At 40.5% G+C, this 72089-nt stretch overlaps 1 protein-coding gene across 3 annotated transcripts; it reads left to right on the forward strand.

The window, feature by feature from the left end:
• The first annotated feature begins 10659 nt into the window (after nt 1–10659).
• On the forward strand, nt 10660–43402 carry LOC131243179 (probable protein phosphatase 2C 60). 3 transcript variants are annotated; one of them, XM_058242327.1, is made up of 5 exons: nt 10665–10998; nt 11616–12005; nt 12488–12870; nt 33041–33277; nt 42753–43402. In XM_058242327.1, exons 2-5 carry the CDS (start codon nt 11702–11704, stop codon nt 43023–43025), a joined length of 1197 nt encoding a protein of 398 aa, XP_058098310.1. In that variant the 5' UTR covers nt 10665–10998; nt 11616–11701; the 3' UTR covers nt 43026–43402. The 3 variants fall into 3 exon arrangements, with proteins under 3 accessions (XP_058098312.1, XP_058098310.1, XP_058098311.1); XM_058242328.1 differs by having other exon boundaries at nt 10670–10998; nt 12503–12870; XM_058242329.1 differs by lacking the exon at nt 33041–33277 and having other exon boundaries at nt 10660–10998.
• Nucleotides 43403–72089: the final 28687 nt, after the last annotated feature.

Raw genomic sequence — 72089 nt, forward strand, 5'->3', positions numbered from 1 at the left:
CATACCATCCTGGCAAGGTTAACCTTGTGGCAGATGCGTTGAGCCGCAAGAAGACGATAACATTTGCGGCTCCGCTAATGAGAGACGAGTGGAACATGGTAGAATTTGTATGAGACTTCGAGCAGAAGCTTATAGAAGGGGAGCCGTTCGAGAGCATCGCACACGTTCGTGTGCAACCACTCATTGATGACGGGGTTATTGCGGCTCAGAAAGACGATGAACTATTGGTAAAGATGAGAGAGCAATTGAGCGACAGTGAAGACTCGAAATGGAGAGTTAGTCGGATGGGGGTTTACGTTATCGTGGTCGCCTTTGCATTCCAAATCTTCATAACTTGAGAAGGGAAGTCCTCGAAGCTGCTCATAATTTGAAGATGGCGATGCATCCTGGTAGTACGAAGATATATCGAGACATGAAGCGCTCGTACTTGTGGAACGACATGAAGGCCCACATAGCAGACTATGTATCTCGCTGTCTCATGTGCCAGCGGGTCAAGGCCGAACACCGCCAACCTCATGGATTACTTCAGCCTATGCCCATAGCAGAATTGAAATGGGATTTCATTTCTATGGATTTCATCTCAAGGTTACCGAAGACGAGGAAGGGGCATGACTCTATTTGGGTGATCGTGGACCAGTTGACGAAATTGGCTCATTTCCTCCCGATTAGAGTCTCAAACTCCACAGATGAGTTGGCCAGGCTTTACATCAAGGAGATAGTATGTTTGCATGGAGTTCATATATGGAGATCGTGTCAGATCGTGACACGCGGTTCACATCTATCTTCTGGACTCGTATCTAGGAAGCAATGGGTGTGAAACTGAAGTTCAGTACCGCGTTCCACCTACAGATGAATGGGCAGACGGAACGGGTGAATCAGGTGTTAGAAGATATGCTGCGAGCTTGTGTACTTGATTTCAAGGACAGTTGGGATGACTGTCTTCCTTATGCTGAGTTCACTTATAACAACAGCTTTCATGCGAGAATTGGCATGGCCCCCTATGAAGCACTGTATGGGCGTCCGTGTAGAGTACCTCATTATTGGGCAGAGGTTGGCGAGAAGAGTTTGATTGGCCCTAAGTTAGTGCAGTCAACCTCAGAGAAGATCAACATTATCAGGCATCAACTCCTGGCAGCACAGAGCAGATAGAAGAGTTACGCCGATATGAGGTGGTGACCACTATAGTTTGAAGTTGAGGACCACGTATTCTTAAAGGTTTCTCCAATAAAGAAAGTCCTCCGGTTTGGAAAGAAAGGAAAATTCACGCCGAGATTTATAGGCCCATTCCAGATACTAGATCGAGTAGTGCGGTAGCATACCGCCTTGCTTTGCTCACACCACTTGCAGGAGTGCACAACGTATTTCATGTATCGATGCTGAAGAAATACGTTCCTAACCCTTCCCACATTATCAAATGGGAGCAGATACAGTTGAGTGAGGATGCTACTTATCTACTGCGACAGATGCGTATCCTAGACAGGAAGGAACAAGTGCTGCACAGCAAGGTTATCTTGCTTGTAAAGGTACTGTGGACGCACCACATTGAGGAAGAGGCTACTTGAGAAACAGAAACCGAGGTCCGTAAGAACTATCCTCAAATTCTCGAGGAGTACGAAAAGGTACTAATTTTGATGATGAAATTTTTCTTTAAGGGGGGTAGATTATAACGTCTCGGAAAAATCCATACAAATACCCGAGTACCACCTCAGGCATAAATTATTAAGGATCAAATTCTTTAGAAATTAGACAAAAATTAATTAAGTACTAAATTGAATTGATCGACGAATTAGCTCGAATCACTTTCTATACGAACTGCAAGACCCAAAACTAGCGAAATCGCTAAGTTTACATTTCCTAAAAACCCAGGATCAATCTCAAAACTCAGTTGCTCTCGAGAGCATCTTGAAACTCCGTATTAGACCTGGACCACGCGTCGAAAGTCTAATTACCACAAAACTATACGGTTATGATCGCCTTACTGGGCTTAACAACTATCTCGTAAATTAAGTTCAAATAATATCCAGAAATGCATAACTTGAGCCTGGAGTGAAGTGTGTGAGAAACACGAATATCTTCAGGGAATAGACTCAAATTTAAGTGAATTGGGTCATTCGCTTGCAGGCCAAGTTTAAGGTTTTAGACCATCAAATTCTGACCCAACTATACCCTTGGATTAAGAAAAATTCTCTACACATATCAGTGTACTTGTGACCCTGATTGAATGACGATGGCCGTTAAACTGAAACTGGTCCCCCGCGGTCGATGTAAAAACCTAATCGAATCGAAACTTTAACCTGACATAGATCCATTGTCAGAGAACTATCTCCGGACCATATGCAGGAAATGGACCTCCAGATGAGCTCCGTTGGCCCGAAACAGACAAATTTTGGCTATAACCTAAGTATACCATGGCCCTAGGGCCATTGACATCAGTTCTGGGCCTATATAAGGGCCTTAACCACCCCTCTCTCATTCCATACGAAATTTCTAACCCTAGGATGGAGAAGAGAGAAAAGAAAAGGAGAAGGTGAGGAGAAGAGAGAGAGTGAGAGATAGTTGCTGGGATTCGTTCTCATCGCTCCACGTGCCGAATTATCCTACCTGTATCACTACACCGTTGAATCCGAAACCATTGTTGGGTAAGAAATTCTAACCTTAATCTGTTTTAGGTATCTAAATAAGTAGATCAGTGAAATAACTAACCTATTTCATGATATAGGTACCCATTATTCCGTATTTGAGAACGTAGGATTCGAACTGAGTTCGATACAAGTATACCGATGAAAGGTGCAGACTATAAATATTTAGGTTATGGTTTTCAAGGCTTTCAATGTCAGTACTGATTTATGACTGACTTGATTGCTATCACATATGCTTAGATGCGATGTTTTCCGCGTATTACATATATATATGAACTATGTTGAAATTAATGCATTTCATGCATTTGTTGAAATGTTTATATGAATATGGAATTACGATTTATGCCTGCCATGATTGTTGTTTGGGAATACATGATTTTTGTACGTGTGACAACTCCCTTGTGAAAGGATTTACTATAATATACATTATAACTAATTTATTACATATATATTGATATGTGTAGTTTAAGTGTTTGATAAAATGCCTGAATGAGAAAATGCTTGTTGAAATGTATTTAATGAGGGTGTTGAGATAAGATTCTCAACTACCTTATCTATAGCTACAGTTTTCTTTATGTAATCTCTCTTACTACTATGTGATTTATGGATGAAATGCCTCTGTATAATAACATGTGCACTATGTGTTTGTTGAAAGGCTCAAATGAGATTTATGTTTAAATTGGTTGTCACATGCTGCTTTGACTATCACATATGAATGCCTATTATGTTTGAGTATGATTAAGACTAATATGTAGTCTAGGCAATCGGTAATGGTTTACGATTAGTAGTCGAACTAGTTTCGCTACGACGGATACGTTAGATAAATCCGAGCCGTACGGTAATTATCGACAATGGTTAGGCGCGGAGTGCTTACACGCTCCATGTCGATTAATTCAACGTACGCTCATACCAGTCGATCTTATCAAGTAACCCGATTGGCCTAATGTATGTTCACAATGTATGAACGCTACTTTTTGAATCTAAGGTACCGCTTACCATTAAAAAACTCGTTTAACCTTGGTACCACTATCCGCTAAGACTTATGAACTGGGCATGGTGGTATGGGACACCGTGGTCGAGCTGTTGGCCTACGCTGGTGTGACGAGCTTCCCTGTAGTGTCCAGTGAGTAAACCAAACTCGTGAGCCAATACGGTGGTATGGGGTACTGTATTCGAGCTGTCGGCTTATGCTAAGGTGACGAGCCTTTCCAGTAGTGACCTCAAGTATAAAATAGGCTTATGATCGGGTGACGAGCCCCTCGTAGTGACCTCGAGTGTGAATTAAGCCTATGCTAAGGTGACGAGCCTCCCGTAGTAACCTATAATGTAAACTCACAAACTTGCCTATTGTATGTGATTAACTAAGATTGATAACCCTAGATAGATCATTGTGTTGGGTAAATGATATAAAAGGGAGGTACCTTAACTTCCTGAATCTGCTGTATGAATAAGTCTAATCAAGAACTTGGCTAAAACGACCATGCAGCGCATTGCATGTGCCTTTGGCGTGGGTGTTGAGCACAGTGAGAGTTTAACATGTGCGATCGTGAGATGATATCGCAGAGGGAGTGCAGGCGACAGCATGCATCATTAATACATATCACCTTTGCATTAACCAGAGTACTTAGGAATGCTTGTTGTACTGCTTGTCTGAATTGATAACATGTTAACTTTTACCTTATAACTCCGCTGAGTTGATCCCTCACTCCCACTCTGGGACTGTTTTAAAACACTAACAAGACTCTGTTGTAGTTTCAGATGATGGCGAAGCTTACGAGTTGGAGCCGACCTTTTTTAACGACGAGGAGGAATTCTCCTACTTGCAACTCTCTGGCGGGTCTATGTAGACTTGAAGTTGCATCACCGGGGCTACTGGGATATGGATTAGATGACATTACACATTATCATTTTGTATATTTTGGAACTATACATGTAATTATTTAACCTGGCGACATGTTCATACTTTGGGGACTTACAACCACTTATATGCTTTATATATCTACCACAGTCTTCCGCTTGCAAAATCTAATTGTATCTGGAGTATGATATGTTGATTTTATGTAATCCCATTCATGTTTAATGCACAAATATGGACAACATTTAATCATCATTATCTATGTTGCATAAGTGATGCGTTGGAACTCGGGAGTTGAGCATCTGCTCGACCCCCGATTTTCAGGGCGTTACAGATGAGAATGGAGTTTAGTAGCATCATAAAACGCATGACACAGGCAGAGGTAATCATCCATAAGAGATTGAAACACGGTTTTCTTGACGCACTTGTCAGTAAGTGTATCTATCACTGCCATTAAATCTGTTTGATGAAAGGCATGAGCAGAAGAGAGAGGCAGTCATTGCTTGAAGAGTAGATTGAGAGTTGGGAGTATAGAGAAGAAGAGTATGGAAATGAAAGTGTAAGAAGGAAAAGAGAATTCGAAACGACGCTTATATCGGCCGAGGGAATGAAGCATTTATTAGGACATCATTATAGTTTTGTTAGAAATGATGTAAATACACGTGTCGATACGGGGTTCATCCATTGTTTCGATAAAGTGAAGCCGTCACTGACGTGTTGCGGTGAGTCGGCCGAAGTCGGTTAATGCCTCGATGACACGTGTAGGCAATAAATGCCACATTAATGAGGGGTTACATGTTGCTTTCACCTTTTTTAAAAGGTGAAGTGATGTCGGGGGCAATGTTCATCCCCATTATCGCCATTCCATGCGATAACCAATTAGGGGAAGTTACATGCGATTTTTACAGATATGCATGGTGCATTTAAAGATTTGTAAAAATATATGGAAAAGATTTCTCAATAACCGTAGCTGGAGCATATCAGATGTTGCCGTGTATTACTTAAGCAATCAATGAAGGAGCAACGGTTACAGGACAGGTGGCAAGAGCAGAAGCAAGGGAGTTAAAGTAGTGTTGAACAACTACGGTAACCGTCAGAGTGTGAGGAGGATGTAAATGGTTGGATTAAAGCTATACATAGAAGAATAATGCAAGAAGGAAAATCGTCTCATAACAATCCAAATAAACCAATCAATTCTCGTTCAATTACCTTTCAAGTTACTGGTCATTTTACATTCCACAGTGTAATCCTTTACTTTCCCTATTAAGCAAATTACATTTCTTAGTATAATCATTTATTTTCCACCTTGCTATTTACATTCCATAGTGTAATTTGTAGCGTTAACCAAGTAGCTAGTAATTTGAATTTACCCTTGTGTGCTGGATTCGGTTCATCAATTAAAAATATGTTTTGCAGCTATTCTTCGTAACCCACCGCAAGAATTCCTTCCTCATTTTCATTTATCTGTATTGAAAAGTCCTTTTGTACGAAAGGCAAAGGTGCAACCCATCACCAGAGGATGAACCCCACCCTCTGAATATTGCTTGATCCAATTTTATACATTAAGCAAGTGGTTGAATAGGCGACCGTTCTTACCAGATCTCGGTCATACACTACATGTCTGCCTATCTTAACGCTTGGGGTCATTATTGTTCGGTTTGAATTGAAGCCGCAATTTTAATTTTGGCACCCTTGCACACAGCCAGTACCAAAAACAGCAACCAATGGAAGGGGCTGAAGTAACAATTTTCATGCAACTAAATGACTTATTAAATTGGTTACATGTAGACAATCAAAATGTTGACGTCTACTACCGAAAAAACGGGTGTATAAGTAATTCCAATAATTAGTCCTGCTGATTACCAAACCAGACCTTTCAAGGGGTCGGCCAAGTTCAAAACTGTCTAAAAGCACAGGAAAAAATAAGCACCTTGTGCAGACCGCTGGGTTCGTCTGGGTGCGTGCCCATCTATATATAAAGATATAAAGAGCCCTCTAGATGTGGCTGCTCGTGGGGGCGTTATGTGCCAAAGACCCGACGGTTCATCAGGTGGGCCCCAATTTATAAGTGCGCCGGCCAATCGCATCGAAGACGGATTAGCTACTGACACGAGTAGCAAGATTCCTACTGAAGTGACGTCATCAGGTTCAGTGAGCTGTACCATCATGTATGTATTGTATCCACACCGTCCATCCATTTGGAGAGATCAGTTTAAAGTGTGAGACAAAGAATGGGGCAGAGCAGATCCAAAGCTAGAGTGGACCCCACCATATAAAACCGTGGGGAGAGCGACGCCCACAGTTGAAACCTTCCTAATGTCAGCTTGATAAACTCCTGTGGCCCCTAGAAGTTTTTAACGGTAGTCGTTCAATCACCACTATATTCTGTGGTGGGGTCTAATCGAGCTTTGGTTCTTTGGATCATGCCCTAAATTGAGATCTCCGAATGAATGGACGGTGTGGATACAACACATAAATCATGGTGGAGCCCACAGAACTGGTGATATCACTTCTTGCGAGTCTCCCTACTCAACCTGTCAGTAACTAATACCCGTCCAGTTGCCTCGTCAAATAGGCCGCCGTCCAGAAAATGGATGGTCTAAGAGCAAAATTTTGACAAATGGTCTATATTTAGTATTTATGTGTGGCCCAGCTGATGAGCCGACCGTCGTGATTTTTGTGCCAAGCCAATCTGCACTGTAGATCCTTTGCTGTTGAGCAAGTGTGCCACGGCAGCACATGTGGCCCCGAAAAGATATCCCGCGGGAGTAGACTTTTCACTTCCATATGGGATCAGTGATCGTAGTCAATGGCATGCTACCCAGGTTGATACACGTGAACGGATTCATTGGTTCGTTTGACTGATCAGCATCCCATAAAGGCTGTTGACCGTCTTATGGGAAAGCAGATTGCGTACTGTGTAAACTCTGTGGGGTCCACCTTCATTTACATATTTTATCTACTCCTTCCATCCATTTTAAAAGAGAATTTTAGGGCTTAAGCCCAAAAATGAAGTATATACAAATCTCAAGTGGACCTCACCATGGGAAACATTGTGAATTGAAATTCTGCCGTTGAAAATCTATTGAGGCCTACAGAAATTTTGGATCAAGCTGATATTTGTTTTTTCCTTATATCCATGTCTTTGTGATCTTATGAACAGGTTAGATGACAAATAAACATCACTGTGGCCCTATAAAGGTTTCAACGGTGGAAGTCATTATTCTCACTGTTTCTTTTAGTGTGGTCCACTTGACATATGGGCATGCTTCTATTTTAGAATCAACCACTAAAATGAGTTGTAAAAACAGGATGGAGGGCGTGGATAACCCACATACATTCATAGTAGACCAACTGAGTTTACTCCATGCAATAAAAGCGTACTGAGTACGCAATCCGATTTCGTCTGATGGGCAGATAGGCCTGATTTCTCGATCAGGGGGCACACAGAACAGGTCCCGCTCCGTGAAAATAGATCAGATATCTACCACGTGTACGTGTCTCCAAGAAGGGGATTGCGTCCTACCCCCGGCACGGATCTGTGGGGCCCAACTTAATGTAAGTGTTTTATCCATGCCGTTCATCGCTTTTTTCAGATCATTTTAAGGAATAATACCAAAAATGAGACAGGTCCATAGCTCCAATGGACCACACCAAAGGAAGCTGCAGTGAAAATGACACTCACCGTTAAAACCTTTCTCAGGACCACCGTGATATTTTTTTTTACGATCCAACCTATTCATAAGGTCAGGTCATGTAGACGTACATGAAATGAAAACACATATCATCGTGATCCTAAACTTCTGCAGCTCCCAAGAAGTTTTTAATGGTGGATGTTCAATCCCCACTATGTGGTCCACTCCAGCCTTAGTTTCACCTTGTTTTCGGGTTCATAATCTAAAATTATCCGTAGGTGGTGAAATTCCACCAGCGTGAGTGTGTGGGCTGTGTGCGTGGGGTTTTTTTTTTTTTTTTTTTAAAACCTTAAAATTATCCGTGAGTATGGATGGGCACCGTGGATAAAACCTTTGCATTACTATGGCCCCACAGAGCCCTGCCCGGACGGATTACCGTCCGGACGGGGGTAGGACGCAATCCGCGTCCGCGTCCGCGTCTCCATTTGCTACGTGAGACTGCGAGTAGGATAATTAACACGAATCCCACGACTGCCTATTGTCTACCTGGCAGCGTATGATGGATATGATACACATGCACCTGTTTTTGTACATGTGGCATGAATGTAAGGGCGTGTTTGGGCAGTGGGATTAGAAGGGATCAGGTGGGATGGGATTCATCTCGTCCTGTGCCAATTCCACTCCATGTCTGGGAAGAATGGAAAAGCTTGGAATTAGATTAGATGGAATTGCACGGGTCCTGTGCCAATTTTACTCAATGTTAGCAAGTTGTGTAGGTCCCACCATGATGTGTGGGCTATATCCACACCGTCCGCCCATTTTTTGAGATTATTTTAGAGCACGGACCAAAAAATCAAGTAAATCTAAAGCTCAAGTGGACCCCCCCATAGAAAGCAACGGGGATTGAATACTTACCATTGAAAACTTCTTTGGGGCCACAAAAGTTTTGGATCTACCTCATTTTTAAGTGCATGCCATAAAATGAGGTTACAGAACAAATGATCGGTTTAATATAACACATGTGTGTTATTCTTAGTAATTTCAAATGGTGGTGGGTATATCCATTTAATGTGCCACCATGTTACTAGCAAAGCATGACATTAATCTTATCCCATGGCAACAAGGGACACTCCCTGCCATGGGTAATAATTATGTTTTTTTGAATCCCATCCCACCCAATCCCTTCTAATCCCACGGCCCAAACACGCCCTAAGTGAAATCAAACCGTCCAAGTCATGCAACCACCATTGATAGCCTTTAAAGTAAAAATAAAAATAAAAATTCAATTTAACGTATTTGATTAGCTGATTTATAAAACATTAGTCTGTTGCCGTTGATTACTTTTCATGTTAACCATGAAGCGAGTTTCCTGAATACGAAGCTCTGTGGCCCCAACATGATCTCCATGTAAAATCCATTCCGTCCTTCATATATATTATGTTAATATGGCAGCACAAAAATTAGCTACATCCAAGACCCAAGTGGGCCATACCATATGAAACATTGGGTATGAAACAACCACCATTGAAATATTCTAGGTTTGTTTATATGCCATCCAATCCGTTCATAAGGTGGTTCCCACTAGTATGAAGGGAAAATACAAATTAAAGCCTGAACCAAAACTCCTTTTGGCCCGCTAAGGTTTCAATGGTAAGCATTCATTTCCCACTCTTTATTGCGGTGTGGTTCACTTGAGCCTTTGATCTGATTCATCTTTTGGGTCCTTATTATAAGATGATATGAAGAAATTGATGGACGGAGTGGATTTTATATGGATATCTTGTTTAGCACCACAGGGCTTTTTGTTGCAGGAACTCCGGTCATTTAACCATCCATTAGACGAATATACCAGTTAAATCATCAGGTCATTGTAGTTGGTGTGTTGGGAAACGGATTGGCCACTCCCCCTGACACCAGCTCCGTGGCAGATGGTCGGTGCTCTGTGGGCCCCACCATGATGTATATGTTTCATCCATTCCGTTCATCAATTTTTACAGATCATTTTATTATTTGATGCCAAAAATTGAGGGATAAAATTCTCAGGTGGACCACACCACATGAAAACAATAGTGATTGGATATCAACCATTAAAATCCTCCTAAGGCCCACAATACTGTTTACTTGAAATCCAATCTGTTGATTAGGTCATACAGGCCTAGATTAAGACAAGAAACAAATATCAGCTTGATCGAAAACTTTTATGGCCCTCAAAATGTTTTTAATGGTCGACCCTCATTCAACACTGTTTCCTGTAATGTGGTCCACTTGAGATCTGGATATATCTCATTTTTGGATTCATGCTGTAAATTTATCTGTAAAAACAGATGGATGGAATGGATGAAACACATAAATCATGGTGAGGCCCACGTAGCACCGACCACCGGCCATTGGCTGGTGTCAGGGGGAGTCGCCAATCCGTTCCCAGTGTGTTGTAAAACGGTTTAATTTTAGTGGAAGAAATACCAGGTGGTGCAATTTCTAGTGCCCGAGTATCATTTGCGGCCTGTTAGAGTATCAAAGTCTCTCCCTGTTGGGGTGCGTGGGTGGAGCCCAGAGCTGGTCCTCTGCTTGGCTGGCTAAAGCTCTCTTGGGTTGGTTTTTATGGGTTTTGTCTGCCGAGAGGACTAGAATTTCAGTTCCTTCATCTCCCCCAAATAGCAGAGGAAACCCATTTCCCCCTCCTCTCTCTCTCTCTCTCTCTCTCTCTCTCTCTCCATTTGTGTTGATGGATCTCTAGATCTTACTCTCTCCAAATCACATGGACTACCTCTTTCTCAGATCGCCAACTGCTTCTTCTTCTTCCGAAACCCGTACCTGATCGGACCGTCTTTCGAGAGAAGGGAATAGAGAAGAAGAAGAAGAAGAAAAGGTGAGATTTCTAAGCTGTTTTTTGCTGTCTTGCTGCAATGTAAATGTCGTCTTCTTCTTCTTCTTTCTTCAAAGTACAGAAAACGGTAGGTTTTTCGTCTCCTTTTCACCTTGTAGGGACTGTTTGGTATTTTGGGTTTGTGGGTTCTTTTTTTTTTTTTTTTTGGGGGTGGATTAGGCTTTGTTGAAAGCTAATACATCAAAGCAATTGTTGCAGGTTCATATTACTCAAGAATCGAGTGCAGTGTTTGCTATTTTTCTTGTGTGTGTGTGTGTGTTTTTTTTTTGGTGTAGGATATGAGATGGTTTTCTTTTGATATCTCTCTCTCTCTCTCTCTCTCTCTCTCTCTATATATATATATATATATATATATATATCGAATTAATTCAAAGCCTTTCTCCTTCAATGCTTTTGTTGTAGGTGTTGTTTGATTAACCATGATTGCTAATTCGTTGTATGAAAAGTTAAGTGTTTTCTTTTCTTTCCTTTTTCTTTTTGTAATTTTTTAAAAAGAAAAGAAAATGCATTTTTGTCCTTTCTTTTGTGGTTCTGGTGCAGCTGTTGCTTGATTTTCAGTTGATTTTTTTTGTTAAATAATTTTAATTTCATTGTAGGAGAAGAGACGTGGGTTTTGGTGTATTGGGTCTTGTTTGCTTCCTCCTGAATGTGGAGAAATTGGAGGCTGGTTTGGGTGAGATGAGGGATGTTATCAGTGTTGATGAACCTTCTGAAGGTCTGTTGGCGTCCGTCGTCAGATCAGTCGGATGCTGTGGGCCAACAAGACGGTCTCCTATGGTACAAGGACACCGGGCAGCACTTGAATGGTGAGTTCTCTATGGCAGTGGTTCAAGCAAATAACTTACTTGAGGATCAGAGCCAGCTAGAGTCTGGCCCTTTGAGCTCGCTTGAATCTGGGCCTTATGGCACCTTCGTTGGGATCTATGATGGGCATGGTGGGCCCGAGACATCACGCTACATCAATGATCACCTCTTCCATCACCTCAAGAGTAAGAATCTCAAAACTGTAAGCTTTCTTTATTCTTTTGAGCTAGTTGCGTTTAACTGTGGCTGTAATTTGGGTCTTGAAGTTTGACTTTGCAGTGTTGGTATGTCATGAGCTTGTGCTTGCATTTGTTTTGAATTATGTTGGGTTCATAAGGATGGTCTTTATTAGCCTAGAAGTGGTGGATTTTTCTTTTTCTAGTGAGTTGTGACTGCAGAATGGGGTATTTTCTTTATCCGAATTTGTAGTTGGTCACCATGCATATTACATTTGTTGCCGAAATTTCTGCTTTAACTCGATGATGTGTTCCTTAGGAAGGTTACTAAGAAGTGTCGGTTAAATCCACATCATGATTGTCTAATCTTCCCTTTCATTGCTAGAGAGAGCACCTTTTAATCACGTTTCCTCTTCTTTATATCTTATTGGTTGGAATTACATGTTTTCCATTTTAATGTTTGGTAGATTATATACCTTGTGAGGATAAAGTCTGTTGCTGTGCAGGGTTTACATCAGAGCAACAGTTAATGTCAACGGATGTTATAAGGAAAGCATATCAAGCTACAGAAGAGGGGTTTTTGTCTCTTGTGACAAAACAATGGCCAACAAATCCCCAGATTGCTGCAGTTGGATCTTGCTGTCTGGTCGGCGTGATATGCGGTGGAATTTTATACATTGCAAACCTTGGGGACTCCCGTGCGGTTCTAGGGAGACTTGTCAAGGCAACTGGAGAGGTTCTGGCTGTCCAGTTGTCATCCGAGCATAATGCTAGCATTGAGTCTGTGAGACAGGAACTATACTCTTTGCATCCCGATGACTCACGGATTGTTGTTTTAAAACATAATGTCTGGCGAGTGAAGGGCTTGATACAGGTAATCTGCCTCCTTTTCATGTTAGCTTTGATCAGCGGTGTAATTTGCAGTATCAATGCAAAGCACCCTCCTTTAACATTGGACTTGTTTTAATGCACACATCTGAACCATATCGCTGTTGCCTTCCTTGGCTGGTTGACATCTTAATGTTTGTGAAACCTAGCTGCTTGCATGTGTGCTATGAGCTTGCTTGAATGGTCTTTGACAATTCTCATGGATCACCTGGGAAAGACTTTTGGCATTGTTTTGTATTTCCACAGGGACATAGGAATTCAGTGCATGACATCAAGAAATCCACTTTTAGTATTCAAAAAGTCAAAAAAAACCCAAAATCCATTTCTGCTCGTAAATACGCTTGCTTCATGTTTCCTGTTTACTGCAATTTTTTTTTTTCAAGTTGGGTAATTACTACAACTGTCATAAATGAGATGTTTCATGCATCTGTTTCTAATGTCGTTTCCCCTTCGAATTCCCCTTTGGCTCTCACTTTTGTAATTGTAATTCAGACTTCAGCGTTTTTCCCTATGTTGGAGTGAGAGTTATGTATTGAGTGGTCCTACAGACTACTATTATTTTCTTTCCTATTAATATAAATAAGAAAAGATAGTTGAAAACCCTGATTTTCTCTAATTCTAAACATGGTATTAGAGACACAAAACCCTTCCCCCTCCTCAAACCCCACCCCATCCTCCTCCTCCTCCGGCCGTCCGCAACCAATCGCACAACCCACCAGGACCATCATCAGCCGTCCACAATCGGCCCCACATTGCCATCTCCTCCGGACTCGGCCGTCCACAATTAGCCACCCGTCAGCAACCATCCCGGACGTTTCCCGAACCTATCCCAGACCCACACTGTTGGGACCACCACACTCCACCCACCATTCACGCAAGCAACGACCCCTGTGGTACCCCCGCACGTCCGAACCACCCCCAACCGATCAACCACCCCTGCCGCACCACCTTGCCATGCCTCCCTTGCCACACTACGCCATCCCTGCCGTTGCTACACCTCTGCGCCACCAGTCATGCTTCCCCCCTTTTCCTTGCTGAGCCCCAGCCTTGACAGTGCCGTCCAACCCACCCTTGCCATGCCATCACACCCGTCGTGCCTCCCTTGCCAGATCCTGCCACATCACACCACCCCTGCCACATTGCGCCACCACTTCTTTCCCTCCAAACCCATCTTCAACCCTACCAGCTATGCCCTTGGCCTTCCTCACCTCTTTACACATCCATCTTCCTGCCCATTTGTTGCTGACGATCTACGATTTGTGATCAGAGAATGTGTGGATTGGGGGTTTGTAGATTGCTGGACCTTCCACCCGTGGGTCCTTGCTGCTACCGTCACCATTTCTAGTTGTTGATTTTATTTGCACTTTGATTGTTGGTTGTGGGCGAGCCTACTTTGTCGTCATTGTTGCTTTAGTGAGCGATGATCCATCATTGATGAGAGCATTGTGGTGGTCACCAATTTAAATTTGCACGCCGCTTTATTAGTGCTCGTCCTTGATGCCTACTTATTTTTTGCAGGTTGCGACCTATTTGTTTGTGCTCAGTTGACAGTTTGTTGTGCTCTATTTCTATTTTACCCCTTATATATCATAGATTTTCAACGATATAGTTCTGTTGATCAACGCCCTACTTCGTGCATTACTATAGTAAAATTAGATGGTCGCAACTACCTAACATGGTCACAATCAGTTAAAATCTACCTTGGTGGAGAAAGGAAGTTGGGATTTATCTCTGGCGGGAAGCCGACATCGCCAGTAGGTGACCCTCCTCGTGATGATTGGGATTGTGATAATTTCACTGTAATTGGTTACCTACTTAACTCTATGCAGCTTGATATTAGTGGTCCCTTGATGATTTGTTCAGCTGCATAACAAATATGGGATACAGTTGCGAAAATGTTTTCTCATTGCGATGACTTAGACTCATCATGCATACCACGACGAAGATACAGAGGACCCACTTTATGAGTAGATTGAGTCAAATGACCTGGATCGAGCAGATGGCCGACCAAAGCCGCATGTAGTAGAGGAGGCAGCATCATAGGGCATCGATGTTGACGCTCATGTATAGGAGGCTAGATCTCCCCTCGAAGCATGGTGTGTCGTTAAGGCCGCTACGTAAAGGTAACGGTGGCAACCGTTACGTGTTACAGGGTTGTAATGACCGTAACAACCATTATGGAAAGAAATGACCCATAATTGCCATTAACGGCACATTACGTCCCTTATAAAAGCCATAACAGCCCCGTAATGGTTTATTATGTGACAGATATAGGTTTTTCATACTTTTTAATCAACATTATGGGGCAGATACAGGTTTTCGAGGTTTTCTTCAATTTATAGATTATATATATATATATATATATATATATTTAAAAGACTGTAACGGCCATTATAAGGCCATAACAGCCGTTATGCCCCGTATCGTAAAGGTAACGGTGGTGGCTGTTACGGCCACCGTTACCATTATGGAAAACCTTGCCCCAAAGCTTTCAACCCATTGATGAGGAATGTGAAGGCAGCCTGCAGCAGTCACCATCTCATGGGATACGTGATGGCCACACTCTATCTGACACTGAGGGCAACATGAAAAGTGATGGAGGTGACGAGCTTAGTAATGATGATGACGATGTGATAATTACGGTGGCAACAAGGATGGTCATGGTGCTGATGTACATGACGAGAGTGAGACACAGCCTCCAAGTCAAAGTCAGACCTATTCTAGGAGTCAGAGTTAGAGACCTCCTAACCTACTCACTGGGGGGAGGAATTTTGATAACACCACCTAGGATGAAGACCATGGTTCTCATCTATATCCCCGTAATATCCAAAATAAGACTTACTAAACTCAACCATTTTCTTAAGGAGAAAAAGAAGTTGAGGGTGCAGAGTACTTCTTAGCACAGAACATGGAGTCCATGGGCGGAGGTGGTGGTTTGTAGGGTAACTTTAGTTCTGTGCCATGGACACAATATGGATGTGGATCATATGGTAACTATGGACCTCATGGATATGTGATGAGCGACTCCAGTAGTTACAATTATGGCACAATTTTTCGACTACATGTAAGAATTCGCTTCCACATATGGGTAGGGATATATCCACAGTATGGTTATAGGCAGATGCATTCAAAAGTTTCATACATACCCAGCCCATATCCAGCTATAGATCCATATTAGCTGCAGATGGTGACGATTACATGGTACCCATGAATGGTCATGCCGATCTAGTTCAGAAAGAATTGAGTACTAGTGTTATGTTAGAAAGTATCTTTACTAGTAACATTCTACTGCAACCTAAGCATAGGATTGTCGATTTGTGGATGAGCAGTACGAATGGTATTTCGTAACAGCCACCGCCGTTAGCATTACGATACAAGCCATAATGATTGTTACTACCTCTTAAAAAAATAAAAAAAATAAAAAAGCAACTAATAAAAACCTGTTTTGGTCCTGTAACGGACCATTATAAGGCCATTACAAGTTGTTTTTCCTGTAAGGTCATTACAGCCGTTACGACCCTATAATGCGTAACATGACCATTGTTACCTTTACGTAACCGTTTTTTCATACCTTGGAACTATGGCCAGCCCCATCATCATGGAGATGATTTTGAGCAATCGCACAACTCTGTGGGTCTGAGGCACAGCCGCACACATCATAGATACCTTTCTAGTTTTCTACTTCTTTTACTTTTAAATCTATTGCTTTTGTTTTCATTCATGTCTTCTTAAATTTATAAATGATATGAATTGATTTTGAATATAGATGCATCACTTCAGTCAGACAACGCATAAATTTGGACCCTATACAAAGGAAACCTATGTGCACTTGTTATTTGTGATCTTTTAATTTGTAAGGGCATGTTTGGATTAGCGATTACAGCAGTAATGTGTTGTAATGTGAGGTAAAAAAGTAATGATTATCATTACTACCATAGTCCAAAGGAAAACAAAGTAGTGACCATATGCAATACGAGTCTCGCATCTCCACTTTCCACGTGTAAAGTAATTTCACTAGTTAGATACGCTTGGATGTAATTCCATCAATATGTGTTATATCCACACCATCCATCCATTTTGCAAAATCATTTTAGGGTGTCCCCAAAAATGAGTATGATCCAACACCTCTATGAACCCCAAGAAGTTTTCAATGGCAGGTGTTCAATCCCCATGCTATCTATGGTGTGGTCCATGTCTTCTTTGGACCTACCTCATTTTTTGTCGCATTACATTAAATGATCACGCAAGAAGGATGGACGGTGTGGATATAACACATATATCATGTGGAGCCCACGAAAGTATGCCACGACAACATACCTCTGCCAATCCGTGTCATGTGGTGATTCCAAAGGATTACAGTGATTTGACAGTAGACAATGTCCAATCAAAGGTAAAGAGTAGTGTTGTGAGTTTTACACCACATTACTGTGGTAGTCCATTATCCCAACAGGCCCTAAGTGTGTATTGATGTCTTTTTTAACATCCCATGAAGTTCCACTGAAAAAATCGACCAATTTCCCAATGTTTCCCCATGTTTCCTAAAAACAGTGATACATTATGTGATGTATCTGATATTTCATGTGAAAACCAATATATTTCCGTATACCAAGGGTGTGATACATCTATCGATAAGACCTGTGTTAAAACATGTCCGCTCTACCATTGAGCTACAGGCTCAAGCCCCATGTAAAGAGAGCACTTGATGAAACTTTTTCTCAATATTCAAGCTCTAATAAGTCAAGTCCCATAAGGGACTTATTAATATGCTAGCAACAACTAAAACTATAATAAGAAAAGGGAAAAGGCAAACATTTAAGCAATAGTTTAGTTAGCCCTTAAGTGAGGGTAGTTTACATGTTTTACTTTTATTCAAAGGCATAGAACTAAATATTAAATAAACACATGATTCTCTTTCACGCAGTCCCCATGTTGGACTCACAAACATAAAAGGTACAATAAAATTGTGCAAGGTCCTAAAAACATCTATGGGGAGAATATTCTGAAATTGTTCTATGGCTAGGTGTTTATAATTGGGGACAAGGTCACCCTTCAAGTGAAGAGGAAGCCTTAGGTGGCCCATGCTCCCAATCGCTTTACGTGGAACTAGAGAAAGAGAGGAATAGTGAACTTTTTATAACAAGGAAATTCTAGCGTATGAAATTTTGGAAAAAGGTTAAGGTTGTCTTAGTTATAGGGGCGATTGTGGGAGGTCAATTTCAAGGGGGCATCTGTGTTAGACATTATTAATCCTTGGTTCTTGTGGGGTACACTGAAGAGCGAAGGACAAATACAAGCTTGCTGGAAGTACCCACTGATGGGTTGGTGGAAACTAAATTTTGGGGGGAATATGGGGATATGTGGCTTTGACAAAGTCCTAGTTGATAATGGCATTCAAACTTCATACACACTCTTCTAGACTAGCCAACTGGGTCAAGCTACGGGAACAAAGGATCTAGCAGTGAGAAGAGTTTAGGATTTTCCCTAATGACTTCTCCACTCCTTCGATTGTGGAAGGAGATGCTTCAAATTTCATCTCTTGGGCCTCCACTAATGATGTAGGATAGATGAATCTAAGTAAGACATATTAACACCTTATTTGAGGTTTCAGGTTTGAAGCAAAATCAAACATGCAACTTATGGAGTCCAACCAATAAGAGTGCCACATGCCCAAATAATCAAACACATTTGCTATTCATCATTCAACTATACAACATCTACAAATTGTGGATACATTAAGGTTCAAAATACTAATCTAATCCTGTCATCGATTAAATCTAATTCTTACCATCTAATTTAATAAAAATTTAAAAATTGCCAAAAGATCCCATAATCCCATCGCAACCATACGTTCCTTTTAGAAATTGATCATAACTTGATCACTGGGCTCTCCTTTCCTAGCCCACCATTTTGCTGAATTTTTTTGACCTGTTGGCTCACAATCACAATACCAAGTCCGAGAATCAACCAGATACACAATGTATCTCCTCCATCAAACTTCGTGGGCTCGAAAATTACCTTCGTGGAGCACCAGGACAGGGACTCATCCATCGATCTAACAGACATCTTCAGGTTGAAACATTCGCTGTTGCAAACTAGGTAGGGTCTGTGACAGATAGGAGAACCATCCACCTTGAGGTTTTGTACATTCCTTGGTGGAAACTTGGTGACATGGAGTAGCAAGAAACAAAATTCAGTAGCTAGATCAAGTGTTGAGGCCGAATATAGAGCCATGGGTCGTGTGGTGTGTGAGCTTTTACGGAGTAGATCCCTTCTCCAAGAATTTCGGCTAGTTGATGGTGCATTAATGGTTCTTCATTGTGATAAGCAGGCAGCAGCTCACATGGCCAATAAACCAGTCTTTCACGAAAGAACAAAGCATATAGGGGTGGATTGTCACTTCATCTAAGAAAAGGTTGCATCTAAAGAATCATCACCGAACACATCCAGTCAAAAGCATAACTAGCAGGCATCTTTAGCAAAGCCTTACCCACACACATTAAGCATGCTAATCAATGGCAACTGGCAAGCTGGGCATGGTGAATATATATATGCTCCAACTTGGCGAGTATTGAAAGCTCCAACTTGGCGAGTATTGAAAGAAATGTGTATGAGTTAAATAGGTATTGATAAGAGTTGAATAACTTCTTGTGTATGGATGAATGAGGGTGTAAATTGTAAATAGTTAGCATGTTGGGCCCAGCCCAGCCCATGTTATCTAGGGGTCATGGGACTTAGGGTATTGTATCAAACAATCACTCTCACCCTGTCTTCAATCCTCACATTCTCTCTCCTATCTCTTTCTCTTTTGCTCTCCTCTCATTTCTCCTCTCCTAACGTTGCTGGTCTGTCCAAACCACATCAGTGTTACATGCACACTTCACTCTACTTATTTACCACATCTCAACTCCCTCCTACAAATGCCGCAGACCTTGAACCACAATTTCCGTCTTTTCCCCCTATACGAAAAACTGCTCACTCCACATAGAAACCCTCAAAATCAGCTCCCCATGAGTCATCCTGTGCATTCTGTGAACCTCCTTTTTCAACTGATAGTAATTGCAATGAATGAGATTAATGAAAGTAACGATCCACATTGAAGGCTGAACCCTTGATCTCACTAGTACCTTGAAACAACCAGAGAATTATGCTAGAAAAAAACTAAAGAAATATGGCCCACAAACTGGCATCAGAAATCCACTATCACCATAGGGACATCATTGAGCCACGTCCTTCAACAACATAGTTTTCTGGCATCATAAATTTGCAATATCCATAGGTCATCATTGAGCCACATCCTTCAACAATATAGTTCCATGGATACTTCATTGGATCACATCCTTCTCTTCTTAACTCTACCCATATTTAACTTGCGTAAATAATTTATTCCAACCAACTTGCCAACAAAAAGGTTACAACCTTGGGTGGGCCAGGATATTTTCACACAAACATCATCAGTGTGCATTCCTGCGTAATTGAGTCCCCTGATATCAATTGATGGATTGATTAAATAAAAATATCCATTCTTTTCAATAGTCCATGACCATTCATCCCTTATTCCCTTTCTCTAGCCTCAGGGAACATCTATTCAAATGTTCCCCCATATTAATGTATTCCGCAATTATTTTGTCATTGATATCCCTCATAAAATGTGGGCAGCCATACTACCAGCTCTCCAAAATTAGTATAAACCTGGGCAGTCGTTATCTTCTTTTCAACCTGACATAGTCTAGGATAGGCCCGACATAAAGCAACATCGTCATACTATGGATCCCCCAGAAACTTGGTTGATCTTCTGCTCCAATTGCAATGCTAACGCCTTGGAGAGAAATTCTTCTACCTGGAACACCGATTTCCATATGTACAAGGCCATGTATTACGCTAAAGATTTGGTGAACCATCCCCTGGGACAGGTTCCATATTAGCATGATTATAACTATTTTCCATAAGGGGTCCCCTTTTGTTCCAAACGTTCATAAACATTTATCAAGCAAAGCAATGTTCAGAATCCAAGGGATCCTAAACCCACCCCTCCTTGATCCTTCTATTTGCAAACTTTGCCTCATTGAATGAGGTGAAATTTGTGCTAGAGAAAATCCATCTAAATCATCTCTGACCTTTGAATAACGCTCACAAGGCACTGAATAAAGACATGAAGTAGAACGACATATATGCTAAAGCCGACTTGATGCAACTAATACAGCCCCTAGCAGCATCACCTCTTCCATCTAAAGAGCTTTCTTTCAACTCTTTCCACCACTGCATCTCGCAAGATGTATCGGAGGCTTCCCAATATATATATGCAGATAGATAAGAAGGAATATTTCCTTCCTTGCCCCCAAAGCTTTGTGCTAGATCATCCACATTTTCCTTCCTTATGGCTCCACATGGTTCCAAACCTGATTGGAAAACATGAAACCTATCTCAGCCATTTGCATTCGAGGATGAAACGACTTCTTGATCCGAAGTAGGATCAATTTCCTCCTTTGAACTAAGCTTACTCGACCTAATCCACTTTAAATGAGTAACACAAACCACATCTGCATATGACCATAGAACAATGTTTTTCGTATCGGTAGTGACAAATGCATCGCACCCTTGGGATATGGGCACATTGGTTATCACATGGGAAATATCGGATGTATCGTGTACAAGGTATCCCGTATTGGTATTGGTTGGCGTAACGGTGCCCTCTGAAACTGATACGGATACGGGGGCGTAACGGCCCGTAACAGCGCAATTTTTTTTTTTTTTTTTGCCAAAAAAATATGGATTAAATCCGGAATATTCTAAGCATTCCAAATATGCATTCATTTATAAATTGGAACATGTTTATGGTGGTGTAACGGTCCACTCTTTGGTAAGAAGTTGTATCGGACTGTCTGATGAATTTATGAACTAGATAACCTGAATTTGACTACAAAATTCATATATTTAATTTTATAACTATCTACTATTAATGATAGATATATTAGAATGAATGTAATATGAAAATATCTTACATTAGGTGTTTACAATTATTTTTGAGGAATTTCTCGAACATACCTGTGGACGTGACTGTGATTCCTGTCTATGACCTGATATACTCCCCTACAACTTGATTAAGGATTACTTGATTGGTTGTCAGGGGAGCTATTTTAAATACAAGTTCGGCAGTGTCAAGTGTGTGCTTGACTTCTTGCAATAATACTGCTGTGAGCTGTTTGCTGCAAATACTTACCTTAATACAAATATATACTCACAATCACAAGTCACCACCAAAATGAAAATTTGCATTTTTGTGGTTGCTCGACCTCTACATCATCATCATCATCATCATCAGGCTGAGGCTGTCCAATGGTGTAGGTGCTGCATCTGCATATCCATAATATCCAGTGCTAGAAGGAAATACTAGATCAATGAAACCAGAGGATGACTGATCCTGATTAGGCAACGACTCTGACCCTGAGTAAGGATATCCACCAGTGCCCGTCGAATAGTCATACTGGTGCTTGTACTCAGGCTGTTGAGAATCTTGAGATTGAGAGTGCGTCTGCTGTGATGAGTAACTTGGATTTGGATATCTATAATCATATGGATATTGATCGGGAGGACTACTCCACCGTGAATGTGATGAAACAGGCTCAGTATAACCACCATAATCATAATCTAATTGACCATAAGAATATCCATCATAATAACCAGGACCATGAGCCTGCTGATGTTCCGGACCTCCCGGACCCGGTGCACCACTAGATGAACCCTCCTGCTAGCTGTATCGTGACTTGATACACTCATAAGTCCGACCTCGTGTACTATCTTGTTGATGTTCATCGGCATCGCGATTTGTAGAAGGCTGTATAGGGCGCTGAGCAACACTAGAAGTGCCAGCACCAGGGGCAGGGGGGTCATTGTCACCATCATCCGACATGGTCACACTACCACTGCTCGTACTCTTTTGTTAATCTTGAGCCGTACCCGTACTTGACATAAACGTTGCCCCTCTTACTGGGTCCAATACATCTGCACGACTCTCTTGTTGCGTTCTGCATATTTCTGGGTCATCAATTTTCAATTCTTTACTATCCTCTTCAATTTGCTTTTCCCTTGTTTTCAACTAAGGTAGAAGAGGGTCATCCTTATCACAAATATTGTCCAAGTTTATTGGACAGTAGTCTACGTCATCGGCGGCTGTAATGCTCCTATGATGTCGTCGCATTCTTAGTTTTATATTGTAGTGCATGAAGACAAGTCTATCTAATGTTCTAGTTTGCAATCTATTCATAGTTTTTGAATGAGTAAGCGCAAAACAACTCCAATTCCTTTCGCAGCTAGAGGAAGATGTTGTTTGGTTCAAAACTTTTATTGCAATTTTTTGGAGAGCCTTCGTACTCTTTCCGAAATTAATCCACCATTCAGCCGGTTGCAACCTAGATATTGCATGTTGTGCAAGAGCATCTACAAAGCTACCAAGGCGATTTCCAAATGTATAATTTATTCAACGCCTTTATTTGCAGATCTAAGTCAGGCTCTAATCTCTTTATCACATTTTTTAGCCCGACACGAACTTCATCATCCGCAACAAATGATTGGGCATATCTATACCTAGGATTTAGGTAGTAACCTGCTACATGAAGATTGTGATTGAGTTGTCTTGTCCATCTCCTGTTGATCATCCTCCAATAAGACTCCCAGCTTCTACAATCACATTGAATTGCCAACTTTGCCTTATCCATGACATCGTATAGGAAGCCCATGGTAGGTGCTTCGTCGGTTTCAACAAGACGGAGTGTCCTCATTAGTGGCTCCATCACCTTTAGGATCGACTTGACCCTCTTCCAATATTTGTTGTCCCGTATGGTGTTCGCAACTTTAACCGGTATCCCTGATGTCTTCTGCCCATGTTTTCTGTTGAGCCATTCTTGGAAAGCGAACATCTCACTCAACTCTCCCCTATGCTGGAACAAACTCTCTAATGCTATAAAGTTTGTTGCGAATCTAGTCGCCGTAGGCCTCAACAACTCTCGTCCTTTCATGAACTTTCTCATTATTGCGACTACTTGATTATGGTTGTAAATAAACGTCGTCACTTCTCTTGCCCTTTTGATCATTTCCTCAACATTCTTCTTCTTCCCAATATCTTCCAATATAAGATCAATACAATGGGCAGTACATGGTGACCAAAAAAGATGTTTTCTCTTATTCATTAACATGTCCTACAAGCTTATATGATGCTTCATTATTTGTCACAATCTGCATTACATTCTCCTCTCCAATCTCGTCCACAACTTTATCTATTAGTCCAGTAATATAAGTAGAATTTTTTGTTACCTCTGAGGCATCAATTGACTTGTGGTATATAGTTCCTAAGTGGCAGTATACCATGAAGTTGATCATGCTGCGTCTGGTTGGGCCAGTCTAACCATCACACATGATCGTGCATTCTCTGGCTTGCCATATAGGTTTAAAGGTAGCCACGTATGCTTTCACATTTGCATACTCTGCATCTGTTCATTTCCCCCTAATCTCCTTAGCCGTGGGAGCTTTTATTCCTTCACCTGCTTCTGCTGTTGCATCAATTACCACCTGCCAATATGGAGAATTGGCCGCATTAGGAGGTATGTTGGCATGTATAAATAACTTTGCTGCTGTTCTACCTAATTTCTCAACGGAAGTTTCACTCCACATTTGTTTTATCTTCTTTTGTTTAGTTGTTTCATTCCTAAATAGGATTGGATCAATAGAAGGTCTCTTAGGCTTATTTACTTCTTCATCTAAACGTATAGGGGCATCACGTGAAGATGTTTGTCGTTGGCTCCCAAACACACGTCGTAACCCACCAAACCTACCCCCCACTCTCACCTGCAGAAGCAGCTGCACTTCCAATTGCACTCCCACTCCCACTCCCACTGCCTCCCCCCTTGTATCACGCACTGACCCATGTGTGCCAAACATGCGGTGACGTTCTTCCTCTTCACGAGCTAGACGCAAGTTCTCTCTCCTAGCTATAGTTAATTTCCGATCTGAATCTTCGTCAGAATCAATAATATCTTCATCACGAACGCCCATATATTCAGGACCAAACACCTCTTGTCGAGCTGCATCCAAAACATCATCTTTCTTCTTTTGTATAGCGGCACGTTTACCCTTTCTTCTCATCTAGACTAGCTTGCATTAAAAGCATTATCTCTTTCTGTACTCTAGTACATCTCGCAACTTGACCCTTTCGATGTGCCAAATGTTGTTTGAGACGAGTAATTTTACCAGTCACTAGTCTATCACAATACTTGCACTTCATTTGGTGCCTAGTACCACTAACCCTCTCACAATGTTGCCATCTAATATCCTTACTTGTTGGCTAGACCCAGACATTTCTTTAGGTTTAGGTAGATACTAGATAATTAGATATATATTAGATATGAGTATGAGTGTATGACCTATGTCAATAAAGATGATTTTATGTTCTAACTAAACCTAAGAAGCTCCAAAACCTGTTCAATATAAGCAAATAAAAACATAAAGCCACTAATTCGAAAATAGAAAAAAATTATAAAATGACACCACAAATTTGTAAAATGCACATTAACATGTTCTACTATAATTAACATATCATACTCTATGATTAAAACAGCAAACCATTCATTAAAAAATGAATTTTCGAATTTTAAATAAAAGGGCCAAAATTAGTGCGTAAATAGAAAAAAATATAAAAAATATAAAATGACACCACAAATCTGTAAAATGCACATTAATATGTTCTACTATAATTAACACATCATATTCTATGATTAAAACAACAAACCATTCATTAAAAAATGATTTTTTGAATTAAAAAAAAAGGGCCAAAATTATTGCGTAAATAGAAAAAATATAAAAAAAATAAAATGACACCACAAATCTGTAAAATGCACATTAACATGTTCTACTATAATTAACACATCATATTCTATGATTAAAAGAGCAAAACATTCATTAAAAAATGATTTTTCGAATTAAAAAAAAAGGGCCAAAATTAGTACGTAAATAGAAAAAAATATAAAAGAATATAAAATGACACCGCAAATATGTAAAATGCATATTAACATGTTCTACTATGATAACACATCATATTCTATGATTAAAACAGCAAACCATTCATTAAAAAATGATTTTTCGAATTTAAAAAAAAGGGCCAAAATTAGTGCGTAAATAGAAAAAAATATAAAATAACAACACAAATCTGTAAAATGCACATTTACATGTTCTACTATGATTAACACATCATATTCTATGATTAAAACAACAAACCATTCATTAAAAAATGATTTTTCGAATTTTTAAAGAAGGGCCAAAATTAGTGCGTAAATAGAATTAAAATATAAAAAATATAAAATGACACCACAAATCTGTAAAATGCACATTAACATGTTCTATCATGATTAACACATCATATTCTATGATTAAAACAACAAAACATACAATGAAAAGTATAAATACCTATTTTTGATGAATTTCTGAAAATGGCCCACGGAACTTCGATTCAAGAAAATCTGTAATATAATGTGTTTTTATTTCAAATACCAAGCCAAGATTGGTCGAAAATAGTAATAGAAGGATTGAATAAGAGTTTGGAAGCAAGTAGTTTCAAAAAAACTGAAAAAACAAATCTTAAAAAGAAAAAAAAAAAGGGCCATTATTTAACCGTTACGGGTCAGTAACGGCCGTTACGTTGTAAAATCGGGGGGTTGCCCATTACGTCCCCGTATCGCGTAACGGGTACGACTGTTACCGTTACGTATCAGCCGTTACAGTCGATATGTAACGGATTCGGGACACCTTGATGATGACTGATCATCAAGTCCAATAGGTACTATGTGCTTTTCATCTACCTTCTGCACGCAACCGCCTCTCTCATAACTTCATGTTGTAATGAAGTAAAGTAACTTTTGAAGCGTCTCATAACCCATTATATTACGCTTGTTGGTGTGAACGAGACAAAAGGTGCTCCATTTTTATTTTTTCACATAATGATGATGACTCTGTTTGTGTGAGTACACGGATAGCCAATAGTTGCAATGCCTTACTCCCATACATGGCTAGCCATTCGCCTGCGAAGTTAATCAATTTTCATTTAGTTCCACATGTAGTTTTAAAACATGAAAACTAACATGTTTTAATTAATGCAACAACTCACATGGCATCATTGTCTTCCTCGACGATCTCGCGACCTCACACCTAAACATATACTCCGCATCATTGAAGGCAACAATTCGTTGATTGCATTTAATATTAATAGTGAGTGTCAAGTGTGTTAGGAACTTATACAAGAGCTAAATGCAAAACATGTTTACCTCATTGACAAAGTTGGCTTTCCCCGAGATTTGGAAATTACTTCTCATATATAATATCGTGCAACGCCTTCTTTAAGTTGTTATTCTTGACGAGCCTATGACTGTAGTGATACTTGGGATTCATGATGTATGTTGAAACCCAACATGGTTCACATATTTACATATTAGTACAAGAAAGAACCATACAAGTCAATGCTATGCAAATAACTAGTACAGTATTGAAACATATAGAAAAATAAATTTAACTTATTACTTACCAGCCTTGTGAAGTGGGTGCTCGAGAGTCCTTTCCCATTGGTCTTTAATTATTTCATGTACCCCTTTATAGAAATTGGGGGCTTTAGCCTTGATGGCATCTTTCATTACCCGCATGGACTTGTACCATTGATAGATATGTTTCATTATCTACTGTCATTAGCATTGTATATATGGGCCCCAAAATACCGACCACACCTTGCACGCAGTCCCAGAAGGAGTTACTTAAAATAAGCTCCTCGATCCTCCAAGCTAATCTCATGCCGCTCTGATTCCACCCGGAATACTCCCTAGCAATGTTGTCATATCGCATATGCGATCATGTGCGATCGCATATGCCTGTATGCATATGCCGCCGCATATATATATATATATATATATATATATATATATGTTCAATTTTTTTTTTTTTTAAATCAGAAAAATAGGGGCAAAATAAGAAAAAAATGAAAAAATATAAGAAAGTAGGGGGAACTTTCCTAAGTTAATCGATAAATAATTTTATATGTTTAAAATGCATTTGAGTAAAATAAAACCAATTAAACAATGAATTAAACATTAAGTCATCAACATTCAACAATATAATTAATAAATATCAATCAACATGCTTAGTAAGTAAACAAAATGACGAAGCTATTTATTTATTATTGACCTATTATAACAAAATAATACTAAATAGTAAATGCTACGATATGCATTGATCTATTTGCCATTTTGGCATTTGATCACGACCACTGTTGTCATCATCCGAGTCATCTCCTTCTTCCACATACACTTCTTCTTCTGATTCTTCATCATCTATATGTACTAATACTTCATCAACATCCAACAGTGGAGAGAGAGAGAGAGAGAGAGAGAGAGAGAGAGAGAGTTACAAAAATACAAATTACACAATCTAAAATTCAGAAATATATTTTTGACTTCTTGTCTTGATTCTTGAGTCTTGACTCTTGAATGTTGTATACTTGTAGTTGTAGTCTTGTACTCTTGTTGCTCTTGTAGAATGTAAATTCTTGCCTTTGAACTCTTACTTGATTCTTGAAAGTTGAATCTTATGAATCTTCCTGTAAGTTGTAAGTTATAACAAATAAAAAATAAAAAAAATGTTTTGAGTTTCTTAACTCTTGAATGTAAAGAAAGAGAGATAGAAAGAGAGAGAGAAGTGTGTATGGCTATGAATGAATATTATGTAACTAGAGAATGAATATAATAAATAAGAGAATGTAGAAAATGAAATGAATGAGAATTATGAGATGTAGAAAATGAAATGATATCTAGAAACTAGAAAGAGATAGATGTAGAAAATGAAATGTAAGACTTGACTTGGAATTCAATTTCGATGTATTCTTGCTTCACTTTCTTGAATATTGATTGAAACTTGAAAGAAATATGGAGCTTGGGCCTCGGAGGCTTCGAATTTGAGAGTTGAAAGATAGAGAATGTAATTATGTAAGAGAGAATGAGAGATTTGAGACCTTGAAAGTGTATGAGAGTAGAGAGAGAGAGAGAGAGTTTGAGTGCTTGTAGAATGCAAATAGGAGGGTATGAATGCCTTTTTATAGGGAAGTATGAATGCCTTTTTATAGGGAAAAGGCTGAATTTTGGAAAAAAATTCAAACGGTCAGATTTCTTACCGTTGGTCAATATGCGATCGCATACAGTGCATATGTGATCGCATATTGTCGCACAAGTGGCATATGCGATCGCATATGCCACTATCGCATATGCGATTTCCACTCCAATGTGCACGTATGTGATCTCATATGCGAATGTGCGTTCGCACATGACAACACTGCTCCCTAGAGATGAAGAACTCTTTCAACCTTTGCTTGTGTTTTAGGAGGCTATCCAAGGCAATGAAATTTGTAGCGAGCTGTGTCGTCCCAGGCTGCACTAAATCCTCACTACACCTTTAATGCATCTCAGCCAATAGTCAAGTGTGGTTGTAGCTGAGAAATTGTTATTGCCTGGGAATCAACAATCACACTCTAGATCCCTCAAAAGTGGGCCTACAAGCCTGTCACCACCTCGCATGATCCCTATCCCACTGCTCCCATAATAACTCATGAATGGGGTGGTCTATACCGAGATCATCCTCATACTCATCTACCTCCTCTACATCCTCAAGGCTCCTGTGATGGCCGCACTAACTTCTCCTTCTCATGTGCACCATGGTCATCTCTAATCTTTACTAATTTTCTTAACACCTCCTTCATCTTTGCTCTCAACTCCGTTGGAATACTAGGGCAATTGACAACATTTCAACACCCTCTCACTAAGTGTCCTTTCAAGCAAGACACCCCTCTACTCTTCTATATGTGCCCACAATAATTGCACTAAGAGTTGAATCGATTATCATGAAGTGGGGTCGTGTGCTGCCAGCTTGTATCAAGTTGTCTCTCTCTCTTGACATATTCGACTTGGAAAATAACATTAACCAAATAGGCTGTTAGCATATTCAATCTACTACATCCATCCATAGATATTAAGGCTTATTAACCACTAATCAAACTGAAATTTTTGGAAAAAAATTATTTATTATTATTTTCTAAATATTTTTAATTAATTAATTAATTAATTTTTATCCAAAAATTCTCCAAACTACCATGAATCTTTAGATTAGCATCCAGCATGTTTAATTTCATTTTTTTCATAGTCTAATTTCAATTTAAATGGGTGAAATTGAGAAAATTTCAAATTTCCCCAATGTCTACAAATGAGAGAATATCTGATCATATCATCAACAAACACTCCTAAGCAGTTGCAAATTGGGGCTAATTAAGGCTGATTAAATTGGAATATCTGAAAATAAAAATTATTTATTATTTTAAAAAATATCAAACCATGACGAATATGTGAATCAGCCTCCAACATGTTCAATTTCATTTTTCCACAGTCTAATTGCAATTGAAATGGGCGAAATTGGAAAATTTCGGATTTTCTCCAGTTTCCCCAAATCCCAAAATTAGACTGTATTTGATCATACTATTAGCAAATACATTTAAACACTTGCAAATTGGGGCTAGTTAATGGAGATGATCAAACTAGAATTTCTGAAAAAAATGTTATTTTTAATTGAAAGTTAATTTTTTATTTTTTATTTCCAAAAAATCACCAACAACCATTAATCTGTAGATCAACCTATTACATGTTTGATTTCATTTTTCCATAGTCAGATTGCAATTCAAATGGATGAAATTAGGAAAATTTTGAATTTTCCCCAAATTCCTCCATTTTCCCCAAATCGCCAAATTGGAGCTTTAAATCCATGATTTTGCATGAATTTGAAACTGATTTCTACTGATTCCAAATGATTTAAATGAAAAAAAAGGAATCAAAATGGAAAAAAAATAAATAAAATCTTTACTGTTTTGAAATTGGTGCCAAACTGACTCCGATTTTGATTTGTCCAAATGATTCTGTTTTTCCTCCAAAGATTTGTAAGGGTGTGGTCAGAATTACGTTAGATAGGGTTTAGAAGTCGAAGAAATTAGAACAACCGAGATTTTTTTATAGTTTTTTCTAATTTTTAAGGAGACTACCGGTTTCCATTGATATTGACAGATATTGATGGCATCGACTATATTATTGTCAGCACCTTTAGTTTATATGAAAGGGGCCTTACAATATATCACATGTTATCGCGATACTGGCAATACATTGCGTTTTTGCGCGATATTGTTAGTGATATCCTAAAATTCGACACCTACATGTGGATTTTGTATCGGCCCACTGTGATACCAATAATATTGACCAATATTATCAATACTGCATTCACTATTTGTGGTGTTGCCTCATCAATCTTAGCATGCGTTACTAATAATCCTCATCAAACTGCATTCCGGATACGTCACACGCATTGAATCACGCTTCTGTTTTTTTTTTTTTTTGGATCAGTAGATAATGTTTTTCTTTTAAGAGTTGCAAAGCTACGGCATTACATGGAAGAACTTGTAAACAAGGAGGTTCACGTTAAGAAAAAAAAAAGGAGAGGAGGTTCACCCTCAAAACAAGGAGAACAGATTTCTGAAGCCTTCGCCCCATTAGATCAACTTTAATAAGGTCCTAGAAAGATTGAAAGCTATAGGGAACCCATCAGGACCGGGGGCTTTATTTATTTATTATTATTTTGAGAGATAGGACTGGGGGCTTTATCACCCCCCAAATCGTGTGCAGCTTCCTCAAATTTCTTCAATGCTTAAAGGAGCTTCCAGTGAATCAGCCAACTCAGAACTGAAAGAATCAAAGTGGAGGTTATCGAGAGAGGGACATTGGAAGCCTTTACTGGATAACAGAGGCTGGTAGAAATCTAGTGCCATTAACAGATAAGGAAGAGATACCATTAGCACTGGAGGTTGTGCAATTTTGCAAATGTAGATGTGTTTTTATGCTATTATTTCCCAACTTGCTATGCTTTGCATCGATTGTTGTTCTTGAAGATAAAGAATTATGTTATCGTTATCTATGGTTTAGGGATGAGTGATAGATTCGTGCATGATAATGAACATATGGTTTTCCAACATTGATCAATGGATGCCTATTAATTGAAATAATTAAATAAAACATTAAAAAAGAAAAAGAAAAAAAGGAAAAAGATTGAAGGAAGCTTATGGTTTGGTTGTCCGGACTATGGATCTTATGACTCTCATTGGCCCCGCCTCAGATTGCAATGCCCCAAAGTTCTAAAAGGGTGGTCCCAATTGAGTGGTTGGGATTGTCCAATCCGGAAGATTCAAGGATCCTTCTTCCAACTGGGGGCCCCTCAAATCAATTTTTGCAACCAATGAACCATGGCCTACACCTATACAGAACGGAAGCGGATTGCATACTGAGTAACTCGGTATGCTTAAAACTCGTATGGGGCACACCATGATTTATGTCTTTTATCCACGTCATCCATCTGTTTTACCAGCTCATTTTAGTGCATGATCCCACAATTGAAGCATATCCGAAGCTCAAGTGAACCACACCACAGGAAACCGTGTGAATTGAACGCCAAGTTTTGGATCAAGCTGATATCTGTGTTTTCCCTTCATCCATGTCTGTGTGACCTTATGAACAGGTTGGATGACAACTAAACATCCCTGTGGGCCCTAGGAAGTTTCAATGGTGGACATCATTATTCCCACTGTTTCCTATGGTGTGGTCCACTTGAGCTTTGGATACAATTCAATTTTGGTATCATGCCCTCAAATGATCTGTACAAACAGATGTACGGCGTGGATAAGACATACACCCACGGTGGGCTCAACAGTAACTCAGTACGCAATCCGCCTCCATAAAGAACCCTTCTATCAGTAAACTGTACGTTTGCTGGTGTGCAGGACCCTGTAATTCTGGTTATTGGTTAATGAAACTGAAACCTTGCCACCTGCCAGAAGACCTCTTTTATGCCTTGCCATCTTAACCTTCTTGATCACAAGAATGATGGTTTGCCAGGAGACCTTGCTGTTTAAAGAATGCAGTTGTCTTTTCTGAATATAGTTTTAGCAGCAGGCACATTCTGATTTGTTTGTTCTGTTTTAGGTTTATATATATATATATATATATATATATCTGTGTCCTCGTGTGCTCAACAACTATTTGATGTTACAGGTGTCAAGATCTATTGGTGATGTATACCTAAAAAAGGCTGAATTCAATAGAGAGCCTTTGTATGTTAAATTCCGCCTTCGTGAACCTTTCCGAAGGCCAATACTGAGTTCTGAACCTTCGATATCTGTCCACCCACTGCAGCCGCAGGATCAATTTATTATATTTGCATCTGACGGGCTTTGGGAGCATCTTAGCAATCAGGAGGCAGTTGACATTGTTCAAAATCATCCTCGCAGTGTAAGTTTTCTATCTGTGCTGCTGCTGTTGATCAAAAGAAAAAGGATTGAGTCGTTGCTTCAAGTAAGCCATACAAATTTTATGTGTTTCTTAGGTAGAATGTGCCAAATCAACCTGGTGTAACCACTAAATAGAGATTCCTTTTTCTTTCTTTTCTTTTTATTTTTTTGGTGCAGTTTATCTTACTGTTATTTTGGTGAATAGCTATTTTAAGCAAGGTTCAAAACATCCGTATCAGAGCATGTATTGGCCAGCTAATATGTATTGGTTGTATTGGTGTGAATTTTGATCAATTTAGGCATGCATCATTTATACATGTGAAAGCGCATCATATCAGTTCCCCGAAAACACTGAGGCCCCACATGATATATATATATATATATATATATGGGAAAAGGTACTATGCGCTCGACCTCACGAGTCCGTCCCATGAGGTCGAGCTGTGTGGGCCCCACCGTGATGCGTTTTGAACATCTACCCCATCAGTCAGATGCACCATTCCATCGTGGGCCTAGGTCTCAAAAATCAAGTCAATCCGTGACTTGTGTGGGCCACGCCACAGAGAGAAGTGGGGAGGGGCCGTGCACCATTAAAACATTCATAATCATTTTTTGGGCCCACCGAGATGTGGTTTGCAAATCCAGCCCATCCATTATGTGTGTCCCACTTGGAAGAGGGTTCAGACCAAGTTTCAGCAGCATTCAAAACTCAGTTGGGCCCCACCAAGTGCTTTTATATGTTTTAACGGTGTCTTCACATGATTTTAGATGGTATGGCCCACCTGAGTTCCGTATACGGCTGATTTTTGGGATATCCCATAATTTAGAGGGGACCCATCAAATGCACGGTGTTGATGGTCGACACGCATCATGGTGGGGCCCACACAGCTGGACCTCACGGGAGCTTATCGTGAGGTCGAGCGCATAGTTGCCATAGTACCTTTTCCCTATATATATATATAAAATTTGATAGGCAAAGAAACACTATTAGATATGAGAAAAGGGGCCACCGACATATAGAGATTCTACACCTTTGGCTAACATAGCAGCTGCTAAGTTCGTTTCTCTAGGAACTAAGGGCCTGTTTTTTTTTTTTTTTTTTCAAATCCCCTGTAATTACTTGTAATTGAGTAATAATTACTTCTTACTGGCGTTTGCTTGAAGAAATGCTGCCTTGACAACTGCATTTTTCCTCTCCCGTGTCAGTGAATTCCATGTGTTTTGGTAATGATAAAAGCTTTGGGGCCCACCGTTATGTATATGTCATATCCATGCTGTCCATCCACTCCGCTAGCTCATTTTAGGGCATGAGCCCAAAAATGAGGAACATCCAAAGCTCATGTGGACCACACCACATGAAATAGTGGTCCTAATGGACCTCAACCGTTGAAAGCTAAAACCTTCCTAGGGCCCACAGTGATGTTTATTAGTCATCCAACCTGTTCATAGGGTCATACAGACATGGATAAGGTAAAACAAAAATATTAGCTTGATTCGAAACTTCACTGGTCCCTAAGAAGTTATCAATGGTAGGCGTTCAATTCCTACTATGTACTGTGCTGTGGTTCAATTGAGCTTTGGATCTGCCTCATTTTTGGGCTCATGCCCCTAAAATGAGCTGGCGGAATGGATGGACAGCATGGATATGACATATAAATCATGGTGGGCCCCACTTTTTGTGCACTTTTCGTTTTAGGGCCTCTGTTTAAGAGTTGAAACCTGCCCAAACACGGTAGCTATCAACCTCAACTTTTGGGTGTAAGTTATAATGACTTAATTACAATGCATTTACAGCGTAAGTTGAAAAACAAGCCCTAAATTAAACAAATGAGAATAAGGACACGGAAACCCCTCAAGCACTTGTACCAAAGGAACGCTTTCAATTCAGCTGATAGTTTGAGCCATGGCTTTGGGTCAAACAAAAACTTTTGAAATTGGATGGCTAGCTGGCTACTAATGTAATTTCGACATGGGCACATCTGTCAGTGTTGGACACATGCACTAGGTGTAACGTCCCGAATTCTCATAGCCCGAGTACATGCTCGTGCCTGAGAATTCCGGGTGTTAATAATGTAAAAATTGGATGCTTCAAAATCGCACCTTGTCTTTTTTTTTTTTTTTTTTTAATTTTTTTAATTTTTTAATTTTTTAATTTTTTAAATCACATCTAATTACATTCACGAAGGTAACCATTCACGATGGTAAAATCAACTGTATTTATCATTCCATTAGAGTAAAAGAATTCAACAAATTATCAAATGCCCTCTCAATGAGAGCTCATTACATTATCAAAGTTTGCAGCGGAAAATAAATAAAGCTAATCGTGCACTATTCTTCCTCTCTATTCGAACCCGTCTTCCACAGAACGGTTGTCGTCCGTTACATCAACCTGTAATTTATCTGCAACTCATAGCGATGGTTATCCTTTAAGATTAATAATAATTCAAGAGATAAATAAAAATAACATGAGGGTTTTGATACGTCTAGTACTCTACCATTACGAGTGGTATCAGTATATGCAACCAATATATATATGAATGCATGCCTAGCAAAGTGTGTGCGGTCCATCATACGTAATGGTCATCACAATGTGGAATATAATTAATAGAAAACCTAGCTCGTCCCGCATCCCATACTATGGAGATTCGTTGGCGTGTCTAACGCTACCGTAGATTTATATGAACACCTCAAGACGACACAACACACGGATCAGATAAATTACGTGACACGATTTGTTCATGTAGCGACTATTTGCGACATCCAATCACGGAATTGATGTAACACGCATTGCGGATTATTTATATCATTTTGTGCACCACTACCCAAACTCCATGTAATTACTTGTCGACCAAGAGGGTCATTACTCAGAGCGCATTACGTCCGTGATAAAATATATGAATCATTAGATGTGAGACCTCTAACACATCACTTGTACCAAATAGGAAATAAATTGAACCATAGGAGTTTTGGAATTCCAGGACACATGCCCAAGCTATAAAGGGAGGTAGCACAAGGCTAACCTAATAAAGGAGAAAAGTAGCATTAAGCTATCTCAATAAAAAAGAAGAGTAGCAAATATGCTAACTTAACAAGAATAAGAGGAGGAGTAAAAGGCAAACTCAATATAGAGTGGAACAATGCGTCGCTTTCAAAATTGGCAAAGTACAAGGATTGTATCCATCATCCCACATAAATTCATAAAGATCACGCATAATTAAAATCATACATTAACTATAATTCCCAAAAGGATAAATAATTGATAGTGGTAAATCAATCAATTGTATGGAAAATCACAAGAATACATAAGTATGCAAAAATAAGAGAAATCATATTAACTCAAATTAGTATAAGCTTTAAAGGAAACCCTCACCTTAGCCTTAAATCTAAATCCTAGATAGATATCAATGTAAGAAAGCTTCTAGATGAATCATGACAACATTTGAGCAAGAGAGAGACACCACACGTGTGGAGAAGAGGATGATGGGCGTCTAGGCTTCTCTCTCTCTCTCTCTCTCTCTCTCTCTCTCTCTCTCCTCCTTGGACGTTTGGGAGGTGGTGTGTGAGTGGAGAAGGGAACGTACACCCTTTTTATAGAAGGAGTGGACGTATGAGAGGGGTGTGTTTCACATCCCACTTACGACCTTTTATGGCGATCTTTCTTTAAATCTAATTCGTCCAGTGTGGCAAGGTCATCGAATAGAGCTGGAGTATATGATTTTCTTGGTGATCCGAAATTTAGATTGACCTATTTTTAAAATTCTCATAATGGGTGCCAAAATGACTTGATCTCAATTAACGGTCCACACTTAATGATTAGGGTCCAATTTTTGGAGAAATGTGTAGTCAGGATAAGCAAATGGTTGGACAAAAGTTGGTGATTGATCATCTATTCCTAGTGAGTATTGAATTTCTACTTGATCAGGGCATTGAGTTCATTGATAAGCGCCCGGGATTGGTATTCAGATCAAACCGCTTATGACTTGCTTTTATATGGTTCCGTAAGTCCGTGGTCCCAATCGTTCTAGATTTTTGGGGAATATCATGTATATATATATATATATATATATATTTTTTTTTTTTTTTCATTCTATCATAAAATTGCCCTAGGTTTCACAAAGGATAGGCATAAATTATCCATTCATTGTTGAACCTAAGCTTTAATGTCATCCTTTATATAAAAGGTTGTAAATTCCCAGAATCGTTTTATATTGACAGTCTGTCACTCTTAGAATTTTAATTTCTGATCCATACGTCCAATTTACTCGAAATTTAAAAATTAAGTCCTGGACTTATACTTAAAACTACGAAAAAATTCCCAAGGTAGGATTCCATGGTTTGGGAAGTGTTTTACCCTTGTGAAGTGTATGAAAACTTGCAGTCTAGTAGTAATTTCTACTCAATTTTGCTACTGTTGGATTTTTATGGAATTTTGTACAGACCCAATCGAGATGAAATTTTAGGGGAAGGTGAAAATTTTCCGATGTGTCTATTTTTTGCATCTACTGGAGATTTCACAACATATCAGAATTTCGTTGAAATAGTTGAAAATTCTGGAAAAAAATTAAAAAATCTCAATTTCCATGTGGGGGACTTGTTCTTCTTGATTGTGACTCTATTTAAGGATGAATTTTAGTTCAGAACAAGTTTATTCGGAATTTTGGAGATTTATTCTAGGGATACTTAGATTCGTAGTTCCGAGTGTTAAACTTCATGATAACACTCAAGAACTTTCAATGCTCGGGTATTGAAAAGTTCAAGGTGTTACAATCTACCCTTCGAAATTTAATTACTTCTATCGTTTGCACTGATTCAGTATGCTTAAGTTTTCATTGTATTCCTCGTGAGGTAAATATATGTCTAGGTGTGCGTATAATTGGTTACATGAAATCAGGACGCTACAAACAAGTTGCGATTTTAAAGCATCCATTTTTTACATTATTAACACCCGGAATTCTCGAGCATGAGCATGTACTCGGGCTGTGAGAATTCGGGATGTTACAGCTGGTATCAGATCATGAGAATGAGATTAACCGGGCCTGAGGGAATGGACCATCATAAGCTTTACGTGGCTAAGATAGAATCATGAATTAGCTACATATACTTAGGATTATTTACCAAAGAATTTAGGATGTTGAAGAATTAGAAACCCATATTCTGGTTCCCCATCAAACTTGCTAGATGTGGAATTTACGAACTACGAAACTAGGTACCCTTGGAACAAATCCCCAAAATTCCGATTAAACTTGTTTTGAACTAAAATTCATCCTTAAATAGAGTTACAATCAAGAAGAACAAGTCACCCATATAGAAATTGAGATTTTCTAATTTTTCTAGAATTTTCGAATATTTCAACGAAATTCTGATATGTTGAGAAATCTCCAGTAGTTATAAAAAATAGACAAAATTTTCCAATAAATCACTTAGGTCATTGCAAGTTTTCATACACTTCACAAGGGTAAAACACTCCCCAAACCATAGAATCCTACCTTGGGAATTTTTCTGTAGCTAAAGTATAAGTCAACGACTTAATTTCAAATTTCGAGTAAATTGGATGTATGGATTAGAAATTAAAATTCTGAGAGTGACAAGCTGTCAATATAAAACGATTCTAGGAATTTACAACCTTTTATATAAATGATGACATTAAAGCTTAGGTTCAACAATGAATGGATCATTTGTGTCTATCCTTTGTGAAACCTAGGGCAATTTTATGATAGAATGAAAAAAAATATGCATATATACATGATATTCCCCAAAAATCTAGAACGATTGGGACCACGGACTTACGGAACCATATAAAAGCAAGTTATAAGCGGTTTGATCCGAATACCAATTCCGTTCGATTACCAATGAACTCAATGCACTGATCAAGTAGAATTAGCCATACTATGACCATTTTTCTGTGTTGCTCCAAAACACCAATATATATATATATATATATATATATATATATATATATAGTGGGGGAACTAATGTGTGAAATGCAATAAAATTAAATACATAAATAAATAAAATGATTACATGCATATAAATCTCGAGGTCGAGATTTTCATTTAAGGGGGGTAGATTGTAGTGTCTTGATTTCATGTAGCCAATTATACGCACACCTAGACATATATTCACCCCACGAGGAATACAGTGAAAACTTAAGCATAATGAATCAATGCAAACGATAAAAGTAATAAAATTTCGGGGACGAAATTTTGTTTAAGGGGGGTAGATTGTAACACCCCGAACTTTTCAATACCCGAGTATTGAAAGTTCTCGAGTGTTACCATGAAATTTAACACTCAGCTGGAACAGGTATAGGGATAGCTCCTATTTCAGGAGATATATTATCATTTGAGAACAATGGAGTGGATTCGAAAAAAGTTACATCTGCACACATGTATTATCTCTGAAGTGAAGGGCTGTACTAATGATAGCTTCTTTAGAGTATCTGAGAAAGGCACATTTGATGACTCTAGGATCTAATTTGTCATGGCCTGACTCCAACTCATGAACAGAACGTACACATCCAAAGACTCTGGGAGGCAAGGAGAACGATGGAGCATCTGGAAGTAAGATGTCATGGGGTGATTTACCCATTAAGATAGTCGAGGGCATTCGATTTATCAGGAAGCACGTTGTAAGAACCACATCACTCTAGAAACTTATGGAAATATTCATGTGAAGTAGTAAGAGCCAAGTTACGTCTAGCAATTGATGATTTTTTCTATTCTGCTACACCAGTTTATTGTGGGATATATGCGCACGATGTTTGGTGCAATATACCTATTTCAGAGAAATACAAACAAAAGAAATCTGACATATATTCCCTAGCATTATTGGAACGAAACGTACACACCTTTGAATTAAATTGATTTTTCCCCCCATGCAAAAGGTCTTAAGAATAGAGAATAATTCAGATCATTCTTTCATTAAATTAATCCAAGTCATACGTGAAAAATTATCAATGAATGTAGCAAAGTACTTATGCCCTGTCCTGCTAGGAATTTTAACTAGCCCCCAAACATCTAAATGTACTAGAGAAGAAGCTAGACTACATTTTTTCCACACATGGTGTAAAGGTACGGCGATGATATTTACTCAGCTCACATTGGGTTTGGTTTCCAATGAAGGAGGTTGCACCATGCACATTGGGTTTCAAGTATCATGATACAACTTGGTATTGCTTCAGTTACATCAGTTTCCGTGTAAGCTGGAGAGGGAGGGAAGGGGGAGATGTTGTCCAGCAAAACGCCTAACTTCAATGGCAAATGCACTACTGGAATTGCTTTAGTTATATCAGTTTCAAGTTGGGAGGGACCCCGAAATTATCTATCAATACCCAAAGACAATATGCACACATTTCCAGAATTTCCTGCATTTTGATCCCCTCATTACATAAGTTATGTCTGAACTGAACACACTACACTACTTTCCTTGCATTTCTCTTGAAGAAATCTTTGAACACACACATCTTTATGTAGTGCGTTCGAATATAAAACTTCAAATTTCCTGGAAATAGGCATCACTTCACTATTCTTCCCAAAATTGGACTTCGTCATTGTACCCCACTTTATGTATTATGTGTCTACTGAAGAGGCTCAAAAGATGATATGGCCCTCCAAACAGCAGACCCCTCTCTGTGATTAAGGATATGTATGAGGGAGTGGTAATGAATGTGAAGACCACTAGTGGAGAGAAAAATTGGTTCCCAATTACTATATGCTTTACAGTTTACACCATGGGTCATTATTGAGCCACTATCTTTCTGCATTGGTTATGGATGAGTTAACGAGGCATTTACAAGAAGAGGTTTCGTGATGTGTGTTGTTTGTAGATGGCATAGTTTTGATTGACGAGACGATGAAGGGGGTAAACACAAAGCTAGAACTAGAGATGGATGCTTTAGAATGTCAGGGTTTTAAAATTAGTCAGACTAAAACAGTCTATAGAATGCAAGTTTAGTAGCCATTGGAGTGGAAATGAGGAATTAGTTAAAATTGCTAACCCAAAAGTACCCCAAAATGACCATATTTGATATCTTGGGTCGCTAATTCATGAAAGTGGAGAGATTGAGAAGGATGCTACTCTTAGAATTCATGCTGGGTGGAGAAAGTGGAAATGTGCATCTGGAGAGAATTAACAAATTAATGCATTCCGGGGAACTTAGGTGTGGTACCAATAGGTAATAAGATGAGAGAAAGTAGACTTAGGTGGTTTTGCCATGTGCAACAATGACCAAAAATTTTGCCTGTTAGGAGTAAGTTTATTCAAATTGAAGTCATTAAAAGTGCAAGAGGAAGGCCCATAAGGCTGTTGGGTGAGGTACTGAGAAAATACTATATGACCTATAGTTTAACCGAAGATATGTTCCTCGATAGAGTGAGATTGCAGAATGTGATTCGTGCAGCCGACCCCAAGTAGTTGGGACAATCAGAGGATGACGACAATGACGATGGAGATGATGATTCCCAGATCCGATTCCATATCTAATATACAAAAGAGCATGACTACAATGCACACAGAGAACACACAGAGTTGCTCCACTCATTATATCTCACTTATAGATGGCAGAATTCTATAAGCAGTTTTAAATTTGAAATTTCTAAAGTTCATTTTGATATCCATGTTAATTTTTCCACTTGCATCTGTTGGATGGTGGGAGATATGCGTACACCTGACTATATGCACACTGATTGCACAAAATTTTTAGTATGATGTTTTGGTGATTGCCATGTTGACAAATGTGTCCACCAGATTTGTTCTGGCAGTCCAACACTATGGGAGACCATTATTTGGTTATCTATGGTTTTTTTCTTTCTTTCTTTTCACAGGGTGCCTGTTCTCTTTATTTATTTTGGAAAAGATAAAAATTTAGTGTTGGGAACTGCTACTGTGAAGCACACTGGTGAAATTCAACGAGTGCTGTCCCACATATGCATGTGGCAATGTGTTTTTGCTTTGGAAAATGGTTATGATTGGCCACCATTTGGATGTGACATGCCACAAAAATCATGGGTATGGGAGAATCGCAACAATATGACTGTTTCAAGTTTTCCTGGTTGTACTGCTTGTTCATGGTTTGCTCATTTGAGTAAATAACAGCCCGTTTGCAGGTGGTGATCATGGCTACCATGGTTTGATTGTGCTGGTATATGAGCTATGGCCCACCCACATTTTGGCTAAGAAAATTGATTTAGCACTGTGCACGAGTAACCCATTTATGGTGCGGATTTCAGTGCACACTTCGTGGAAGTGGAACTCGCATGAATTCAATGAAGCGCATCCTTGCAGCAAGCATATTTCCCCCACTTCACACTGGCTTTCATCAACTATGTTCAAGCACTACTGATGACTTGGTCCACTTGACCCAAGCCTTTTCTACTGAATTCAGGGCCAAGTCCTAGTTGCAGATCTTTGAATTGGCATGCGCGTTTTATTTATAATCTTGAAAGAAACTTTCTTTTGTAACTGTGCTATTCATGCAGGGAATTGCTCGGAGGATTGTGAAAGCTGCACTGCAAGAAGCAGCTAAGAAAAGAGAAATGAGGTACTCTGACTTGAAGAAGATCGATCGTGGGGTCCGTCGGCACTTTCATGATGACATCACAGTCATTATCGTGTTCCTTGATTCTAATCTTGTATTAAAGGCCAGTTCGAGCAAGGGCCCCACCGTTTCAGTGAGAGGGGGTGGGGTCAATCTACCTGCGAATTCTCTTGCTCGTTGTGTCACTCCCACGGAACTTAGTACCACCTTATGAAGGTTGGCTTCTCTTCTCTTTGTTGTCCTAATCAAGACCCATTTGGATGCCCTGTGCCTACCTGACTTGCAGTCAGATGGCATCCATGAAGGAAGAGATGGAGTGGCCTCTGCCTCCCATTCTTTAATGTACACTGTAACATTGATATGTAGAGAAAGCCCTTTTCTCATGCTTATAAGCAGGTACTGTTACTTCACTTTTAGTTTATTATGAACAGCTGGAAAAGAGCTTAAAAGTGACAGTAAAAGCACATCTCCTAGGACAGCAGTACCTCTACTTATTCATCTTCGTTTTTCTTTTGGGGTCTTTGGCTTTGTAAATTGTGTGAAGCACCTTCCTTTGGAAATTTAAGTTCCTTCGCTTTTTCTTTTTTCTTATTTCCTCATCTTTTCTTGGTTAGCTTCCTTTAACCCTTGTGGGTGTTGATTGACAAGTTTAGGCTCTGAAACAAGGAGTTCTTCTATAGGACCAGGCCATCTGCTGCACCATGCTGGACAACACCTGTAATCGAGGTCGTGAGTGCTCTCCCTGCCTTGTTGATCTACCCAATTCCACAACCATGTTTAAAAGACTTGGCAACTTGACTCCACTTGCATGGTCCTGAATCAAGTCATGGTGGGGGGACCAAGTCCGAGTTGACTCAGACAAGTTGCATCGATTTGTCTGAGTCTTAAAACCATGTTCACAACCCACTGGGACGTTTGGTTATGAAAGCATGCATGATAGTTAGTGCACATATTGTTTCAATTGTGAGGTTTGCTTGAAGATGTCCTAACTTGTTAGGATAAGATACTCGAGGACTGCAAACGTTGGATACAGGGCTTCTTCAATGACCCAAACTGTTTATTTCATAGTGCTTCCCTCTCAACCCACTGATTATACAAAGGCTATGGTGACCGTTTGTGTTCAAAGCAAATTGGGCAAATTATCTGACTGTTGAAATAATCCAAATAAACGGTTTAGATCATTTTATGATGACCCAGATTCAAAGGCTAAAGTCCTGATGCATTGTGTTTTTTTTTTTTAATTTTTTTTTTTTTGTTAGCTTGTTAGTACACCCACTGTCACAGTTCACACTTCAGTGTTAGCCACCCCCCACTAGGGAATCGATACCAAGACCTTAGTGTTGAAAGAAGGTATCTTTCACTCAGTCTACCAATTGAGCTATCGATCATTGTGTTGCAACAAGTCAGGAAGGATGTATTCGAGCAAACCTCTTCAATTGTTTCATTTTCTATAGATACCTGAAAATTTTCTTTTGGTGGGTTTAAGAGGTGTTGGACTCGTGCAGTCTTGTGTCATTGATGCTGGGTCATCCAACTGCAACATGAGCTGTTTGCATGCCACACATTAAACGAGTGGTCTTGAGCCTTGATCCCAATTCGTTGGATGCACCCCAGTGAGAGTCGTGTGTGCTGAATTTGGGTCACCGCAATTCATTAGGATCTACATCATCTATTAGAAATTTATTTGTAGGCAATGATCATGCAAGGGATGATGATACCTGTACACTAACATGAGGTACCAACTATGCAAGGAACGGCTATGATTGCGTTTTGGAATCTTTGCACAATAAGGTGTTGATATATATATATATATATATATATATATAGAGAGAGAGAGAGAGAGAGAGAGAGAGAGAGAGAGAGAGAGAGGGGAATGCTCGCCTGCCCACCTTGCATGAGCACCCGTCCGTGCCTTTGCACGTGTCATGGGCACAGAATCTGAACAGTTCATGTAATGCGGCACCCCTTGAAACTCTATGGGCCCAACTTTTAGCCTGATTCAAAACTCCAGTGGGCCATAGAAAAGAGATGCAAATCAATGGAGGAAACTGTTTTTAGCCATGACCCACCAGAGTTTTGTATCAGGCTGAAAGTTGGGCTTGTGTGGTTACAAGGGGTGCTGCATCATGTTGACCGTTCAGATTATGTGCCCATGACATGTGTAAAGGTGCGCACAGGTGCCTAGGATTCCCCTCTCTCTCTCTCTCTCTCTCTCTCTCTCTCTCTCTCTCTCTCTATATATATATATATATATATATATATATATATATATATGGCCTATTTGTAGACTTTTCAACCCCTTTAATAAATGAGTTGGGTTTGCATTGAACCCATCCTTATTATATAATAGGAACCCAACACATTGTCTATCCCTTGACATTCAAGTTGCAATCCTTATGGTTGATTGAAAAAAATTCGTGTGTTTGAGCATGTGAATGTACAGGTCAGGCCAAGCTTATGGCAATCTTAACCATTCACGAAGTCTCCCATGTGAGATGATACTATACATTAGTGTTGTAGTTGGCAAATGTACAATTATGGCTCTGAGACTAAACTAGTTAGCGGTTAGATCATGCAGTGCGGCAGACATTTTTCCTGTTTTGGCTCACTGGTGAAATAGACCGTTGCTCTAGAAACATTTTAGATTGGTCAGTCCCACTGGGTGAACCCCTTTGCTGGTATACCTGAGTACATTGACATGCACCCCTAAGTTATAACTTGAGAGTTAGGACATGGATCTCCTCCTTGGTGACCGTCTGTTCCACCGCTTCGTCCCTATACAAACAGCATTATATCTATCCATGTGCTCCTACCAAAGCTTATGCATGTCAATGCCATCCAAGACCACGTTCAACCAACTTACATGATCTTGAGTTATTACAAAACAGCATTGTGGTATCCACGGAGCATGGAACTGATGTCTCATCCTTCAACTATCCTATTAACTCTCATCACGACGTATCATTAATATATATAAATGTAACAAATGGCTTGTGGTATGTCTCCTTTTTTTAAAGGCATTAATTGACATTTTATTAAATAAAGGAAAGAAAAAGGCTCAAAACAAACATACAGAGGAAGCCCAATCCACTCAAGAGATACAATTAGTTGGATTATTCAAAATGGAAGCCCACTCTTTTACATAGAACAAAGCTCTCCCTATATATATATATATATATATATATATAGAGCACTCTTATCCCTAAAATGGTGGTTATTTCTCTCATCCCAAATATATAAAAGAATAGCTAATAAAGACAACCTCTACAGCTTCCTCCCAATCCTGCCGATGCCACCTCCGTGCCATGTGAGAAAGAGGTCCTCAATACTGCTCAACATCACCAATCAATCTTGAACATCTTTAAAAAGCCCATCCAAATGTAGATAATGAATAAATACCATCCAAATGTATCTAGTGAACAGATAATGAATAAATAAGTGGTTGAAACACAAGGATCACATGTTGGGAAGGCACATCATCCTCTTTTAAAAATTATCAATGGTGAGCACCCGATTCCTCTTTTGCCAAGAACACAAAAGCCACTATCTTTGGAGGAATGCCATAGCCGACATGAATGTAGGAGTTGGGCTTCCAAACACAATCTCAGTGGTGAGGAATCTATAAAAAGATTGGACGAAAAACTTGCTTAACTTATGTAGCCTCCACACAAAGTCTTTCGTCTTCAGCACTGAGCAGATTCCGTGAAGCTTATTCGCCACCTTTAAGAATTCCTTTTACTCTTCGGAAAAGTTTCTTCTACAGGAAGGAGACTACACAGAATTTAGACCACAACCAAAACAAAATCGGCCACATTTGACTTGGCATCTGAAGCTATTTGCACCAACCTAAGGAATTTGACGTGAAGATATCTATCGTTGAGCCAGACGTCATCCTAAAAAATCACCATTTCCCCATTTTCTATTGCAAAACACACCCACTTCTTGGAGCTCTCTTTCACACCCTTGATGGCCTTCCAAACATTGGAAGCTCTATATCACAGTCTGGAGAGAGGAATTTCGTTTAAATTCGAATGTATGCTATTCTGTCTTTTCCCTATGGAACAAACACTCCTAGCTCGTAAACAATATGTAGATACCCAGGTTATCAATTTTAAATCTTACACGTCCAATTTGTTTCTTTGACTCTTGAACACCTACCAAAATTGCTGACATTTGCCTCTCAGGAATCTCTTTTATCATTAGAACCAAAACAGCAAATCAATGGTCATGAAAAGGGATGGTCTAACTTGTTACAGTAGAAAAGTTTTCTTCAGCTACATGCATTGTCCATTAGATGATCCCCACATTTGACTGCCCATGTCTTTCAAGAATTACAGTGATGGAAACATCCTAATGAAAAAGGCCAATAGCTATGGAAATGAATCATCCATATCAATTATAATATAAGAGGTTTAATTATCGATCAAGTCTATCCATTTGATTAACCATGATTCTCAAGATTAATTCGCTTTCATCAAGTGATGCTAATGGTAGGGCTGAAAGTTGGGCGGGTTCAACCCAACCGACCCGACATTGGGTTAGGCTTGGGCACGATGAATCGAGTCCAGTCTCGGGCTTGGGTTATATAAACACCAACCCAATAATTGCCCAACCCAACCCGATCAATATATAAGTTACTTATAAATTATAATTGAGTGTGGATCGTCTGTGTTGAAGGCATAGGAAGTTTAGTGCTTTCGGGTCTCATTGGTCCACATCATTTCCAATGACTCAAGCTAACAAGATATGTCGGATTTCTCTCTCCCAAATAGATTGTGTGCTACACAACACGACTTTTAAAGAAGTAGTTGTCTTATATTTTAGCTGGTTTGTTTAGAAAAAAAAATGAAGTTATTTACTATAAATAATTACATATATAATTAATAAAATTATAAATACAAAAAATAAGATGTGTATTGAAATATAATAGACTAATGTAATAATGAAAATATTAGCATGTATCCACCTGACCGAGCCCGCTTGGGTTGGGCTTGGGTTGAGAATTCCCAACCCGAGTTTGGGTTCGGTTGGGTTAGGGTTGAGGTATAGGAACCTTGGGTTGGGCTAGGATCGAGCACCAACCCGTCTGACTTTCAGCCCTAGCTAATGGTCCTATCAATGTGCAGGAAAATGGATGGTGTCTAGAAAAGGACTGATGACTCAACCTGGAGACTCCATCATGGGTAACCCTTGATTACTCCTCTCAAGAATAAATTTAGTCTAATGATCCAATCTAGGGATGTCAATGGGCCAGGCTGCCCGGCCTTCCCTAGGTAACCCATCTCTCTAGGGCTAGGGCTTTGGCCCAGGGGCTGGGCCTAGGCATGAAATCTAGGCCCAACGCTTTGGCCAGACTGGGTCAAAGCCAGTGATGAATAGTCCCGTCAGCCCAATGGCCTAATTCCATCATTAACTAGGCCACTGTTCTAACTATTCCAATGACACTTGCCAATGGTTCCTTTGACATACATATGTATTTTAAAATCAATCATTGGATTCAGGTCATTGTTTCAAAGATCCAACCATTTATTGTGGATATTGGGTCTCCCAAAAATATTTCTTAAATTGGACCTGTTCACTTAACTCTTTTACTTATTTGGCTGGGGCTAGGGCTAGGGCTGAAAGTCAGGCGAGTTCAACCCGACCGACCCAACATTGGGTTGGGCTCGGACAGAATTTATTGGGTTTGGTCTCGGGCTTGGGTTATATAAACACCAACCCGATAAAACTTGGGTTGGGCTTGGGTTGAGGTCTCGGGTTGCCCGACCCAACCCGAACCCGAACCCGATTGATATATAATTGAGTGTGGATCGTCTGTGTTGAAGGCATGGGAAATTCCAGTGTCGTCAGGTCTCATTAGTCCGCATTATTTCCAATGACCCAAGCTGAGAAGGTATGCCAAATTTCTCTCCCAAATAGATTGCGTGCTACACAACATGACTTTTAAAGGAGTGGTTGTCCGATATTTTAGCTTGTTTATTTAGAAAAAAATGAAGTTCTTTATGATAAATAATTACATATATAATTAATAAAATCAGAGGTACAAAAAATAAGACTTGTATTGAAATATAATAGACTAATGTAATAATGCAAATAGTAGCATGAATCCGCCTGACCAACCCGACTGAGACTGCTTGGGTTGGGCTTGAGTTGAGAATTCCCAACCCGAGGTTGGGTTGGGTTGGGTTAGGGTTGAGGTATAGGAACTTTGGGTTGGACTAGGGTTGAGCACCAACCCAACCCGACCCAACCCAACCCAACCCAACCCAACCCAACCCAACCTGACCCGCCCAACTTTCAGCCCTAGCTAGGGCTGGACTATGACAAGGGCTTAAGGTATTAGGGCCCTGATAGGGAAAATCGCAGCCCATCCATTGCCACACTTAATCTTTTCTTATCTGATAAATGGCCAATAAAATGGACAGTTCAACTTGATAATAATAGAAAAAGTACAATCACCAATATGGACTGTCCATCATCTAACCTACCTCTGATACCTCTATCTCTGAATAGTCATTTTGATAAGATAATCCAAACCATCAGACTAATGGCCAAGAGAGTGTTAACTATCAATCATGTAGGTCTCACCTTTGATTAACTGTGCTTTTTGAAATTCTTTGGGTTCACCACTCTAATGATCCAATCAATCACTTTAAAAAAATGTTTTGATTAAACAATCCAAAATTTGGCTGGCTACCACCCTCAATTACCTGTCCGGCTAAAGTTTTTTTTTTGCTTAAATGATCATAATCATTCAATTAACAGTAAAAAAAATGGATGATCCGTACTGATTATGTATAGGAAAATGGTCTGATCAGTGCTTTGGACAAATCATCATGTAAGCACAACATTTTATTTGTGCCTCTCAAGATAACCTTGGCTAGTCGTTTTAACCTTTGATTATTATCTAGATTGATTATATTAGAAATGTTTTATTGTCGACTTGCATCATCTATCTTGTATGCCCACCTTTGATTGGACTACCTAAATTGTCAGATCAATATTCAATAAAATGGATGGTGTTAGGAGAATTGACTCACCACATGCGTTTATTAGTTGATTTGATGCTACCAATTCCAAGCAACCAATTCCAAGCAAGGCTTCATACATGAAAATATAAAAATTTCATATTTAAAGCAACAAGGAAGAGGATGGGATGAAGCTTACCTCTTCTTTACATGGACAGGAGAGAAATCAAGACACAACTCCAAGGAAGCTCCGTCCTCAAAGTTCTCATACTCTTTGGTATTATAAAAAAAAACTATTTTACAAAAACATTCGGACCTAAAGCATTCTTTCAATATGATTCTCTATTCACTGTGAGAACTACTACTGAGGGTTATTCCCACGAATGTATTGAGATGAGTATCCAGCTCAAATTGCTCGAAGCGAGGCCAACATTGCTAATGTAATCATCCAGTATAATGGCAACCTCATATATGTGTACTCTTAAAAGTTTATGATCGTTTGTGAGCACAATTCTCATCGATAAAGAATCTCAAGCCCGACCTTTCATCTGAAGTTGGCTAATGCAAATTCACAATGTCTCAAGTACAATATCTATGATAGACTATATAGATCGATCCATACTTGGATTCAAGTATAACCTCTTAAGATGAATTTAATCACATTTCACACCTAAGATGGTACACACATTGCATTGGCCACTTGTAATGTAAAACCTAGCTTAGGCTAGGCCTAGATTGGCTTTTTAAGGTCCAGAGAACCAACAAATTATCAATAGCAATAGTATTATAAATGGTTTAATTATTGTTTGATGTACAGCGGGTCTTGGACACTTTCATGGCCAAGATGGACCAGAGAAGGCCCAATCTGAGGTGGAAGTGATCAGGACCATCAGAACCCTAAAACAGGCATATCTCACAAATTGGAATGAATTATTCGACATACCATATATGATTTTGGGGTAGGAGAAGCTACTTTGGCTAACCAATTTGCTATGCCGGGTTTTCCATGTTGTATTTGCAAGATTCCATCAAATCGACGGTCAAAAATCCATTTTAATTTCGTTTTTACTATTTATAGTAAGTTTAGGAGTCGTGCCCAACATAAAAAGGGCTTAGAAAAATTAGGAGAATAACGTAGATAGGCCAAATTGGACACTATTTTTGGCTGAAAACGATGAAGTCTAATAGAAATCATGGCCGTGTGTAAATAGTAAGTTTACTATTTATAGTAAGTCATGTTTTTTTAGGGAGTTTGATTATGAAACTTTTTCCTAGGTTTGATGTTAGTATTTAAAGGATTGTAAATTCAATTTTATCATCAATCAATGTATTTTTGAATTTATTAGAATTTATTTCTACTTTCTATCTTTCCTCGTGGATTCGAGGAATCTCTGTGAGGAGTCTAGAGAAGCTCTTAGATTTAGAGTAGTTATCTCTAAGGATCGACCTCATCACGTCCATCCCTGTGTCAATTTGTACCAGAGTGAGGACTCCTCTCGGGCTGATGACAGCTAATGATAGCATGGACCAAAATCCTATGGACGGTGATCTAGGAATTTGTAATCTTTTGAAAAGAATGAAAGATTTTCATCAAGAGAGTCAGTTGACCATGCAAGGGCTGCAGGCAACCCTCGACCGTCTTGTGGATACGTTAATTTCACCCCGAGCCCAAGGTGATGTTTACCCGCTCGTGATTGTTGTATGACACAACCTCGATTTTTGTAGGGCATTACTGAAGGTGAATCGTAGAGCTACCCTAGATTAGAGGTGTACACGAACTGAGTTAGCTCGGTTGGCTTGCTTAACTCGACTCGAAAAAGCTTGATTCGACTCAAGTTGAAGTTGAGTTCGAGCCGAGTCGAGCTGATTTTTTGAGCTCAAAAATGAGTTTGAGCCGAGTTCGAGCTGGCCTCGGCTCGACTTGACTCGGATCAAACCTAGCTCGGATCAAACCAGTTCGGTGACTCAGTTATTTTGATATTGATGTTGCTCACCAAGTGTTTGATGAAATGACTCAACGAAGTGTGGCCGGTGGCAAGGAAGGTATGTATATGAAACCAATACCCTTTTTTTTCTTGATTTTTATGTTACTTAGAAGGTGTTCGATAAAATACCTGTAAAACCATTGCTACTGTCTTAAATACAGTGAGATTTTGAAGGTACGGTCCAGGTGTTTGTGAAAATGTTGCACAGGCGAACTCGGCTCGATCTAGGCTCGAACTGGCCAGAGCTGCTGACAGAAACCGAGCCAAGCCGAGTTTGAGCTGAGGTTAGCTAGTGGCCGAGCTAAGGCTAGCTTGACTCAGTTCGACTCGATGTACACCCCTACCCCAGATGAGTCGAGCTCCAATGACGAGGACATCGATGATGGCTTTACTTGATGACCAGTCTATGGAGGCAATCAACTGCATCGTGCTGAAGGAGACTATCGAGGTAAGGTCGAACTTCCTAATTTTAATGGCTTATTTCATATAGAAGATTTTCTCGATTGGTTAAACGAAGTAGAATAATATTTTGATTACATGGACGTGACGGAACAGACGGAACATAAAAATATGAAATTAGTAGCATTCAAATTAAAATATAGTGCTTCTGCATGATGGGAGCAATTACTACTTTCACGTGCCTGACAGAACAAGGCGCCCATTCGATCATGGCCACGGATGAGACGCCTTCTTCGATCACGATTCATCCCCACTAATTACGAGCATGTATTATTCCAGCAATACCAAAATTATCGACAGAAAAATCAAACCATCATAGATTAAATTGAATAATTTCAGTGATTGGTAACGCGGAATGAATTGTCGGATACCGAATTGTAGAAGGTAGTACGGTTCATAAGCGATTTACAATCAACAATTTAAGATCGAGTTCAGATGCACCAGTCAGACCGTGTATGAAGCGGTTCACTTAGCAGGTAGAGCGGAAACCAAACTTGTAAGAGTCTATACTCGGCCTTATCCTTTGACTCAGCCCCCCATGACGGATCCCACGCGGGACTTAACACTGGCCAAAGGAAAAGACCCAGTAGGAGGACGTCCTCAACCTCTTATAACAATAAATCGTGACATAGAGAGTGGTCCATTTAACCCTCAATGTGGGCCACCCACAACAGCAGGTCTGAGTAGGATTCAAAATCCTTATGGTCGGCCAAGGCTGAACAATTGTTACTGTTGTAGTCAACTGGGCCACTTATTAAAAACCTACCCTCGATGCCCCGCAGCCCACTTGGTTATTAATGAAGGGGGCATTGAAGGTGATGCGGTGGAAGAAGGCCTTAGATTTCATGAAGATGAACAAGTCATTGAGGAAGGAGATGGTGACGAAGAATGGTTGGCCGAGAATCATGGCGAATCGTTGGTCGTGAGGTATTATTATACACTCTATGAAAGGAGGTGTACCCGCAACAACATAATATATTCCCTACGCGGTGTACCGTCAATGGCAAAGTCAAGTCTGTGATATAATCATAGACAGTGGCAGTAGCAAGAACATCATCTCGAAGGTGATGGTGGACAAGTTGCGGCTACCTACAACAAAACATCATTCCCCTTACTCGATTGGCTGAAAAAAAAGTGAACGAGACCAAGGTAACCGAATAATTTACTATCTCATTTTCAATTGGTAAAAATTATTAGGATCAAGTACTTTGTAAGGTGGTTAACATGAAAGCATGTCATATGTTACTCCGTCAACTATGGCAATCAAAATGTAATGTGATCTACCAAGGATAAGACAATGTTCACGTCTTCGTCAAGGACGATGGAAAGATGATCCTTACCCCTATGGCACCAGAGAACCACCCTGAAGCTTCTAAAGTGAAGGGGAGTTCCCTCCTGACCATTTTAGATTTCATTGAGGAATCCAAGAAAACTGGCAAGGTTTGCGCCGTGGTGGTAAAGGACGAGGAATCAGAGCTCTTAAACATTTCTTCATATTTAAGGTCGTTGCTGAATGAATTTAAATAAATCTGGGCTCAAGAGTTACCTGATGGATTTCCCCCATGCGAGACATCTAACATCACATAGGCCTTGTCCCTGGGGCTAGCTTGGCTAACTGCCCCCACTATAGGATGAGTCCCGAAAGAGTGTGAGATACTCCAGGGGCAGGTGAAGGAATTGATTCGTAAAGGTCTTTTGAGAGAGAGAATGAGCCCATGTGTCGTGTCAGCGCTGTTAACGCCTAAGGAAAATGGGAGCTGGTGCATGTGTGTCAAAGTTGGCCAATTAATAAGATTACCATTAAATATCGGTTTCCAATACCGCGATTGGACGACATGCTTGATATGTTATAAGGTGTCAAAGTATTATCTAAACTCAATCTGAGGAGCAAGTACCATCGGATTCGTATTCGGCCCAGTGATTAGTGGAAAACGACATCTAAGACCAAAGAATGATTGTATGAGTGGCTAGTCATACCCTTCGGTCTGTCGAACACACCAACTACTTTTATGCATATGATGAATCAAGTGTTGAAGCCATTCATTGGCTAGTTTGTGGTAGTATATTTTGACAACATCTTGATATATAACTAAGGTGAGACAGAGCACATGGCACATCTCAAGAATGTGCTACAAGTCTTGACAGTTAACAAGTTGTACATCAACTTGAAGAAGTACAATTTTGAACGGACAACCAGTTGTTCTTAGGGTTTGTTGTGACATCTATGAGCATCCGTGTGAACGGTGAAAAGATACGAGCCATCAAGGAATGACCAATTTCGACTAACATTCATGAAGTTAGGAGTTTTCATGGGTTGAAGATCTTCTATCATCGATTCGTATGAAATTTCAACATTATAGTCACGCCCATTACAGATTGCATGAAAAAAAATATTCATTTTAGTATACTGATGAGGCTGACAAGAGCTTTGTTAAAATCAAGCATCGATTATCCACAACACCGGTCTTGGTTCTTCCTAGTTTCGACAAGCTATTTGAGGTTGAGTGTGACACCTTATATGTTGGAATTGGAGTCCTATTAAAGGAAGGCAGGTCAGTAACTTTCTACAGTAAAAAGCTCAACGAAGCCCGAAAGAAGTGGCTGACATATGAACTTGAGTTGTACGCAGTTGTTCAAGCGCTACGACATTGACGACATTATCTGATTTATAGAGAATATGTTCTCTACACTAACCATCAAGCCTTAAAGTTTATTAATAGTCAAGCTAACGTGAATCGTGTGCATGATAGATGCGTTGCATTTTTGCAGGAATTCATGTTTTTTCTAAAGTACAAGTCAGGGCAGCAGAACAAGGTGACTGATGCACTTAGTCATCGTGCATCACTACTTGTTATAATGAGCAATGAAGTGGTGGGCTTTGACTGTCTCAAGGAGCTGTATGTCGAGGATGAGGACTTCGAGGATGCATGAATGATGTACCAAGAAAGTCATCCCAGTGACTTACATATGCAAGATGGTTTCCTCTTCAAAGGGAATCGACTGTACATCCTCCAAAGTTATCTAAGGGAGCAGATTATTCAAGAGCTACATGGAGGTGGCCTTGGTGGACACCTTGGGCGAGACAAGATGCGGGCTCTTATGAAGGAGTGGTATTACTGGTCACAATTAGTATGTGACGTGGGTAAAGCAGTGCAGCACCATCATGTTTGTCTGACCTCCAATGGGCAATCTCAGAATACAGACCTTTACACCCCGTTACCTGTGCCTGGTAGCCATTGAGAGAATTTATTTATGGACTTCGTGCTTGGTTTCCCACGAACACAATACGGCATGAATTTAATGTTCGTGGTGGTAGATCATTTTTCAAAGATGATGCACTTTATCCCATGTACGAAGAACCTTGGTGCAACACACGTGGTGAATCTATTATTTAGAGAGGTCGTGCGACTACATAGGGTTCCCAAGACCATTACTTTTGACAGTGACACGAGGTTCAGTAGCCACTTTTGGTGTACTTTGTGAAATTAGTTTGGTACACAACTTCAGTTTAGTAGTGCCTACCACCTACAGACCGATGAACAGACTGAAGTTGTGAATCGCAATTGGAAAACCTTCTTAGACGTATTTTAGGTGAAAAACCGAAGCAGTGGGATTTGATATTGTCTCAAGTAGAGTTTGAATTCAACAACATGGTGAATCACTCGACAAGGAAGTCCACATTTCAGATTGTTTATGGTCGAGTGCTCCGCCACACACTTAACTTGGTTCCTTTGCCCAAAATCTCAGGTATGAGCATGTCGACATAACATATGGCAGACCGAATCGTGGGCATTTATGTGAATGTGCAAGCCAAGTTGCATGCCTCAAACAACAAGTACAAAGAGCAAGCCGATAAGCATCGGAGACAAAAGGTGTTCAAGGTGTGTGACCATGTTAGGTCCATCTACGTAATGAGAGATTTTTTATCATGACCCATAATAAGTTGAAGAATAAGAAGATTAGACTGGTACCGATCCTTCGAAAGATCAATAATAACACTTACATTATCGATCTTCCAGATGACATGGAGATCTCACGTACTTTCAGCATTACAGACCTGATCGAGTATCATGAACCGAAGTGGGATGAGAACTCAAGGATGAGTTCTTTTGACGTGGAGGGGACTGATGTAGAGCAGGTCGTGGATACTTTCATGGCCAAGATGGACCAGAGAAGGCCCAGTCGGAGGCGGAAGTCATCAGGACCATCAGAACCCTAAAACAAGCATATTTTGCAAACCGGAATGAGTTATTTGACGTACCATATGGTTATGGGGTAGGAGAAGCTACTTTAACCAACCAACCCTGCTATGTCGGGCTGCCCAAGCTAGATTTGTGAGATTCCATCAGATCGCCGGTTGAAAGTAGTAAGTTTTAATTCAATCATAACTCTTGATCCTTTGAGCTTTAAGAGTCGTGCCCAACATGAAAAGGGATTTTAAAAATTAGGAGAATAACATGGTTAGGCTAAATTGGAAAGTTACTATTTTTGGCCAAAAACCATGAAGTCTAGTAGAAATCATGATCATCTATAAATAATAAGTTTACTATTTATAGTAAGTTACGTTTTTTGGGAGTTTAAGTTCGAGTTTGATTTTGAAACTTCTTCCTAGGTTTGAGATTACTATTTAGAGGGTTGTAATTTCATTTTTATCATCAATCAATTTATTAGAAATTATTTCTATTTTCCCTATTTTCCTCGTGGATTCGAGGAATCTCTGTGAGGAGTCCAGAGAAAAGCTCCATGGATTTGGAGTAATTATCCCCTGAGGAAGACGGTGATCGACCTCATCATGTCCATCCCTGCATCATTATTCTAGGTCGTCCAACATGTGCGACCTACCTTTGATTTCTTGTAATTCTTAAAAATCACTTCGACTGGATAATTCCAATAATCAAATCAATAGTAAGAAAATGAATCGTCTATTATCATACCTTGCCGAGATCATCCATCATGTTGGCTTAGTTTTGATTGCTTGTGCATCTCAAGAATCTCTTTGTTTAGATGATATCAACCATTCAACCAATGGCTAAGCAAATGGAATGTCCATATCTATTATGCTATAAAAGAGATAACCATCGATTTAAACCATCCATCAACTGGGACCCATGTTTTATTGCTCTCGACACACTTTTCCACATTTGGTTCCCATAGATCTCAGCAATCACTTTAACCAGATGATCCTAACAATAGTTCGAAAAGTAAGTTTGATCAAATATCCAACTAGATCGGGTTGGATGAGAGATTTGACCAAGGCATTACTTAACTCAACTAGATATTTAATAACTAAATTAAGATAGTTAAATGGGTGATAAATATTTGGAATAGCGGATATTTATAATAAAATACCTAATGACCCGTTTGACAACTCTTATCTAATATAATAAGAGCTAGAGAATCTGGATTTTTTTTATTTTTTTTTATTTTTTTAAATTTTAATTCTAGCTCTTGTTTTACAATAAGCTTGTTTGATAAGATCATTTTTAAAAAAAAAAAAAAATGAAAAAGTTCTTATTTAAAATAACCACGGATAAGACATTCAAATAAGAGTTTTTTTAAAGGGTAGTTGTTGTCATTTTTAAAATTTACAAGTCCACCTGATCAGTGTGGATTGTTAGTTTTCTGATTGGATCACTAAAATTATCCAACTAAGAGGAATGGGCAACCAAATGTGGGACCCACCTTTGATGTCCACCATCCGTTAGCCAACCTTTAATGTGGATCATCCATCATGTGGGCCCATCTTTAATATAGGCCATCATCATGTAGGGTCCACTTTTAATTCCCACCATCCATCATATGGGGGCGCACCTTCGAAGTGGACCATCCATCATGTTGGGCAAACTTGGATATGAGCCATCCATCATGTGGGGCCACACTTTGATGTGGGCCATCCATTAGTGAGACCCGCCTTTGATGTGAACTGTCTCTTATGTAGGCCCGCCTTGATGTGGGCCATCTATTGTGTGGGGCCTCGCCTTCAATATGGATCGTTCATCATGTGAGCCCACCTTCAATGTTAACCGTCCATCATGTGTGCCCACCATCCATCATGTGGATCCCACCTTCAGCATGGGTCATTCATCATGTGGGACCACCTTTGATGTAACACCTGGTCCATTCGGTACTGTTTTTCATGCTTATGATGATTGAAGCCCTTAGCTAGACATGGATTGATCATTCATAGTACACACTCAACTGACCGGAACCCCAAGACCTTGAAACCTATCTCATATCGACCGCCCCGTCGCCGCGATCGTGGAGGTACCACCCGTGCGTCGGTATGATACTCCGTTAGTGAGACACGCCGTGAAGAATAATAAGTGTATCATGTGCGCATGGCACCATGTATTTTATTCCACACATGTGCACAACACATGTCATGCACACATGTACATGCCACACATGGGTGAGAGAATCTCTACCCATGTGTGTGATGTCACATACCCATACCTCTTCTCTCTCATGTGCATAAAAGTCAACATTTTTCCATGCCATACACTATGCATGACATCACCACACCATGCCATCTCATGCTCCTTTAATCCACCATTAATTGCAAAGCATGAATTAAGTACCATAATCCTAGCCTAAACTAATATTAATCACATTAGCTTAACTTAACCAAAATTTTATCCATTTCTTTATAAATACCCCTCCATCCCTTAGCATTTCACTATTTTTTTCCATAAGAGAGAGAGAGAGAGAGAGAGAGAGAGAGAGAAATGATCTTGGTGGGCCATCAACTCCATCATTCCCATACCTTCCATCCATCTCAACCATCAATTCCATCCCTTCCATCCGTCTCAACCATCCATCTAATTCATCAAGGTGAGTACACCCACTCCACTCTTGGTTTGTTTGTTTTTTTTAATTATTGGTATGATTATTAGTGGAAATGATTTGAGAATAATGATGTGATCAATGGTGTGGATACATAAGAGAGTACATATAAATAATAATAATTTATACTTGTGATGATATGATGATAAGGATGTGATTAATGGTATGGATGCATGGAAAAAAAATAATAATAATTTTTTTTTTATTATAGGCTTTATGTGGGACCCATTGATAGTGGGCCCCACCAGAATGTTGTAGCCATCCAAATTGTTCAAGTATTGCAATTTGGTTAGCCACACGCTCACACATGCACACGTGCATACACACCAAAGGGAAAAAAAGAAAAAGAAAAAGAAAAAAAGAAGAAGGCAGCGTCCCGCCGGTTGAAAGAAAAAGAAGGGAAGAGGTGTGGGTCTACAATGGGCCCCACCCATGATGTATGTAGTAAATCCATGCCGTCCATTCAATTTTTCAGATCATTTTAGGCGTTGAGCCAAAAAATGAAGCTAATACATTTCTCTGGTAGGCCACACCATCAAAACTTATGTGAAAACATGCTAAAACATATAAAAGTACTTTCTGGGGAGCCCACCTGAAATTTTGATGTATTTGAAACTTGGAATGACCCCTTAACTTAGTGGGGGACACACAACAGATGGACTGGATCGTCCTGTTGTGGGCCCCATATATGAGAAACGAAAAAAAAAAAAAAAAAAAAAAAACAAACAAAACATGACTCTGACGCTGCAGCATGCAGCGTGTATGTTGACGCTGGAAAGAGGTGGCCCCACCACAGGCCCTAACTTGATGTATTTCTAACATCAGCACCGTGAATTTGATGGGTCCCCTCTTAAAAATGGGTCACGGCCCTCCTGTGGGCCCCACCTTGACGCCTTTCGACCATCCAGACCATGCATTTGATGGGTCCCCTAGGACCAGCCGTCCATCCAAAAACTCATCTGAAAACGGAACTCAGGCGGGCCATACCATCTAAAATCATGTGAAGACATGCCTAAAACATATAAAATCGTTGGTGGGGCCTACCTGAGTCTTGGATGTAAATGAAACTTGATTTGGACCCTTAAAATTGTGGGACACACGCAATGAATGGGCTGGATTGTGAATCACATCTCGGTGGGCCCCAAAACAAAAAAATATATATATAATAATAAAATTTTTAAAGCAGCAGCGCTGCTGCTGCTGCAGTGACGAGCGGACGGTCGCTGGGGCCTCACGGCTCCAGCTGTGGGCCCCCACGGTGATGAGTTTCGATCATCAACACCGAGCATTTGATGGGTCCCCTTTGATTATGGTCTGTCCCCAAAAATCGGCCGTATACTGATCTCAAGTGGGCCACACCATCCAAAAATCATGTGAATATATGCCTAAAACATATAAAATTATTTGGTGGGGCCGACCTGAAATTTGCATGTGGTTGAAACTTGGTTTGGATGGTCAACCAGGTGGGACACACATGATGGGTGGACTGGATTTTCAAATCACATTACAGTGGACCCCTAGGTCCACGTGACCTTACAAACAGGTTGGCTGGCAAATAAATATTACCGTGGGCTAGGCCCACGTGACCCTATCCATGGGTTGCATGGCAAATAAACATCCTGGTGGGCCCCCGGTCCCGTGACCTTATGAATAAGTTGGATTTCAAATAAACATTTCAGTGGGCCTTACCCAAGGTCCAAGTGACCTTATGAATAGGTTGGATTTCAAATAAATATTATGGTGGGCCCTAGGCCCATGTGATGGAGCCATATTGATGTATTTCTGGCCGTTGGGGAGGCCCACCTTGATATATATATAAGGCCCATGAGATTAGGCCCATTCGACGTATTGGTGGCCCGTTGTCGAAGCCCACTCTGATATATATAAGGCCCATGTTACGAGACCCATTGTGATGTTTTCAAAGGCCCATGGAGTATGACCCATTGCAATGTACATGAGGCCATTGATGCGGCCCACTTGACTTATATAAGGCCCATATGAGGCAGCCCACTTAATGAACCTAAGGCCGTTGGGACGAGGCCCAATAAGATGTAAATAGGTCCATTACAATATGTGATTCATGGAAGGCCATTCCTTGGGAGCGATGTTGGTTTGACGTCCACATTGATAATGTTGGTTAAATGTCCGCATTATAGCTCTCCCTAAGGCCCTCTGATAGGCCCAAACTTGTGGTAAGTAGGCCGTCTAGGCCCATCTCCATTATACCTAGAACCCATCTCTTATTACATGTTTAGTATAGATGCATGATTCATGATCATTCGCACCATATGTATGCTTGATGTGAGGAATGACCGATCATAGCATATACCTTTGGATAGACTGTTTATGGGCTCCCTGATAGGCGGAGTTGCCTCATATAAGTGCATGGTATATACAGGGCTGTTGCATGACTGATAGTATGATTCATGCACTTGCATTTGTGTGATTGTAGTTACTGTATGCCCTAGCGACATCAGGGCCATAGCCTCCACAGATACATCGTGGATGGCAGGATTGGAGACCGAAAACATTTGGTTCTAGCATACGGGCACCATAGATGTCCCTGGGTGAAAATCCCTAAACCCGATGGTACCAGAGGATGACTCCAATGTCGAGACCGAGTGGATATATGAGCGCACGAGGGCCGAATACCAGGAGGCCGCGTCTCCCACTGTGTCGTGGTCGGTTGGAAATGGGTGTGGCCTTACTCGCCCGAGGGTAGGGGGCAATACTAGGCTGAGTTTGACCAACTCGCGAATGGGTTCGCTATCGACGTGCCGGATAGGTATTGGCAGACTATTGGCCAGGCGGATAGTGAGGTTTCTTACGCTCACTTGGACTGTGCGGCTAGGAGAGCGACAGTGCCATTTGGAGTGTATTGAACCCCGGTGATTATCCAGAATGAGAACTGTACTGATACATGATGAGGATTGGCATGCTTGAGTTGCATCTCGCATCGCATGGCTGTGTTATGGCCGATAGCATTCATATCTTGCACCGCATAGCCTTGATACGGCTGATTGCATTCATGTGCTCATCACCATGATTCTGCATTACTCTGACCTTGCATTTTGAGCACGTTTATATTGCGCACACACTTACACCACCCTCTAAGCTTTCCATAAGCTTATGCACGATTGATGCGTGTAGGTGACGCCAGGACGCAGTCGCAGCCCTAGTCTCGCTGTAGTTGGAGCGTGCAGCAGAGCTTCTGGAGTTTTGTTTCTTTTGTTGCATTGTATTTCCCCTTTCTGCCACATTGTACTCAAAAGTTTTTGATCATAGTGGATTTTGTAGTGGTGTTCTTGTGGTTATTGTTTGTGGGTTATGCTTTTGTTATGCTCATTATGAATCAGACTGATGATTTGAAATCCTCCTTGTAGTATCCCAGGATCGGAACCTGGTGAATGGGTGCCGGGATCCGAAAATGGGGTTCTACGGAGGCTGTCGGCGCCGGATTCGGCGATCGGGAATTTTGTGAGCCCGGTTTCCGAGTTCGGGGCATGACATTTGATGTGAACCGTCCATCATGTGAACCCACCTTTAATGCCCACCATCCATCATGTGAGTCCCACCTTTAGTGTGGACCATCTATTGTGTGTGGCTCACCTTTATTATGAGTTGTTCATCATGTGGGCCCACTTTGTATGTGATGGTAGAGATGTAAAAAGAAGAGAACATGACAATATGGAAATTTCCTTAAATGTTTAGGGATCAATTAGTCAACAAAAAAAAGTCATAAATTTGTTTGCCCGCTTTTGTAAAACAAACTCTTTAAAAAAAAAAATAATTCTCTATACTTAAAGAATTAAGAAATAAAATCTCTTTTGTTTAAATGATGTAAAATTAGACTTATCAAACAATCTATTTTTGAAGAAAAAAGACTTACATTTTAGAAATAAGTAAAAAAGCTCTTATTTGTAGAGATGCTAAACGGCCCCTAACATAAATAGCTCAAATGAAAATGATACATTAGAGTTAGTTATAGCATTAATCAAAAGATTTTTTCAAAAAGATTATTGGCATGCTAAAACACTAATCAATGTGTGTAAAGTGGCATGCTAAAACACATTTTATTAAAATCAGAATATTTTTGTAACGATTACTGGCATATGTTGATTGGTGATCTACCTTATTTTGGTTCAACTGCACTAATGTATCAATTTTCAGGTTGACAATTCTTTTGCACCCCTTTTCATATAAAAGTTTGGCTAATGAGTGTCTCACAAGTCAATGATAAGCCACTTTGATAATGAAGTTCCCACTGAATTGACTAAAAAACTAGATAAGATAAATAGAGTCAGCATATCATATGATATAATAGAGTTTATCAACCTAGATATGATGTTTTACAGAATTCAAGAGCTTATGAGGTTTGCTTTGTCACATAAATGGGAGCTTCCTCAAGTCGAATTCTCAGAATTTAGAACCATAATCCTAACAAGTAGGAAACATAAGAGTCTTGCTCCACTTTCCAAATTGCAATTTTTTCTTCCATTTAAAAAGTGGCCATTTGTTCAAAGCACCTATTTGAATAGATAATACTGTCCCACTCAAATTCTTTATAACACTATTTGATGCAGGACATGAAAATTAAATATGATATGCAAGATCTCAGGCTTTAGATTATACTAATTCAGAAACAATCACATAAAATTCCACATCCTACACAAAAGTTCAAACATTCAAGCAAGTGGAATCTGTGCGAGTCCAGGCCTACATAGGCTAGGGATGGATCAGTAAAATTATAGACCAAACGATACTCAAATGGAAGTAAAAATTATCCACACATGCACAACAATCAGTCCCTAATCCAAAAGATTCACCAATTCCAATTCAGAGAACCCTAGGGTAAGAAAATGGGCAAATAAATTGAAAGTAATGCAATTTAGGGTTAGGGTTAGGGAGAATATGTATGAGAGGAGTAAAATTGGTGAAAATCTGAACCTTTAGATAGTCCCCGCGCGCAGACAGCAGGCCAGGCCTGTTGCACGTGCGCAGGGGTCTGGCCGCACGTGCAAGGGGGGGTCGAATACGGAAAGGGCCTCCTTAGCTCTGGTCGGCCAGGGGAGGGCTTCAAAACTTCTAAGTTTCGTGTCAATCAGATACGCGGTCTGTGCGTGGTGCTCCGCTGAAGTTTCAACCCTCTTGCAGGGCCAGAATCTAGAATTTTGTTATAAAGAGGAAAATTGTTGCAATAAAGGACATATTTGAAGTGCGGATGATGGTAAAGATGAGAAATAGAGATGGTAGAGGATGAGGGCAAATCGAGATAGATGTGGCTTCGCACCATGGTAGTTAGCCCTTCGATGAAGGAAGGGCTTCGCAACCAATTGGATTTCCACAACTCAAGAAATTAGAGGAGTAGAAAAATGCGTAATTTTTATTAAACTTCAATGAGAAAAAAACCTACAAGGGGTGCCCATTTATAAGAAAACCCTATACCTCAAAACTCGCACCATGTGCGCAACCTATTACTTGGCGATGAAGGAAATAAAAATAAAAACTAATCAAAGAAATCTAAACCATCCATGATACTCTAAATAGTATTAATAAGCAAAACTTAAAATATAAGATTAATCAGACTAGTGGGCCACGATAATGAGATCCCATGATGGACTTTACTTGACTATCAGGCCCACTCCAACGAACCAAAACTCCATCTTCTAGCCAGGAGTCCCTCCCTGGACGTCGTCATTAATCCAGATCAACGATGAGGCCCTCCTTCTCCTTACGTATGTGAGTAGGGGGCGGCATGCGTGTGCGTGTGCGCGTGATGTCCCCATCACTATTTTTAGCCTTAAATTACTTTTAGGGATGCTTGAGCAATATTAAGCAGACCAAGCGGGGCGCATCAAATGGTGGATTGGAGATATGGTTTGTGGATGGTGAAATGTATTTTAATGACCTAAGGGTCAAAATAAACAATTTATATTTTAGTTGCTCTGTATGTGGTCTATGCCCATAGATTTTGAGTAAGGGCCTCAGTTATGGGGATGTAAGGTGTTAGGCATCGTTCCTCATCTTTGACAATGCTCTCCTTCTCTCTCGTTTCTTTTCTTCCCTTTTCCTTGCTCCTCCTTTTCTCCTCCATTTTCCTTGGTTTTCCTCCCTCCAACCAATCCAGCAATAACATTGGAAGTGAGCAATGCAACGAGCGACTTGCTAGATCTATTTCTATCTTACTTGACCTCTTCCTCTCTCAATTTCTCTAATGACGACTCTCTAGAATTCTGGAATAGCTCTTATGATCGTATGATATGGAGTATTTAGGAACCCTCATGCACTCAATTCTGGAGTCGTGGTTGCATAAGGAGTTCTCACAAGCTTGCCAACATGCTATCGCATGATAATTCTTACTCATTAGCCAACTCCATTATGAGTTTCTAACTTGGTTTGGGTATCCTAATCATCATACATTCTAATGGGCCATACAAGGATCATTTTAAATATGAAATCAAGTTTCAATACGGGTCAGATGGTGGTGAATTTTCTTGATGAAGGAAATGATGTCTTTAATGATGGAATCCAATTTCTAGTATTTTTCTTTGAACCAAAGCTCTTAGAGGTTTAGATTGACCCTACAAAGCTTGTGGACCAAGTTTTTCGAAGCTCTACAGTCGTTTAGTAGGTGGGTTAGGAGATGAACATCTCCTGCAGCCGCACGTCATTTTCCATGGAGAACGGGAAGGAAATCACATCTCAAATGGCATTCTCGATGCTGGGGAGGTTTGGTCGGGTCCATCGTGATGTTTAGGAGAAATCCACTTTGCTCATCAAGTTTGCTAGATCAATCTTGGACATGGGTCAAAAGGTGATGCAAATCTGTACTCAGGTGGGCTGCACAATGGAAAAATAGTGGGGGAGAATGGTTGCCATTGAAAACCTACCTGGAAACCAATGAATGGTCCCGATTACCCTGTTGGGTCCGACAGATGATGGGTGGTGAGAGAGTGGTTTAGAAAGAGAAATGTTACTATGAGGTCGAGCTGTGTAGGCCCTATAGTGATGTGTGTTGAACATCAACCTCATCAGCCAGATGCACCATTCCACGATGGGCCACGGACTTAAAAATCAATTCAATCCATCACTTGGGTGGGCCACACCACATACAATAGTTGAGAGGGGTTACCCTCCCATTAAAACATGCATATCATTTATTAGGCCCATTGAGATGTGGTTCACAAATCCAGCCCATTCATTGTGTGTCCCACTTGGATGAGGGGTCGGACCAAGTTTCAATGCATCCAAAACTCAGATGAGGCCCACCAAGTACTTTTATATGTTTTAGGCATGTCTTCACATAGTTTTAGATGGTATGGCCCACCTGAGTTCCGTATACGGCTGATTTTTGGGATATCCCATAACATAAAGGGGACCCACCCAATGCATGATGTTGATGTTTGACACACATCACAGTGAGGCCCACACAACTCAACCTCATGGGAAGTTCCTATGAGGTCATTGTAGACACTGAAAAAATCGGCGCCTACGCTGGTATGGATGTTATGGTTTTGGTGGTGGGATTAGCCTAAGTATGGATGTTGGAGTCGCCACTAGCCAATAAAACTCAGCATCCCGCAGACGGCTAGAACCCGTGGAACATGTAAGGTTGGAGAAATTCGAAGACACCCCTACCTTAGATTGAATCCTGGTCTGCGATCCGGGATTCTGGGTAAGGGACCTCGGTTACAAAGATGGAAGGTATTAGGCACCCTCTCTGCCCATACGAACGTATGGTCTCTACTTAGTGTGGTAAAATAATCTCAAGGGATGATGATAATGCTGTGGTCATGATGGGGACTAGTCACATGTGGATTTCTGATGTAGCAAGATCCGAGATTTCGGCAGGCCACAGAGCATACGTCCGACACTGTGTCTAGAAGGCGGATATGATGATACTTATGTAAAAAGGCAAAGAAGAAGAGGACTAGATCACTAGAAATTTCTGATGTGATAGGATCCGATGTGCGACAAGTCACAGAGCATACGTTCACTAGAGATCTAGAGAAGCAGGGGGGTTGAGAAGGGAGTAGATGTCATGATGAATGCTTGTAGATGATGGATCCTTGGCTTGATTTTTGAATAGGCTAAGACATAGACTGAACCATGACTAATCTGAGCTTATGGGTTGGAAAGGTTGAGAAGAAGGTTAGGGGGTGGCTGAAAAAATCAGGATTTTGAAAGCTTGGGAGCTCCTTCCCTTTCCCTCACTCTCTTCCTCACTCTCTTCCTTTCCCACTCTCCTCCTCTCTCACTCTCTTTCTCTTGGTTGTTGGGTGTCGAAATGAGAAGAGGAGAGAGCTATTTATAGCCTTCTCCAATGGCATTGCTGCAATTACTGGATTTGAGAGGGTTAAAAGCTGAGGTGGCAGTGGTGGCTGGTGGAGAGGAGAGAGATGCCACATGGCACACTCTCATTGGCTTGTGGGGCTGGTAAATTGGTAAATAGTGAAGGTAGGGGGGTAATTTTGAAGGAAAGTTGACTTTTGGACGCTGGGACAGCTGTCCACATGCGGGCCACTAGCGACGGCAGTCGGAGTGCCGCAGGAGGTAGTCAGACTATCACCTGGGCCTGGTTCGGGCGGGATTCACATGAGTGGGATTCGTGTGGCGCTCTGGTTCATCCGGTGGTCTCCGTTGTGGGTTTCTGGGACTCAAAGTGGTGGATTTGGGTATGAATAGAGGGTTCTGGCCAGGGTACAGCGTATAGGCGAGGCTGTGTGTGGATTGAACGGTTTGGATCAAGGTTTTGGGTCTCGGTTTTGAGACTTTGGGTCTGGGTTAGGTTTAGGCCGAGATTAGGGTTTGGTTCAAGGTGTGATCATGGTTCTTGGCCTGTCTACAGATGCCCCTCTTTGACCGAGGTTGTGGGTAACCGAATGTCAAAGCAAGCGGACACCCCACCCTTCTGGTCAAAAGGGTAATGATTTGAATCTGTTGCCTGCCATTGTATCATTGTCAGTCGATTGTTTGGAAAAGAAATTACTTGCACATATCGCGAGAGTTGAGGAAAACGTTGTGTCACGCCCCAAACTCGGAAACCAGGCTCACAAAATTCCCGATTGCCGAATCCGACGCCGACAGCCTCCGTAGAACCCCATTCTCGGCTCCTAGCACCCATTCGCCAGGTTCCGATCCTGGGATGCTACGAGGAGGATTTTCAACATCAGTTTGATTCATAATAAGCATAACCAAAGGCATAACCCACAAACAACAACCAAAAACTCCATCACATTTCCACTATGATAAAAAACTTTACAAGTACAATGAGCATAAATGGAAATACAATGATAATGAACAAAACTTCAAAATAATCTGCCACGTGCTCAAGCCTCAGCGCTGCTGCGATCCAACATCACCTGCACACAACGGTCGTGCATAAGCTTATAGAAAGCTTAGAGGGTGGTGAAAGTGTGTGCTCAAGGTGGTAATGCAGTTATGTAGTATCAGAGTAATGCAGAACATGCTGATGAAAGCCAAGAATGCCATTAGCCGTACCAAGGCCATGCGGTGCAAAACATGAATGATGTCGGCCATACCAAGACCATGTAATGCGAAATGCAACTCAATCATACAAATCCTCATCTAAGTCCACATATCAATACAACTCAAATTTGGAATATCACCGGGGTTTAGTACACTCCAAGCCAGATTGCCGCCCCATCGGGAATAATAAGGTGAGTGAAAAAGACCTCACTATCCGCCTACTAATATCGGGCTTGGCTCGTCAATAGCGGACCCATTCCTTGAGCTGGTCAGACTCAGCCTAGCTTTGCCCCCTCCTCTCGGGCGGGTAAGGCCGCACCCCCTTCCAACCGACCACGATACAGTGGAAAGCGCAACCGTCTGGTAATCGGCACTCGGCGCTCATGCACCCACTCGGTCTAGATGTTGGAGCAACCTCTTGGTACCATAAGGGTTTAGGGACTTTCACTCAGGGATATCTATAGCACCTCATGTAGAACAATATTTTCGGTATCCAATCCTGCCAACCACGATACGTCAGTGGAGGCTACGACCCTGATGTCGCTAGGGCATACAGTAACCATATCACACAATGCGAATGCATGAATCATACTATCCAGTCATACAACAATCCTGCGCGTATCATGCGCTCATATAGGGCAACACCCCCCTATCCGGGAGCCCCTAAACAATCTGCCCGAAGGCATATGCTATGATCAGTCACTTCTCACACCAAACATACATATGATGCGTATGATCATGAGTTATGGAGCTATACTACACATGTTATAAAGTAGTGCACTATCCTTACAACACAGATGGCCTAGACGGCCTACACACAACAAGTACGGGCCAAACAATGGGCCCTAGGGAGAGTTGTAATGTGGACATTTAACCAACATTATACTTGCAATGTGGACGTCAAACCAACATTGCTCCCGCACGACCGTCGTAAACATCATTACATAATCCGAGTTGGGATCACACATTGCAATGGACCTTAGGTACATCCCATTGGGCCTTAAATACATCAAATGGGCCATATCATATGGGCCTTATATTCATCAAGTAGGCCACATCAATGGGCCGCACCAATGGGCCTTATGTGCATTGCAATGGGCCATAACCCGTGGGCCTTAAACTGCATCAAATGGGCCTAATCTCATGGGCCTTATGTGTATCAAATGGGCCACACCAATGGGGCCCTAAATGTACATCAAATGGGCCTCAACCCATAGGCCCCAATACATCTTAATGGGCCTTAAACCATGGGCCCCTAATACATCAAATGAGCCTCACAACATGCCAAGGTGGGGTCCACTTGGACTATGGATCTGGCTCATTCTTTATGCCCATGCCATAAAATAGGCTTTTTAAAATGGATGGACAGGTTGGATGCAGCACCTGCCTCATGGTGGGGGTCCACATGAAGGCCAACCATCACATATTTTATATAATATAATATATATTTTATATATAATATATATAATATTATATATATAATATAATATTTTATATATATATATATACACACACACACACACCCACACACACACGCACACGCACACATACACACCCACCGTCCTTGGACAGTGGGGATAGAACACATAATCACAGTGGGCTCCACCGTCCGCCTGGACGGTGGAAGCAAAACACATACATCCCTGTGGGCTCCACGTGGGGCCCACCATAATGTTTACTTACCATCCAATCCGTTGATAAGGTCCCGCGGACCCAAATGAATAGGAAGGACAAATCTCAGCTGGATCCAAAACTTCTGTGGCCCAGGGCAGATGTTTAATCCCACTGTTTCCTGTAGTGTGGGCCACCTAAGCTGTGGATGGAGCTGAGATTTGGAGGGGGCCCACTACTGAGAGTGGCCCACCTCATGAATGGGTTGGATGATAAATAAACATCAAGGTGGGGCCCACGGCTAGAGCTGTGGGTTGCTGTCCACCGCCAGTCCGCTGCTATGCAGGCAGCGCCTGTTGCCTTTTGACACAGCAGCGTCGGCTGCTGTGTAATATATATATATATATATATATATATATATATTATTTTGAGCTTTCTTGTGGTTTTCACAGGTGGGGTCCACATCTTGAGAATCCACTTCGTCCAATGGCCCTCCATAGCTCAAGACAAGCAAAACAAGCCCAATATTGGGCATATTTCGGCGTATAAAAATATCAGGGAAGGTTTCAATGGTGAAAACCACCATTTGATATGGTATGGCCCGCCAAAACCTCGGATTGACTCTATTTTTTTCGGTTCAACACCTGAAATGAGGTTAAGAAGGGAATGGATGGCGTGGATGGAATACATGCATCAAGGTGAGGCCTACACAAACAACCCACCCAAGAAGCTTGTGAACCAAGCTAATATTTGTGTTTATTAATCCACGTCCAGCGTCCAGGGACGCTGGACGGTCTGGCCGTGCAAGGTGGGCCTACTCAGGTGGGCCACCAATGATGGATGCTGTGGGTACAACACACATGAAGTGGGTCCCACTTATAGACGGCTTAGACAAAATACATACTTCATGGTGGGGTCTAACCGAGTGGGCCATACAACCACATCATCATCACTAAAGAAAACATAAAAAGGGAGGGAGAGAGAGAGAAAAAAAGAGTGGGACACACATGATGGAGGGACCCCGGCACTATGGGCCCTCCTTTCAATGATCTACAACATGAATCAAGTGGGCCATTACATGTGGGCCCATTAAATCGAGATCCAACGGTGGAGATCCCTTCTCCACTAAAATAAACGGTCTAGATGACCCTAAGTATGCAAGAAAAATAAACATCATGATGGGGTCCATGGAGAATGGCCCCATCATGGAATGATCATGATGATCCAAGTAGGCCATCGGCCACATCTTAGGGTCCAAAGTGAAATCCCAACCATTGATCGGTTGGCCTCACTTGGCCCATCATAAACACACAAAAATCTAGCCCATGACACACCCACCGCTTGATCTTCTTGCTCCCTTGGCTTCCTTAGCTCCTTAGCTTTGATTCCAATTGAGGAGATGAGGTTTGAATGGTTGAAATGGGAGATGAAGGGGTAGGAAAGTGGGCCACACTTGAAGGTTAGGAGATATGGGGAGAGGCTTGGACGTGTGGATTCTCTCTTGCTTGGGAATGAGTTTGAAAATGAGAGAGAGACTTGTAAAGGGAGAGAGAGGGATGGCTGATGGATGTGTTGATGTGGTGAGTGATGGGTGTAAGAGCCCTTTTTTGACTTTTGTGGCAAATGTTGTAAGAAAAGTATAGGCTTTGTAAGAACTTTTTGACTTTTGTGGTTGTTTGGGAATGGGTGAAAGGTGATGTGTACTTGACATGTACTTGATATGATAGGATTGATTGATGTGACAAGTCATAGAGATTCTCTCAGGTTTTGCAACGCGCGGCATTTTTCTCGCGCTGAACGCTGGCCCACATCTCCCGACCAGGGTATCGCCTCGGCACGCGAGTCGCGACATCGGAACCGCGACGACGGCGCGGTCGCTAAGGTATTAGTCTCGGGTTGAGTCAACTCGGGTTGATGGCATGA

This window comes from Magnolia sinica, chromosome 4, assembly GCF_029962835.1.
Source record: "Magnolia sinica isolate HGM2019 chromosome 4, MsV1, whole genome shotgun sequence".
Lineage (NCBI taxonomy): Eukaryota > Viridiplantae > Streptophyta > Magnoliopsida > Magnoliales > Magnoliaceae > Magnolia > Magnolia sinica.

Coding starts and splice junctions, on each gene's coding strand:
- LOC131243179 (XM_058242327.1), top strand. CDS start 11,702: ATGTTATCAGTGTTGATGAACCTTCTGAAGGTCTGTTGGCGTCCGTCG. Junction 12,871..33,040: donor GAGTGAAGGGCTTGATACAG/GTAATCTGCCTC, acceptor TTGATGTTACAG/GTGTCAAGATCTATTGGTGA. Junction 33,278..42,752: donor TTCAAAATCATCCTCGCAGT/GTAAGTTTTCTA, acceptor CTATTCATGCAG/GGAATTGCTCGGAGGATTGT.